This window comes from Dasypus novemcinctus, chromosome 13 (genome assembly GCF_030445035.2).
Source record: "Dasypus novemcinctus isolate mDasNov1 chromosome 13, mDasNov1.1.hap2, whole genome shotgun sequence".
Lineage (NCBI taxonomy): Eukaryota > Metazoa > Chordata > Mammalia > Cingulata > Dasypodidae > Dasypus > Dasypus novemcinctus.
Genome location: NC_080685.1, coordinates 91,383,390 through 91,454,501, shown reverse-complemented (window position 1 = coordinate 91,454,501; position 71,112 = coordinate 91,383,390). Strand labels below are relative to the sequence as shown.

The window sequence follows — 71,112 nt, the reverse complement described above, 5'->3', positions numbered from 1 at the left end:
CTGGCACATGGGCAGTCCAGAGATTCAAGTCTCCTGAGTGTACACCATCCCTAGCACCAACCACAGATACAGTAAAAGTGACAAAAGAGGCATGTGTAGAAATGACTTGCCCTTTTGAGGCTAAGAGAAGTCCAAAATCAAATCATCAGCAAGGTGATGCTTTCTGCCTGAAGAATGTGGCTTTGGCTGGCTACCAAAGATCCATGGGTCCTCGGCTTTTCTGTCACGGGGCAATGTGCATGGCAATGTCTTCTTTCTCCTCCAGGTGATTTCTGGATTCTTCTTCTGGCTTTCTCTATGTCTGAATTTCATTCTGCTTCAGAAGGACTCAAGAAATCTAGATTAAAGCCCAACCTGATTCACCTTAACTAAAAATAAAGTCTTTAAAATGTCCTATTTACAATGGGTTCGTACCCACAGGAAGGGGATTAAGATTAAGAATATGTTTTTCTGGAGTACACAATTCTATCTACCACAACCCCATTTTACAGATAAGGAAACTAAGGGTGAGGGAGTTGTTTGTTTTTCTCTAGCCTTTAAATGGCTGAGTCCTTGATCACAAATAAGAGGTGAGAACAGATGGAAGCCTTAGCAACTTTCCTGAACAATAAAAATACATGTCTGGGTAAAATACATGACTGTCACAAAATACTTTAGCTAGTTAATGTATATAAAATAAGGCATACAAAACTGTAGATGGCAGCATCGAGTTGTGCTCAAGATCAGACTCTAGAGCAGGGGTTCTTAACCCCAAGGGGTCCATGGAAAGATTTCAGGGGACCCATAAACTTGAATTGAAAAATATCTACTTATCTTTATTTTCTCTGACCTCTAACTGAAATCTAGCATTTTATTCACTTATGAATGTATGAATGTATGCAATAAATAAATTCATTTCACCTGACTTGCAAAGGGGTCCATGGAAAAGAAAGGTTAAGAGCCCCTGTTCTATAGACACTTCCTGGGCTCCAGCTTGTTCCATCATTACCAGTTGTGTGGCCTTGGGCAAATTCCTTTACCCATCTGGGCCCATTTATTTCATAGGGTTGTTGAGAGAATTGCATGGGTGCATTCATTTAAAGGACTTAGAACAGTGCCTGGAATACAGTAGGTATTCACTAACTATTTTTTAGGCACCTGCCCTGGTACATATGGTTTAATTAGAGCACCAGTATGGAGTGCCTCCTCAGTGCCAAGCAGTGTGCTAGGTTACACATAGAAGCACTCACCCTGAGGATGGCCTCATGGAATCCACATTGCCCTGCAAAGGAGACCATTCTTCCTTTCCCACATTTAAGGAATCTGAGGCTTCAAAACATTCCTGAGTCACACAACCATGTGTTAAGTGGCAGAGTTGGATTTCAAACCCTGCTGTGCCTGCGTTTAAAGCCTGGCCTCAGTAAAGAGCACATAAGTTTGTGGTGTAAACGTGCACTGTTCTTCCGGCTTACCTATACAGGGACACACGCAAATGTGCCCAGAATTCAAGCGAGAAACTTCCTCAACGCCTGCGCCCTCTGCTGACTGTTCTGCAGCAATTTCTGGTCTAAAAGGCACTTTCTCATAATATAAATTGACAGTGGTTTGGGAAATGATTCAAACAAACTGAATTTTTGACATAGTGAGATGCTGAAGACATTAGATCCTTTGTATTTCCAGTTGCCTGAAATGAAAATGAAAGACTTTTCCAAACCAAAGCTGACCAAATAGTGTGGAAAAATAAATGTTCAATGTCAGGGTTTTGTTGTTGTTTGTTTGCTTTTTCCAATAAACAAATGGTTCTATCCCCTCAAACTTTTATTATTCTTAACTCAGTATCTGAGAGTGGGGAGCTAGCATTGAGATGCACAGGGGGACTTTTCAGTTTGTCACAATTAAATTAATGGGGCTGGCTGAGAGGATCCTTGAAGGAAGAAAGATAAACCTTGACAAAATTTCTCATCACACAGCTCTTCACCCACCACCCTCCACCCTCACATGCATTTCTTTCTTCTTACATAAAAAGTCCTCAAATTTACAACCATTCTCAAATGTTGGACTCAAGAGATTATCTACAGTGTTGATTAAGAACAGCAACTTTAAAATCAACCTGATTATAGTTATGACACATTGTGCAGGTTACATAAGCCCTCTATGCCTCAGTTATGTCATCTGTAAAATGGGCTTAAAATTAACACCTACCTGATAGGGTTGGTGTGAGAATTAAATGAGCTAATGTTTGTAAAACCCTTAGCCCAGAGCCTGGCACATAATCTATGCCTCCCCAAATGTACCTTGTTGTCATCATCCAATCCAACTTCTTCATTTGACAGGCAAGGAAACTAGTATCAGATGGAAGGGAATTATCTAAGGTCATATGGACTGTTAGTGGCAAAGTCACTGACATAAAGTGTATTTCATAGGGAATGAAAGGAGCATTTGAATTACAGTGAGTGGGGGAATTCCTGTGGCCATGAATAAGCATGAGGCCAGTAAAAATTAAGACCCTGAAAGGAGGAAGAGGACCCTGCACTTCACTTTTGCTTCAGGTTGATTTTCTTGGGTGGAGGGCTAAACTCTGAAAGAGCACCAGCCAATACAGAGCCAATTTGCAAAGATTGTGAGAGATGTTTTTATGCATTTGGTTTGTTTGTTTTTGTTAGCTCCTGGCACTCAAGGAAATTTCTGTCATATCACTAACTAGAGACAAGCTTAATGAACAGAATGCTCAGTGACTAAATCACAGAGTTAATATTTTAAAATACTAAAATGTGCAGCATGCAACAAAAAATTACAAGACAAATGAAGAAATAGGAAATAATGGCCAATTGAAAGGAGCAAGATAAAAATCCAGAAATCATTTGGACCTACTGGACAAAGACTTTTAATAAAATGATCCTCAGTATACTCAAGGAGATAAAAGAAAACCCAGAGAAAGAACTAAAGGATATAAGGAAAACAAAGAATGAACAATATGAGAATCTCAATAAAGAGATAGAAGTTTTTACAGAAATATAGAGTAGAAGACTACAGTAACTGAAGTGAAAAATTCCCTGAGGGTTTCTTCAAATGATTGGCGCTGGCAGAAGAAAGAATTGGTGAACTCAAAGACAAGACAATTGAAATGATTTGGACTGAGAAGTAGAAAGAAAAAAGAGTGGGAAAATAAAGGAACAGAGACCAAAAGACCTGTGAAACACCATCAAGCATACCAATATATTCATGCAAGTTCCAGAAGGAGAAGAGTTAGAGAAAAAGGGACAGAAGAAGTACTCAAAGAAATAATGTCAGAAAACTTACCAAACTTAACAAAAGTTACAAATAGGCACATTCAAGAAGCCCAACATGCTCCAAACAGGATAAACTTGAGGACATATAGCTGCCAAATTCTCAATTGCCAAGGACACGGAGAGAATTCCAAAAGCTGCAAGAGAAAAGCAACAAGGAGTATAAGGGATCCCTAATGAGATTAAGTGCTGATTTCTCATCAAATAACCATGGAAACAAAAAGGCAGCAGGATAAAATATTTAAAGTTCTGAAAGAGGGAGCATATGTAGCACAAGTGGTTGAGTGCCTGCTTTCCATGTATGAGGTCCTGAGTTCAATCTCCAGTACTTCCTAAAAAAAAAAGTGCTGAAAGAAAATGATTACCAAAAAAGAATTTCCTGTCTGTTGAGACTACCTTCCAAAAAGGAGGAAAGATTAAAATATTCCCAGATAAACAAAAGCTGAGGGAATTTGTCACCTCTACATTGGCCCTACAAGAAATGCTAAAGGGAACTCTTCAGACGGAAAAGAAAGGACACTTCTCAGTGGATCAAAGTGGCATAAAGAAATAAAGACTTCCAGTAAAGGTAACCATATAGGTAAATATAAATGCCTGTACTACTGTATTGTATTTTTTGGTAAATCCACTTTTACTTCTTGCTGGTTCTAAAATACATAAAATTTAATGATAAATCCATGTATATGTCCATTGTATTTGGACATACAATGTAAAAATATATAATTTGTAACAAGTACAACAAAAAGGTAAGGAGCTAAAAGGATCTAGGAACAGTGCACATGTATGCTATTGTAGGTTACGTTGATATCATATCAATTGTGATTATTTTAAGTTCCATGGTAACCACAAAGAAAATATATAAATATATATACAAAAACAAATGATAAGGGACTCAGAGTGTTATGCTACAAAAAAATCAAATAAATATGACAGTAGGCCTTAATGGAAGAACTGAGAGTCAAGAAAGGTAAAAGACTTATCAAGATCAAATAGCAGGGAAGCAGATTTGGCTCAACGGATAAGAGCATCTGCCTACCACATGGGAGGACAAGGGTTCAAACACAGGGCCTCCTGACCCATGTGGCAAGCTAGCCCACGTGCAGTGCTGATATGTGCAAGGAGTGCCGTGCCACACAGGAGTGTCCCCTGCATAGGGGAGCCCCATGTGCAAGGAGTGTGCCCTGTAAGGAGAGCCACCCTGTGCGAAAAAAGTGCAGCCTGCCCAGGAGTGGCACCATACCCACGGAGAGCTATGCAGCAAGATGATGCAACAAAAAGAGACACAGATTCCCAGTGCCGCTGACAAGAATACAAGTGGACACAGAAGAGCACACAGCAAATGGACACAGAGAGCAGACAACTCGGGGGTGGGGGGCAGAGAAAGAAAGAAAAAAATTTTTTTTAATTTTATAAAAAGAGATCAAATAGCAAAAGAGCAGAAGAAAGTCATGCATTTCAGTAGTAACTTTAAATGTAAAAGAATTAAAATCTCCAGTCAAAAGCAGAGGTTGGGAAGTGGATGTGGCTCAAGTGATAAGGCCTCCATCTACCATATGGGAGGACCCAGGTTCGATCCCTGGGGCCTCCTGGTGAAAAAGAAGAAGAGAAAGTGTGCCCACATGGTGAGCCAAGTGCCCACACGGTGAGCCAAGTGCCCATGTGGGTGCCTGTATGGCGAGCCAAGTGCCCGCATGAGTGCCCACTTGGTAAGCCAGTGCCCATGGGGCAAGCCAGTGCCCATGCAGTGAGCTGAGTGCCTATGTAAGTGTCCACATGGTGAGCTGAGTGCCCACATGAGTGCCCATGGGGTAAGCCAGCACCCATGTGGTGAGCTAAATGCCTGTGCAAGTGTCCACATGGTGAGCTGAGTGCCCACATGGTGAGCTGAGTGCCTGCATGAGTGCCCATGTGGTAAGCCAGTGCCCACGCAGTGGACTGAGTGCCTGTGCAAGTGTCCACATGGCAAGCTCAGTGCCTGCATGGTGAGCTGAGTGCCTGCATGAGTGCCCATGTGGTAAGCCAGTGCCCATACAGTGAGCCAGTGCCCATGTGGCAAGCTCAGTGCCGTGCACCAAGCCAAGTGCCCATATGGTGAGCCAGTGCCCATGCAAGTGAGTCACACAGCAAGGTGATGATGCAACAAAAGAGAGACAGAGGAGGGAGTCAAGGCAAATACCAGGAACTGAAGTGGCACAATTGACAGGGAGCCTCTTTCCACATCAGAGGTCCCCAGGATTGAATCCCAGTGATTCCTAGAGGAGAAACAAGAAGAGAGGATTAAAAGAGAGAGAGAGAGAAATAGATATAGAAGATCACACAGTGGATGGACACAAACAGCAAAAACAGAAGGGTGGGGAGAGGGAATGGAAGGAAAAATATATTTAAAAAAAAAACAGAGATGGGCAGAATAGATAAAAAAGCACAACTGAACCAAGTGCTGTTTACAAAAGACCTTAATTTCAAAGAAAAATGTAGGTTGAAAGTGAAAGGATGGAAAAAACATATAGCACACAAATAGTAACCAAGATAGAGTTGGGGTAGCCATACTAATATCAAATAAAATAGCCTTCATGTCAAAAACTTGGGGAACGAATGTGGCTCAGGCAGTTGAGTGTCTGCCTCCCACATGGGAGGTCCTGAGTTCAGTTCCCAGTGCCTCCTAAAGAAGACAAATAACAAGCAGACATTGAGGGGGAAAAAAGCAACAACTTCACACCATTTATAAAAATTAACTCAAAATGGATCAAAGATCTAAATATAAGAACCTAAATTATAAAACTCTTAGAAGAAAATGTAAAGAAGCATCTTTAGGACCTTGTGTTAGGCAATGGTTTCTTAGACTTTACTCCCAAATACCAAGCAACAAAAGAAAAAAATAGATAAATGGGACCTCATCAAAATAAAAACATGTATGCATCAAAGGACTCTATCATGAAAGTAAAAAGACATCCTACAGAATAGGAGAAAATATTAGGAAAGCACATGTTTTAGTTTCTGTAGGCTGCTAATGCAATTTACCAGGATTGGGTTGGCTTTTATAATGGGAATTTACTAGGTTAAGGGCTTACAGTTCTGAGGCTGTGAAAATGTCCAAATCAAGGCATCAACAGAGATATTGTCTCACCAATACTTGGTGCTGGCGAGCCTTGATTCTTGCCATGTGGCAAGACACAATGGCAGTTCTCCAGGTCTGGGGTTCTGCCTCCTCTTCCAGGCTTACTTACTCCCCAAGCTCAGCTGCAGTTGATCAGGCATATGGCTCGTCTCTCCCCTCTCCTCTGGTTCTCATCTCTTCCAGCCTCTCAGCATTTCTGTCTGCCAATTTTTCTCTGTATGTCTCTGCTTCCAGACCTCTGTTTATAAAGGACTCCAGCAAGAGGACAAAGATCACCCCTGGGTCATGCCTCAATGAAGCACTCCAATCAAAGTTCCCCCAACTGAATCCAATCCAAAGGGTCCCACACCCACAGGAATGGATTAGCTTCAAGAACATGATCTTTTCTGGGATTCACAAAAATCATCAAACTGTTGCACCACATATTGGATAAGGGTTTAGTATCCAAAATATTTAAAGAAATCCTATAACTCAACAACAAAAAGTTAAACAACCCAATTAAAAGATAGGCAAAAGACTTGAATAGGTATTTCTCCAAAGAAGATATACAAATGGCCTATAAGTGCATGAAAAGATGCTCAACAGTGTTAGCCATTAGGGAAATGCAATCAAAACCATAATGAGATACCATTTCACAACCACTAGAATGGCTACTATTTTTTTTTAAATGAAGAGTTTTCTCTTGCACAGCCAGCAACATGTCTACTGTTCTCTTTCTGTGTAAATGGAAGTTTCCTTGAACTTGGAGCACATGGAGGATTCTAACTCATTTTAAAACTGTGTTTTCAGGCAACTTCCCTGAGAACCATGCATCTCCAGAGGATAGTGGAACTTGATCAGAAGACTGGTCATGATATCTCAGGGTCAAGTTCTGGGTGCTGATTGGAAGGGAAACTGTAGCATGAAGTTTTGCCAGATACTTCTGACTATTGATGAAAACCTAGGGGTTCAAGATGCGGAGGTCCTCAAGTTTCTCTGCCAAGACTCTCTCTCCCATAAGAAACCAGGGGAGTGCCACTCAGCCTGGGAGATTTTTGATCAGCTCATGACAGAGCAGCAGCTGAGTACGGAAGATCTTTCTTTCTGGCTGAGCTCTTCTGTACCAGTAGGCAGAAATTACTGCTGAAGCCCTCAGATACATCAAAGAGCAAATGCAGTGTTTGCTACCCATTTGAAGGAGGATCTCTCTGGTCAGAAATTTGCTCTACAAACTGTCAGAAGGCATCAACTCAGAATACTTAAAGTGCATGATTTTTCTTGAGCAGGAATGAGGTTTCAAAAACTGAGATGACCTCTCTAAGTTTCCTGGCACAACTAGAGAAACAAGATCTAATAGGCAAGGAAAATCTGACTGTGCTGGAGGATCTTTGCCAAACTGTCGGACCTAGCCTAATGAAAAAAGAAATATATATATATATAAAAGGGGCAATACCTCTCAGACTGTGAAACCTCCTATAGATGAAACAACCGGGTCATTACATCAAGAGGAAGAATTGGTTTCCCGGTTCAATGGTATGCTGGTAAGTGTTAACAACTGGCTCTACCACGTTCCTCACCCACCTCCCCACTGAAAGAGAGAGGGAGAGAGATGGGGGGCGGGGAGGGAGGGGAAGGGAGGTAAGGCCTGATTTCAAGCCATGGCCTATTTTAAGTCACTAACACAGCATCTAGATTGCAAAATTCCTGAAAAGTTAGCAATTGGCTCTCATTATCCAGTTTTAGCTGACCCTGCTACATCACTAGTTTGTTTTGAAATGGTTCTTCTGTTCTCTTCTGTGGGATATGATTAGGACCAACTTCATAGGCACGCAACCTGGCTAGTCACACAGGACCCCATGCTTTGTTCTGCCATCACTGTTTTGAAATTCTTAATAATGTATTAACAAGGGACCCCACATTTCCATTTTTCACTGTCATGCAGATAACCCAGCTGTCTGCTCCAGCGGGCAGGGGTCTGGTTCCCCATAGTGCCCAGCCATGGAAGGGTGGGTATGGGGGGGACACTGGGAGAATTTGCAGCCAGTTCTTCACGATGTGACCATGGTCTTTGGGAGACATATGCCTTTGTCTCCTGGGATTTTATGTTTCTTTCCAGCAGATTTGGGCAATTCTCCTTGATCAACATCTGTCAGCATCAATGAGATCAATTTGGCCTTGCCAGTTTTATATTTTATTCTTTAAAAAATTCTTTCATGATTTCTTTACTATTGTGGTTTCATATTTTTATGTGAAATTTTTTTAATAAGAGGACTTGTAAGTTTCCAGGAAAAGCATGCAGATAGTGCAGTTCTCATATCACCACCCCCAATTTTTCCCTATTATTAACCCTTGGCATTAGTGTGATATCTTTGTTACAAATGATGAAATAACATAATTATAATTATAGTATTAACTAAAGTCCATAGTTTACATTAGGATCCACTCTTGGGAAGCAGACTTGGCCCAGTGGATGGGGCTTCAGCCTACCACATGGGAGATCTGCGATTCAAACCCCAGGCCTCCTTGACCCGTGTGGAGCTGGCCATGTGCAGTGCTGATGCGCGCAAGGAGTGCCCTGCCACGCAGGGGTGTCCCTCGCATAGGGGAGCCCCACGCGCAAGGAGTGCACCCAATAAGGAGAGCTGCCCAGTGCGAAAGAAATTGCAGCCTGCCCAGGAATGGCGCCGCACACACGGAGAGCTGACACAAGATGATGCAACAAAAAGAAACACAGATTCCCGTGCTGCTGATAAGGATAGAAGCAGTCACAGAAGAACACACAATGAATGGACACAGAGAGCAGACAACTGGGCAGGGGAGGAGGGGAGAGAAAATTAAAAAAAAAAAAAAAGGATCCACCCTTTGTGTTGTAAAGTTTTATAGTTTTATTTTAGAAATTTTTATTCTGTAACATGTATACAACCTAAAATTTCCCATTTTATCCCCTTTCAATCATACAATTCATTGGTGTTAATTATATTCACAATGTTATGCCACCACCATCACCACCGTCCATTACCAAAACTTTTCCATCACTCCAAACTGAAACCCCATACCAATTATACATCTAAATTTTAAAAGGTTTTTATTTGGAAACAATTTCAATCTTACAGTAAATTTTCAAGGATAAGAATAATACAAATAACAGCTGTATACTCTTTACTCAGATTCACCTGTTGTTGACATTTCACGCCATTTGCTCTGTTGTTTAAGTGCCCCCCCTCCATACACACACACATTTTTTTTCTGAACTATTTGAAAATAAGTTGTAAACATTATGGCCCTTTACCCCTAACCGCTGTAGTGTGTATTTCATAAGAATAAGGATATTCATTTCAGAATTATAGTACAGTTGTCAGCACCAGTGGAATTAAGAGTAATATAATACTTTTCTCTAACTGATGGTCTATATTCCCATTAAGTCTATTGACCCAATAATCACCTTTATAATTTTCCTCCAGTTCAATTCTCAATCTAGGAGCATGCATTCAGTTGCCATGTCTCATTAGTCTCCTTTAACCTTGAACATTTCCACAACTTTTCTTCATCTTTTAAGACATTGATACTTTAGAAGAATACAGTCACCTGTCCCTTTTTATTAAAAAAATAGAATTTTCCTAAAAAATGGAAAATATTAAGTGTAGAGGAGGATGTGTCCATATGAGAACATTTGTTCATAGTTGGTAGGAATGTAGAATGGAAAACAGTTTAGTGGTTCCTCAGAAACTTAAGTAAAGATTTGCCATTATGACCCAGCAATCCCACTTCTATGTACATACTCCAAAAAACTGAAAGCTCGGCCACAGATATTTGTGTGTTGATGTTCATAGCAGCATTATTCACAACAGCCAAAAGATGGAAGCAACCCAAGTATCCATCAACAGAAAAACAGATAAATAAAACATGCTGAATACATAGAAGGTAATATTATTCAGCCATAAAAAGGAATGAAGTTCTGATACACTCAACAACATGGATGAAGCTTTGAAACATCATTGTTGAGTGAAATAAGCCAGACACACACACACAAAACAACTATTGTATGATCTCCCTGATAGGAATAACTAGAATAGCAAACTCATAGAGTCAGAAACTAGAAGATAGGTTACCAGGGGCTGAGGTGGGAGTAGGAAATGGAAAGTTAATGCTAAAAGCATACAGAGTTTCTATGTGGGTTGATGGGAAAGTTTTGGTAATGGGTGGTGGTGATGCAGCTCGACATATTGTAAACACAGTTAACAGCATTAAATTGTATATTTAAATAAGGTCAAAAGGGAAATTTTTAGAATAAAAAATTTAAAAATAACAACAACATAGGACTGTTCAATAAACAGGGAACCCTATTGTAAATGAAGAACTATAGCTAATAGTACAATTATAAAAAATGTTCTTTCATGAATTGTAGCAAATGTACCATACTAATGCAAGGTATTAATAATAGAGTGGTATATAGGAACTCTGTCTTTTCTGCATGACTTTTCTGTAAACCTACAACTTCTCTAATAAAATTTTTAAAAAATAAAATAAACAAAGAAACTAAAATATAGATTACCAAGGGCCAGGGAGGGGGTAAGAAAAGGGAAGTTAATGCTCAGTTGGTATAGAGTTTCTGTTTAGGGTTATGGGAAAGTTTTGTAATGGCTGATGTGATGGCAGCACAACCTCATGAATGGAATTTACACCTCTGAATTATATATTTGAATGTAGTTAAATGAGTAAATTTTAGGTTGTATATATGTTATCAGAATAAAAATTTAAATAATAAGACTGTATAACACAATGAACCCTAATGTAAACTACCTACTACAGTTAATAGTATAATTATAATGATATTGTTTCATAAATTATAATAAAGTTACCATACTAGTGTAAAATGTTAATAATATAGAAAACTGTGTGTTCGATAGGGGTATATGGGAAGTCTGTAAATTCTGTATGATTTTTCTGAAAACTTTATAGACATTAAACATTTTCTTTCTTTCATGATTTTCTAAAAACATAAAAGAAAAAGAATTGTTAAAAATTTAAATACTGACTGAGAACATGAAAAAAAATCCAGTGATGCATTTTAGAGCATTTGAAAGATGGCAGAACCAGAGTGCCTAGTGGTTAGTCAATTATGGTCAAACAATGGCAAGGCTTAGGGCCAAAACAAATTATCTGGACGTCCGACCACTTCTGGCCCATGCTGCCCTTCTAGAGGAGACCTCTCTCCACAATGACAGGTCAAAGGGAGGAGTCTTAGGAAGTGGGTGAATGCTAAAGGGGCCTTGTCGCCCTGGGGTCAGGGTTCAAGGGTCTGGCATGTTCCCCGGGTCCTTTTGTATCCTTTTTAATAGTTGGGGCCCCGTGGCAGGCCTTGGCTGGCTCCACACTCCCAAGTTCGCTGCTTCTTGGGTTTCAGAGATGCAAGGCAGAGCCCTTAGCCGTGAAGAGATTTGCCAGGTGACTGGTTGGTTAGGGCAGAACTGAACTTAAGCCAGATCCCTAACACCTGCTTCGAAGCCTGTGCCCCTGGAAGCAGAGCCTTCAAGGGCATTCAGACCTGTGACAGGGCTGTGGCCTCTGCTGGCCTGGTTCAGAGGGAGGATCAGCCTGCGGCATTGGGCAGTGGCACCTCTTCCTCCCTGCTCCAGGACCTCAAGCCCCACCCTCTATGTGGTCAGGGAGATTGACAGGGATGGGGGTTTACACTCTGGGATAACTAAGAGCTGAGTCCTGCTCCCTCTCCATCCTGTCCTGCCCTACTAGACAGAAAGGAACCGCTGTCCTTAGGCAGGTGCTTCAGATCACTCACCTCCCTCCCGCCCCATCTGCAGGGATGACTCTGTATTCTCCTCTCTTCCCCAGTCGTAGATTCATTAAAGCCTTGGGATCACAAAAAATGGGTCCCATAAATCCACTGCCAAATCTTTTATTTCAGGGGTTTTGTGGACTGCTGGTTTCTGCTTCAAAATGTACTGGGGGAAAGAAAAACTGCCCTTGAGCTATCAGAGGGAATGAGGAGTGTTTTAGTTTGCTAACAGCTGTTGAAAGCAATATACCAGAGATTGGTTGGCTTTTACCTTGGGAATTCATTAGGTTGCAAGCTTACAGTTCTGAGGCTACGAGAAGTGCCCAAATCAAGGCATCATCAGGTGACGCTTCCTCCCCAATGATGGCACATGGAGTCATCTGCTGGGCTCTCCCCTCTTTTCTAGGTTCAATTGCTTCAGCGTCCTAGCTTCCTCTCTCTGAGGTTCCATGAATTTCAGCTTCTTGCTCTAGTGGCTTTCTCCCTCAGTTTCTGTGGGTTCCTCTCTGAGCTCCTGTGTCTCTCTCTACATTAATTCCATGATAACGGACTCCAGTCAGGGGATTAAGATCCACCCTGGGTCACACCGTACTGAAATCATCTAATCAAAGGCCCTTAAGTGAAACAATCAAATCAAAAGTTCCCACCTACAGTAGGTTCACAACCATAGGAATGGACTAGCTCTAAGGATATGATATTTTCTGGGGTTCATGAAAGCCTCAAACTACCACAAGGGAAGAACAGGAAATACAAAGAAAACAAACTAGTATTTTGAGTTGGACTCCTATCACATATCAGCTTGCACCTCTCCTGAGCCTTCAGTGAGCTTCTCATGGTAACAAGTCTGTAGAGCAGTTCCGCAGAGTCCAGGGACATCATACTTCCTCAACTAAGTAAAAATACATAGTTCCTCGGGGTCAGGGTCAGGGACCAAAGACTCTGGGGGAAGCTGAGCCTTGGACATCTCTCTCACCCTCAGAAGGTGCACAGATCCCTGACTTTTCACCTCAGCTCCTCACTCCCCTTGCAGGAGGGAAAGAAACCAAGCAGTGGAGGGGGAACGCCCTGGTACACACGCTGTGTTTACTCTGGGCAAGCTATTGACTCCAGGGGCCTTATCTCAGTGGGTTCTCAGACTGGGCTGGGCAGGGCAGGTCTGAAATAAGGGAGATTCAGCCCCACAGCTCTGTGGAGAGAAGAGAGGGGTGAGTAGGCAAGTCTGCCGCAGAGGGAGGAAGCCGCTGCCGGTTGGGCCCACCATGAAAACACACTTTCTTCTGCTACTGATGCTGCTGGACCTGGCACAGGCCCAAGGGCCACTTCACAGGTGAGACCACTGCCCCAGCACTGAGTTCAGCTGGCGCAGGCCCCTGTCCCCAAGTTCAGGGCTGCTCTGGGAGAGGAAAGGTGGTGCAAAAAAGAGAAGAAATCAAGGGGTTGCTTGACTCGTGGAAGGGGTTGAGCAGCGGGCTACCTTGTGGGTACCCTTAACCGCCAGTCACCTCCCCCCATCCCAGGAGATTTCCTATCCTTCGAAACCAGAGATAGTTGGCAGCCTTTCATGTGGGTTCGTGTACCACTGAAGACCGTCCCAATCCTCTATTTTCCTCTGAAGATCTGAAAGAGCCTGTGTGCAGGAGGGTAGGGCACTGCAGCTCTAAAAATTCTCAGGACTACAGGGCCGGAGATGGGCCTGGGGCAGGCTGAGTGGCAGAGAGGGAGCTGATTCCAGCCAAACCCTAGCGTGCTGCCTTCCAGAGCCCCTCCTGTGTAACTCTCCAGTTAACCGATGGAAAAAATGGACAGGAAGAGGGGCAGGGAAGAGAAGGAGGAAGAAATGCTTCTCCTTCCTCACATGGGACTTTGTCCCCAGGGTGCCCCTCAGGAGGCATCAGTCTCTCCGGAAGAAGCTACGGGCGCAAGGCCAGCTCTCTAAATTCTGGAAATCCCAGCATTTGGACATGATCCAGTTCACTGAGTCCTGCACGACAGACCAGAGTGCCAATGAGCCCCTCATCAACTACCTGGACGTGAGGAGCTCTGGGGCAGGGGCTGGGAGGGGTGGGGAGCGGGTAGGAAGGCTCGGTCTCAGCGCATGGCCAAGGTCAGATCAGCAGCAGTAAAGGCTATTCTGGATTTCGTTGCTTGGATGGTCCATATGAACTGATCCCTGGGACCCTGTGGACTCTGCTGAGACTAGGCTGAGTGGACGTTGCCCCAGATACGTTCAGGGATGAGAAGGACAAACATCCCAAACTGTAGGACACTGCTTCTGCTTTCAACTGGCCTCCTAGCTGCATGTATTAGGCAAATTACTTAACCCCTACTGGCCCCAGTTCCCTGTAAAAGGAGGTGTTACTGCCTCCTCCACTCACAACGTTAGAATAAGAATCAGGATAATGTAAGCAAAAGCACAAGTAGCCAAGGGCATGATTTGGTCTTCTCCCAAGTGGCCCTTCTCTGCTCCTTTTACCTTTAATTTCCCACCCTCCCCAATTCCCAGGCTCTGTAAGCTCTGGCCTGTGACACCCCAGGATCTGGCCCCGGGTGGCTCTCCATGACCCTTGGGGAGTACTCTAGGCCTTCCCCACCACCCAACTACCCTACTCCCTTCTCTCCCACTCCGTAGATGGAATACTTTGGCACTATCTCCATCGGCTCCCCACCACAGAACTTCACTGTCATCTTCGACACTGGCTCCTCCAATCTCTGGGTCCCCTCCGTGTACTGCACCAGTCCAGCCTGCCGTAAGTGGGGCCACGAGCCCCACTGGGGAATGGCGGGGGTGGGACCTGGGAGGGCAGGACCTGGCCACAGCAGCTTCCCGGCTCCATCTTTGTGTCTGCCCTGGAGCTGCCTACAAAGAAAACAAGATTGGGCCAATACCTAAAATTTGGGTGCTATCCAAGTCAGCAATTTACATACTTATCAGAAATAATAGGGGAAACTCAGCACTGAAAAAAAAAATCTTGGAATATATGATGACTCACTCTCCTTAGAACACCTGAGAGAATATGTAGGGGCAAGTTCCATTCAAATGGCTCTTTCTGGCCAGTCCACTCACCTGCTTTTATGAGGTTTGGTGGCCAGAGGTGAGGCCACCTCGGAACACACAACCCTTCAATGTAATGGGTGGGCCCATTTGGCCAGAGGAAACTCAGGGGTCTTGGTGAAGATTGGGAAGGGAAGAGCTGAGGAAAGATATCTTGGTCTATGCAGGACAAGTTCCAGAGACAGAATGTGTGGGGAAAACCCAAAGCTATGAGTACACAGGGCAAAGAGTTGGAAGTAATTTCCTGCAATGGCGGTTTATCACTGAGTTTCTTTGGAAGGCCAGGTTCTAACCCATACCTGGCTGGCACCTGGTAAATGCCACTTATCTTGGTGTGCCTGATGAGGTCACTGTGGGCAAGCATGTTTGCCTGTGGTCAGTTATTTGGTCTCCACCTGTGGCTCGAGGAGACAGTAGGAGCCCTCTAGGGAGGGCCATGGCAAGCCTTGCTAGAGGCGCACTCAGTGGTGGGAGTGGAAGGAAGAGACCTTGCATTTCAGTGAGTGAAAGGCTGGGCAAGAGCAGTACCTTTGCTTTCCAGAGACGCATCCCACGTTCCACCCTTCACAATCCAGCACATACAGCGAGGTGGGAAGTTCTTTCTCCATTCAATATGGGACCGGGAGTTTGTCTGGAATCATCGGAACTGACCAAGTCTCTGTGAGTACATGTCATTCATCTTTTCTCTCTTGGCCGGAAAACTGGTAGACAGGCCATAATTCAGAGGTCTTAGCGGAGCAGGATCTGGAGCCCTAAAAAGACAACTTAGAGGGATCCCTACAGGAAATTGGTGCACAATACAGAAATCCTAGTGGCAGGGGTCACAGCTGGATCTCCACGACCCAGGAGCACTGAGGAGACAAGGCAAGGCTTCCATCTTGAAGGATAAGAAAGTCCAAGCCAGAGGACCAGGTGGGAGTTCAGTTACTGAAATAAGGGACAAGGCATAAAGTACCGACCCAAGACAGAATCACAGTTGCCACAACAAAGGCCCAAGGTCAACATTGAACTTAGTGCTGAGCTTATGGGCAGGCTCATTAAACTCCTGCTCACCAAAGGGCCATGGGTCCTGGAACTGCAGGAATCAGATAAATGTGGGGTTAGAGAACCAGGAAGGTCCTGCCCCTGCCTGGGGTACTTAACCAGGTTTATGGTCAGTGGCATATACCTAGGCCTTTGGGGAAATAGATGTTGGCTCCCTCCTGATGGGCATTGTTCCAGTTCTGGGGTGCTCCAGAGGCCAGCAGGGCCCAGAATTCATCAACATCCCTTCAAAATGGATGGGGCTGGGACATATTATTGAGTGACAAAAAAAAAAAAAAAAATTCCAGGAGCAGATATCTATGTAAAAATATCTCAAACAGATTAAAAAAAAAAAAAAAAACCAGTGTCTTTTTTATTAGAACATATGTATACATATAAAAGTACAAATAACTATTTAGAAGGCTACATCACAAACTGACAATTGAAATTAACTCTGGTAATCCAGAAAGGAACTGAAATTGGCATGGAAAGGACAATTTGAGCCTGTAGCCTGTCACTCATCTGCTGGCTCATCTAGTTGGTGCGGGGCAGCAGCCAAGCCCACAGCTCCTCTAGCTTCAGCTGGTTCTCACTTCAGTTTTTATGACTCCTGAGCCAGGTGCATGTTTAGCTCTGTGACAAACAGTGTCAGCCTCTGCTTCAGCACATCCCTCTCACTGAGGTCAGAGGCTTGGAAACAGAGAGAGAATAATGTGAATTCTGGTGCACCCCCAACCTCACAGGTTCCAATTTGCCCTTCCTTCTCCTACTTGAGATCTATCTTCCCTTTATGACTGCTGAAACTGTAGACTTTAGCCTGCAATACCAAACAGAAACAATATCCTCACATACTCCCTTTACCTGGCATCCACAATTGCATATAGTCAAATACCTGACATACATTCCTTTTATATATAGCTCCTAATGGTTCAGTTCTCTTATCGAACCTTGACAGATATTAATAACCAAGATTTGGCATACTAAAAATTTGTAAGATAAACTAATGCAGTCTTTAAAGGGACAATCATAGCCTGAAATACATATATTTGAAACCTTGAAAATCAGTGATATAAGCTTCTATTCCAAGCAACAAAGGAACAAAAAGGAAGTAGGCAAACCATAAACAAACAGCAAACCAAACTCAAAGAAAGTGGAGGGAAAAATAAAAAAAGAATGGAAATTAATAAGACAGAAAAGTCACACAACAAAGAAAATCAACAAAGTCAAGAGTTAACTCTTTGCAAAGATTAATAAAATTGGTAAACTGCTAACAAGACTGATAAAGAAAAAAGGGAAAATACAACTTAATCTCAGAAATATAAAAAAGAACATTACTAGAGACCCTGAGACATTAAAATAATAAGATATCAAGAATATGTTTATGTTGATAAATTCAACAATTTAAAAGAAACTGACAAATGCATTAGGAAATACAGCATACCAAGCATGACATGGAAAAAAATAGAAAATACAGATACTCTAATATTCACTTTAAATATTGACTCTATTATTAAAAACCTTTCCACAAAGAAAACTCCAGGCCCAAATGACTTCACTGATGAATTCTTCTAGACATTTAAAAGAAGCAATAATACCAATTTTATACAGGTCCTTCAGATAATTGATAAAGAAGGTACACTTCACAATTCATTTTATTAGGCCAACATAACTTTAATAACAAAACTAGACAAGGACATTATAAGAAAGGAAAATTGCAGACCATTCTCTCTTGTGTGAATGTAGACAAAACTCCAAAAATCCTAAAGAAAATATTAGCAAATCAAATCATGTGATATAGTAAAGGATAATACATCCCAACCAGAGCCATTTGTTTTCCAGGAATTCATCACCTAAGATAATAAAACGAGAAAATGTTATGGTTATCTCTAATGATAATCAAATTCAACATCTATTTATGGCTTAAAAGAAAGTTCTTAGCAAATTAGGAATAGAAAGTAATTTTCTTAATCTTGTAAAGAGTATCTACAAAGAAGCCCACAGCAAACCTTATACTTCATGGTGAATTATTGAGAGATTTTTCTCATGAGATCAAGATCGAGAAAAAGAAAGCCCATTCTTACCACTTCTATTCAACATTACAATGAATAGCAAGAAATTTTGCTAAATTCACTTAATCCCAGTAGTCCGCAGGTAGTTTTGCATTTTCGACACATAGTATTAGATGTGAGTAATGACAATGTTGTTTCTTCCTTTTCAAAATTAACATCCTAATTTCTTTTTTTATGCCTTATTGTGTTGGCCAGGCTACTATGTCAAAGAACAAAAATAATTTGAACTTCTATATAGCAGGAAAAATAAGTGGGAAAAAACTGTTAATGACACTATTGTGATAGTGGCAAAACATCAAATACCTAGAAGTAAATTTAACAACAACAAAAAATGTATAAGACCTCTACTTTAAAAAGTGCAGAGCATTACTCAGTGAAATTAAAGAAGACCTACATAAATTGAAAGATAACACCTATTCGTGGATTGTAAGACTAGATATTACAAAAAGTCAAATTTTCCCAAATTGATCTATAGAGAAAATGTTACCCCAATCAAAACAAGGGCAATTTTTTAGAAATTGACAAGCTGATTTTAAAATTTATATGAATATATAATGGACCAAGAATAACGAAGGCAATCTGATGGCAAAGAACACGGCCAAATATCCAGATGTATTATAAAGTTATAGTACTTTTTAAAGCATGGTATTAGCAAAAGGATAAACAGAAAAATGGAACAGAATAGAAAATTCAGAAACTGCCCTCACAGTCGCCTGATTTCTCTTGAATGTGAGATGGCAGTGTGGTGGAGAAAGCGATGGTATACTTATTAAATGGTGCTAGGTTAATTGAAGATGCATACAGGAAAAAATAAAACTCGACCTCTGCATCACACATTATCAAACTTCAGATAGATTATAGATCTAAATATGAAAGGTAACAATGTAGCTTTTAGAACATTGGAAAGTGTCATCATGACTTTAAAGTAGGCAAAAGTTTCTCAAACAGTTCACCAACTATTCATCATAGTAGAGCAGGTGTAGCTCAGTGGTTGAGAGTCTGCTTCACATGTACAAGATCCTGGGTTTAATCCCCAGTACCTCCTTTTAAAAAAAAATTCATCGTAAAGAAAAAAAATTGTTAAGTTTAACTACATTAAAATTCAGATCTTCTATTCATCAAAAAATACTTGTAGGAGAGTAAAAACACCAGCCGGAGTCTGGGAAAAGATATCTGTAATACAGATATCTAACAAAAGACTTGATTCCAGAATATATAAAGAATGCCTAAAAATAGAAAAGGAAATTCAGACAACCCACTTTACAAAAAAAAGAATATTCAAATGTCCAATTTCATTCGTTTTAAGGAAATAAAAATTAAAACCACAATATACTGCATATCCACTGGAATGACTAAAATAGAAAAATAGGAAATACCAAGTTTTGATGAGGCTATGGAACTAGTAGAACTCTCAAAATATTGATATGAGAGTGTCATTTTCAAAAACTGTTTGGCAGTATCTACTCAGGCTAAACATTTTCACTCCTAGTATATATCCAACAAAAATGTGTACATCTCCTCACCAAAAGACATGGACAAGCAGCTCTCTTAGTGAGTTAAATGCAGGCAACAACCTAAATATCCATCAATACTAGAAGGGGTCAATTAATGGTGATAGTCATAGAGTACTAATGAGAATGAGCAAATTACAACAGCATACAGTAAGCATAATGTTGCTTGAAAAAAGCTAGATACAAAGTTCATTCTGTACGATTTCATCTAAAATAAAATTCAAGAATAGACAAAACTAATATATGCTTTAGATGTCAGGAGACTGTTTTTTTTTTAAAGAGGAGTGCAATGATGGCAAGGGTGCAGGGTGGGGCTTTTGGATGCTGCTAATGTCCTGTTTCTTGATTTGGGAGCTGGTTGCATGAGTGTGAAGAGTTGGTGAAAATTCAGTGAACTGTACACCGATAGTTTCTGTATGTATGTTATACACCAGTTTAAAAAAGTTTACATTTATGAAAAAAGGCTGGGAATATGGCAAAAAATCTTTGTGCTCATTTAATAAAGGGAAATTGAGAATGGGGCAAACTAACTTCAGGCAAGAGGAACAATCCAGGATTCTAAGCCCTTTTCCAGCCATCTCCCCACGCAATTCTCCAGTGTATTTTCTCCCATCAGGTGGAAGGATTGACTGTGGTTGGCCAGCAATTCGGAGAGAGTGTCAAGGAGCCAGGCCAGACCTTTGTGAATGCAGAGTTTGATGGAATTCTGGGCCTGGGGTACCCCTCTTTGGCTGCTGGAGGCGTGACCCCAGTGTTCGACAACATGATGGCCCAGAACCTGGTGGCTGTCCCCATGTTTTCTGTCTACATGAGCAGGTGAGGCCCATCAAGCCTGCCGGGTTCAGGGCAGTTGTCACTGCAGGGAGACAGCAGGGTGCACTGGCAGATGGCTGGGCTTAGCTCTCCCAAAGGCCTAGGTTGGATCTCTTGCTTGACTTGTATTTGCTGTGTGATCTTGGACAAAAATCACAATCTCTCCGAATAGTCAAGAAATAGGGTTGCCACATGGAGTTGTGAAAAACCCTTTGCAAACTGTAAAGCACTGGGTTACTATAACGAATTTCAGGGACTGGATATTCATTAATTCAGTCAATAAATATTTAGGCTAGGCAATGGGGACACGATGAGACAAGAAAGAGACAGTCCTTGCTTTCAAGAAGCTTAATTCCTATGGGTGGAGGTAGGAAAAAAAAGTAAGCTAACAAAATAATTGCATGGTGTAGTTGGATCCTGAGGCTCAGCTACCTCTAGACACTCTTGCCTGGATCCCCAGGGGTGCCATCCCATCCACCTGGCCCTTATCTTTTCCAGGAACTTCGTCCCAGTCTGATCTGGCCTGAACTTACCCTCTTTCAGCTTGTTCCCTTCTCCCACGTGGAGAGTCTTGAATTTCCTATAGCAAACAATGCTTCCTCCCAGGTTGACTGTAAAAGGACAAGTCCTGGGAAGAGCTGAAGAGGGGGCAGGTTGTCTGGACACTTCTAGTTCCCCCTTTCAGAGCTTCCTCCTCCCCTCCTGATGGGGAAGAGGTGAGCTGTGATGGAAAATTGCTTCATCAACCTGAGCCTCAGTTTTCCTTAAATGGATAACACGTTAATGTAAGCTTTAGGTAAGATTAAGTAGGTAAAATTCCTAGCATAGCGTCTTGCACAAAGGCCATTAACAAATGTTAGTTCCTTTCCAAAACTGTTTTCTGAAAATTCTGAGAGATATCCAATTCCCTTCCTTTTTTTTTTTTTTTTTTTTTAAGATTTATTTATTTCTCTCCCCTTCCACCTCTCCTCCCCACCCCGGTTGTCTGTTCTCTATGTCTATTTGCTGCGTCTTCTTTGTCCACTTCTGTTGTCAGCGACATGGGAATCTGTGTTTCTTTTTGCTACTTCGTCTTGCTGTGTCAGCTCTCCGTGTGTGCGGCACCATTCCTGGGCAGGCTGCACTGTCTTTTGCGCTGGGCAGCTCTCCTTATGGGGCACACTCTTTGTGCGTGGGGCTCCCCTACACGGGGAACACCGCTGCATGGCACGGCACTCCTCGCGCGCATCAGCACTGCGCATGGGCCAGCTCCACACAGGTCAAGGAGGCCCGGGGTCTGAACCGCGGACCTCCCATGTGGTAGACAGACGCCCTAACCACTGGGCCAAAGTCCGTTTCCCAATTCCCTTCCTTTTATTACTCTACCTTGTAGTGCCCCAAGTTCTGTATTTTTCTGATCCCTTTCCTCTTGAAAATGAATCAGTTTTATGCCCTATTTCCCCAGGATCCTGGACATAATCTGAGAAATCAATACTAGCAAAAATTAATATTTATTAATTTTTAGTAAGTTATGTAGGTAAAGTTAACTTCTATACCTTAACACAGGGAATGACTAACATGGAAACTCCAGGCATCAGCACAGCCAGAATGGGGAAGCTACTTTGGAATAAGGTGTCTTTGGGGTGCCTCACTGTGTGTCCACATACCTCAGACAGTCCTGGTCTTGGCTTTGCACGAATTCTGCCCTGTTGTCCCCATTTCCCAGCTCACTAGCCCTGTTATCCAAGAAGCTGGAAGACAGTCACAAATCAGTGAGCAGAGCCCTGTCTACCCTTATGCCCCACAGGACCAGGCTCGTCACCTTGCTGTGGGTGGAAGCCTGGTCTGAAAGGCCAGGCTGCTGTCCCTGCCTCCCTAGGGACTTGGCATGAGGGAAGAGACCCAGGAGCAAAGAGTCCCAGCTGCAGCTCTCCCCTGGGCATTTCCAATGGCCCCCCCTTGACGACCTGTCCTTCTTTCCACATAGTAACCCAGAAGGTGGCTCGGGGAGTGAGCTGATTTTCGGAGGCTATGACCATTCCCACTTCTCTGGGAGCCTGAATTGGGTCCCAGTTACCAAACAAGGCTACTGGCAGATTTCTCTAGACGAGTGAGTACCCTCTACAAGGTGGTAATGGTATGGAGAAATAACCCCAAATGGGCACAACGCACACTGGGTTAACTCAATTGGCCTGACTGAGACTGCTGGTCACTGGGAGAGCATTGGGGAGGGAGCTCTCTGTGGGAGGTACAAGAATGGCGTACTGAGCAAAGGCACAGGAAGACGCGTCAGTAAGCAGGGTGGCAGGCGTACGGTACCAGCTCTGAGCTTCCTTCCTTGCACAAGTGGTGTGCCTTCAATTCCACAGACAGTGCATACCAAGTGGCTTGTTATACTCTTTAGTTATTCATTCATTCAGCATTAATTAAGCACTCAGACAAGAGCTGAGTAACGTGTGGACTGCAAAGGTGAATTGGCCACAGGCTTTGCCCTCACAAAGCTAGTCCAGATGAAGGAGCCAAGCATAAAACTCACTCCCAGGTAAGGTGGAAGGTGCTTAGTGCTCCAAGAGAGGTGCCACCAAAGTGCCCAGCAGGACCGAAGCTTCGTAGAATGGGCGGCATAGAAACTGGACTTTGACACATAGAGAAAGCCTGGACCTGGAGCAATTGGGGAAGTGGAACTAGCTGTCTGCTGCATACCTCGCACTGTCCTAGACAATGCAGGAATTCAAAGATGTGTGAGTCAAGCTTTAATACAGCAAGAATAAGACCCTACCAAAGCCAAGCATGTGTCAGGCACTAGGGATACAAATTTAAAAAGAATTTTTAAAGCCTCCATGCTCACTCTCTCCTGAGGGCTTTGCAAACTGTAGGCATTTCCCAGTTATGGATCATGGCATCATTTCAGAGGATCGTGACCTGCCTTTTTAAAATGAAATGGAATAAAATAGAAAATATCAGAGTTGACTTCGCATATTAAGGTTAAGCACTGGTTCATGAAATCTTTGTTTCCTGTATGTGTGTACTAGGTCAAGAAGTAAATGTATTTCTTACTATGAGTGTTTTTAAAAAAACGCTTCTGGTGGGAGAGACCAAATGGAAACCACTAACGTGCTTCAGGAGCCTAGCAGAGAGCGAAGGCCTCCTGGGGAGCCAGGGGAGGCTTCTGGGTGGGCTGACAATGCCTCTTTGCTCCCAGAATCCAGGTGGGAGGTGCCACGATGTTCTGCCCCGAGGGCTGCCAAGCTATTGTGGACACGGGGACCTCCCTCATCACTGGACCTTCTGACAAGATCAAGCAGCTGCAGAAGGCCATTGGGGCACAGCCCATGGATGGAGAAGTGAGTGCCTGGGGTGGGCACACAGTGGGTGCAGGAGAGGCAGGCCCTCCCATGGGAGATGGGAAGTTTCTAAACACATCCTCTGTGTGGTGTTTTAGTATGCTATGGAATGTGCCAACCTCAATGTCATGCCAGATGTCACCTTCATCATCAATGGAGTCCCCTACGCCCTCCAACCGCCTGCCTATATCGTGCCGGTAGGAACCGTTTCCTTATTCTGCAAATCACTGGGCCTTCCCAAGATGCCTGCCACTTCCCCTTTGCAAACAGTCACCTGGACTCATGCTGCGCTTACCCCAAGTCCCCTCCCACCTGGGCCTGCTCTGACGTGGTGTTCCCTCTGGGAGGGATGCAACTGCTTGGTTCTTAGACCACTGGGCTGGTTCTCTCTAATTTCCATGTGTCATGAAGCAGTAGTGAACCTCAACCTCGGGCAAGCCATTTAATAAGGTTTTCTGACATTGCCATGTATGACTTTTCAACTGACAAAATTTAATCCCTGTGATGTTACTATACCATTTTATCAATTAGGGTGTTGAAACTCAGAGATAAGTAAGTGGCTCAAGATATGAGCTGCTTGGAGGTATAGAATAAGGTTATATCTCTTCTACACTCAAATTCGCATTCCTCTCCAAACAAGAAAATGTCTTTTGTAGCAGTCAAGTCACCAGTTGGGAGGGTGAGGTGGAAAGGGAGTTCCTGGTGTTTTGGAAACTTATGGTCACTTCATACCACAGTTGGCCCAGGTTTTCAATATTGTAGTTCTTTGGCAACACACTTTAACACCCTTATCCAAAGGGTCACTCACAGTATCAGAGTGACTGCACCAGAATAGAGATGCAAAGGTGTAAGGTGAACTGAGGCCTTTAGCCCAACCCGCCACACCTTGATCTCCATTAACCCCTTCCCAAAGCCATCCCAAATATAAACAGATAATCCAAGTAAAAACAACGGTTACTTTAAAACACAGCTTCATGGTAAATCCCTTAAGAGCCTCCAACATAGGCATTCTGGAGCTGCCACTGCAAACACCACCCCCAGAAATAGGGAGACATTTAGGTAGAGCCAGGTTCATCAGTCCACACCCCAGCCCCACCTTCACGCTAGGTGAGGCTAGGCTCAGGCCCAAGCCCCTTCCCACCCCCAGTCTGGTGCTGCTGTCCTTTCCTGCCAGCAGACCTCAATCAGAGCCACCCAAACCACCAAAGATGCTTTTGAACTTTTATCCCCTTCCTTATCCAAGAAGGCTCCTCAAGCCCTCTACTTCCCACCCCCTCATCAGCAACATCAAATTTCAAATGGATGTTGGAATGACCACGTCTACCTAGTAGATCCCAAGTCTTTGCCGGGCCAAAAAGAAGGAAGGCGGGATTACAGTTTTCTCACAGAACAGCCACTGCCTATTGACCTTTTATCTAAAAGGAGTCACTCAAATGGTTATTTCCAGAACATCAACAGGAAAACAGCAGTGGCTAGCTGTTTTTAGACCAGCTTCTCTCCCATAAAAAAATTAACTTGAGCTGCACTAGAAACTGATGAAGCCAGAATTTAAACTAAGGCCTTTGCTTCTAGCACCACATCCTTCGCACTTTCACTCATGCAACAAGGCTTTGGCTTTCCCAATTGTAAAATGGGGGAGGAGGGTGTATAACACATGAATAGTTGTAAAAAATTGTAGAACTGAGAAGCCCAGGCCCACAGGTATAAATGGGTGCAAATAAATGCTTTATTGAGTAAACTAGGGTAAGGATGTATGAAGCAGGGGGAAGAACTAATCAGCCACAATTATCAAACAGCTGTCCTGGGTCATTCAGTGCCACCACTCACGACTACAAAGGACTGCCTCTAGGCAGCGCTACTTCCTTCTTCCTGTGCAAGTCACTTACATCATTCTTTCCGTCCCCAGGATGTCGTGGATGGAATGCAGTTCTGCAGCAGTGGCTTTCAAGGGCTTGACATACAGCCTCCAGACGGGCCCCTCTGGATCCTGGGCGATGTCTTCATTAGACAGTTTTACTCAGTCTTTGACCGTGGCAATAACCGTGTGGGACTGGCCCCAGCAGTCCCCTAAGAAGGGCCCTTGTTCCTGCTTGCCTGACGGACACCCACCTGGGCCTGCTGGGTGCAGGGCATTCTTCACTTCTTTCAGAGTTGCAACTTGCATGAGGCCCAAGCAGAGCACGAGAACACACGTACACACTCACCACACACACACTCACACGTACACACCTCCTCCACCATCGTCATGACAGAAGAATTAAGTCGGGTGCCTGTATTGTCTATCAATTTTTGTTTACTTATATCACAGAAATCGCCCAACACATACACAAGCAGAGATTAGAGTACAAGTCCCTGCGCACCCACTCAGCGTTAACAACCTACCCGTTCCTCTGCCCACGCCACATCCACTTGATGATTTTGAAGCAAATTCCAAACATCGCATCATTTCATCCATAAATATGTCAATACCTTTAAATATGAAGTCAATATTCAAATGTTTCCTGATGTCTCATAAAAGTTTGGTTGTTTTCTCAGTTGGCTTGTTCAAATGAGGATTCAAATAAGGTCCACAAACTCCTTTATTTGAAATGTCTCTTAAGTCTCTGTTTTTTTTTTCTTTTTTTCTTTTTTCTTTTTTTTTCTTTTTTTAAAAATATTACATTCAAAAAATTTGAGGTCCCATTCAACCCCACCGCCCCCACCCCTCACTCCCCCCACAGCAACACTCCCATCATCACGACACATCCATTGCACCTGGTAAGTACATCTCTGAGCATCACTGCACCCCATAGTCAATGGTCCACATCATAGCCCACACTCTCCCACATTCCATCCTGTGGGCCCTGGGGGGATCTACAATGTCCCCTAATTGACCGTGAAGCACCACCCAGGACAACTCCATGTCCCGAAAACGCCTCCCCATCTCATCTCTTCCTCCCATTCCCCGCACCCAGCAGCCACCATGGCCACCCTTCCCACACCAATGCCACATTTTCTCTGTGGACATTGGATTGGTTGTGTCCATTGTACAGCTATGTCAAGTGGGGGCTTGGATTCCACATGGATACTGGATGCAATCCTCCTGCGTTCAGTTGTAGACACTCTAGGCTCCATGGTGTGGTGGTTGACCTTCTTCAACTCCATATTAGCTGAGTGGGGTAAGTCCAATAAATCAGAGTGTAGGAGCTGAAGTCTGTTGAGGCTCAGGGCCTGGCTATCATATTGTCAGTCCAGAGATTCAAATCCCCCAAATATATCTCAAACCCCAGCACCAACTACAATTCCAGTAAAGTAGCATGCGAGTCTTGTGAAAAGAGATCCCCTCTGAGTCCAGTTCCATCACACAGAAACACCAACTCCAGAGAAGGGCCATCTGACATGGCAGTGAGCCCCATCTGCCATGACCATAGAACTCGTGGGTCTCTTTATCATAAGAACCAATACCTGGGGTTGTGTCTACTTTATCTGTCTCTTAGGCTCTGCTCAGTTGTGCATAAGGGCATTCCTTCTGACAACCTCCAGACTCTTTTTTAGAGACTCGTAGCCTTATAAACTCTTTTCTCCTTTCCATTTTCCCCTTACATTAGGTCAAACAGCATTTTGAAGTCATGTTATTATATATAGACAGGGAAATTCTGCTGATTTAAGTCTCTGTTAATCTCTTGAGTTTACCACATCATTACTTTTGCTAGATGAAATCTAGACATGTCATTTGGCGTGGTTCCCTGAGCCCCATGTTTCCTACAAAGTGGTGGTTCGGTCTAGAGGCCTGACTTTGTGGCAAGAGTACTTCCCAGGTGGCGCCGGGTATCCTGTCAGGAGGCGGACACCAGGGGTGCCTCCCTATGTGAAGGTGAAGGTTGGTGAGTCCGTGCCCTTAGCCATCATCACCAAGCTCCCTTTCGCATTTGACCTGGTGGTTTTAGTGGCCATTGAAGACCACTGCTTGGATCCCTGTTATCATTAGGGGTTGCAAAACAGTGATTCCTCCAAATCTAGCATCCCTCTACAAGGACTGGCGGAAATCCTTCTCTAAAGAAAACCCTTCCCTCACCAACTACGTGCTCACCATGAACTACAGCTCATACGGGAAAGGCAAGATAAATTACTTGGATTTTCTCCCCTTTATTTTACCAGTTTTCAGAAAAATGAGTTAGTGCTATAGCAAACTGCAGTGCATTTTAAACACATTTGATGTGTTTGAATCTACTGCAGTCTTTCAGTGCTTGAATCATTCCGTCCTTAGTCAGTGAAAGCCCCTTCAAGTTAGCGCCCGTGCACTTCTGACTTAACTCCAGTACAAGATGCTCCGCCCCATCTTGTATATTTCATCAGCCATTTTCCCAAGGAGACTTGTGTCCTTTCATTGTGCTTATGTTTGCTGTAAATGAAAATACTTCATGAGAGAGTCTCTGAACCCTCTGTGGACTCAGGGCCCATCGTGAGGAGCTGACTTGGAGAGTCCAGGCCTGAGGCACATCCTCATTTTGGTGCCCACTCTTGTGACCAGAAATCTTATTTTTCTCTTTGTTCCTTCTTTTCTCTTTTGATTTTTTCCAAAATGGAAATTTGCTTATTTTTTTTTCTTATGTTAAGATATATGACAGTCCAAATTGAAGTCATTTTATACAGACTTTTTTTGTAAATATAAATAGACCAAGGTGGCTGAAACTTTTTCTTTCTACAAAAAAAAAGGAATCATGCTACACATAATATACTCTTCTCTGAACTGCTTTTTTTATTTCACAATAGATTCCACATAAGAAAAACAGCTCATTCCTTACATCATCTGATCGAGTCCATTTATTTCATTTATTCTGTCTTAATGAACATTAGATTCATTTGGGGTTTAATTCAACTCAACACAATACGAATCTATTTTGAGCCAAGTGCTAAGCCAAGGCACTCTGAGAGCTATAAGGCCCTTGAGCAGCAGGCGTAGTGAGAATGCATGGGGCTGGAAGTCAGACAACCTGGATTAAAGTCCGCGCTCTGTCACTCTTCAGTTTGGTGACTTTGGGTCTTCCTGTCTCTAAGTTGTCCACCTCACAGAGCTGTTGGGAAGAGTCAATGAGTTTCCCTGGTGGAAGCACTTGCCTCATAATGTTAGCTTCCCTTCGCCTTTGAGGATCAGGGTCAAGTCGATAATGGTTACACACATACACACACACCTTTTTTTTTTTTTCGCCTTTATTATTATTTATTAGTCTTCTCTCAGAGTTAGTTCAGAACGGACTGGTCAATATAAGCCATCAAAGCATATAGTAGACCAGTTAGGAGCACAGACACTTGGAGTCAGACCTGGGCTTGACTCCTGGCACCACCTCTCCCTCATTGTGGGCCCCCTGTGCCTCAGTTTCCTCATCTGTAAATGGAGATGATAGCAGTAATTACCGCATAGGATTATGGTGAGGGCTCAAGGTAATAAGGCATGTGTGTAAACCCTTCACCAGTTTACATGCCTGGGTTCTCCGAGGACCAGACCTTCCCTCAGCAGAGGCAAACCTCATAAAAGGCAGAAGTGTTAATAGTCAACAGGCATGTATGACTTTTCCTCTTACAGAAGGCACCCCAGCAGCCACTGGGCGGGAAGTGAAAGCACTCTCCATCTGTGCTCGCCCTAGCCGGGGTTCTGCTCTGAGTGCTCTTGGTCCCTCAAGGCAGAAGTGATGCTTTCGGTCAGTGTGGGCTAAGCTCCTGCTCAGGGCGAAAATCCCACATCACTCCTACTAGTTGCTTTGGGTTTTCCAAGACTGACCTTGGCTTTATGTAACCTTCACATCAGTGGTATCACCCCTAAAGCCCACGTCCTCGTGCCTTGTCTGAGACCGGTTCTCAAAACTCCAAAGGATTTGGCCAAGAGCTGTGACCAAGATTTGCAGGGCCTGGGAATTGTAGTTAAATGATGCTTTGCTGACAAATTGCTCCTCCATTTGATTTTTGGCTTCTTAAAGTACTTTCATGTGCCCTCAGTTTTTTGTCTTTATTTTTCTCCCCCCCCCACAACAGATCTGTGAATTAGGCAGAGCAAGTTTTACTACCCTGTTTTACAGATAGGGACATGGAAGTATCTCAGAATGAACCAAATTGTCAAAGATAGAGGAGGATGTAGCATCCATGTCTCCTGGCTCTAAATCTACTGCCTCTAATTAACCCCTCAGCACAGTTACTTTCACAGTGTCTCAGGTGCAAGGAACACAGGTAGATTCTAGTCAACCCCCCTCTCCAGTAATGTTTAGAGAAAAATGTCTTTGGCCACTGAAGGGTTAATGGTTCCTGATCCCCAGGAGGGTCCAAAGAAATTCCTCTTATCTGGTCCTCTATGGAATAAGTCCCTGCTAAAAGCTATTTTTGTCTGTTTGGTCTCACTTCCTTTGAGGAAGTGTCCCTCTCCTCTTCTGCATGATCCTGGTGGGCGGACCGTCACAGGGTCCTGTCATCACCACCAGCATTGCAGGGGAGGACACGGGCTTTGAGTCACACCCATCAGACTCTCTCTTTTGGGAATATGAATGTTGAGGGAGTTTCCGAGGGAAAGGTGGTTTTCCGGCCCCCTCTACTGAGATCACCTGGCTTCCATTCTTCCTAAAACCTCACTGTTCATCCCTGCCTCCTGTTCCTATTGTTCCCAACCAGAAATGCAAAGAACTCAACTGGTGAGCATCTTCCCTTGGGACGGAGACTGAGAGGACAAGGCTGCCACGTAGGGATGCAGCCTCAGGACGTGAGGCCAATCCCTCCTCTACGGAGAGATTGAGAGTGTGGTTCAGTGACTTTGACTGGGGGAGCTCATCAGAGAAAGGTGTGTGTTCACAAGGTCAGTAAGTGTAGAGGAAGCCTAGCTGAACTCACTCAGCATCCAAAACTTCTCACAAATCTAGGATGTGCACAAGACACCAGAGTTTAGAACTACAAATCCCGGCCTCAGGACCATAATATGCCCCTACCTCTCCTCTTCGACATCTGCCTCTTATCCTCTCAACACACACCAGGCTGTTATGTAAGGTGACACGGACTTCGACAACAGATAAGCTCCCAAATCATGGTGGCTACTAAAATAAAAGTTGATTCCTCATTCAAGAAGAGCCCAATTGGAGAATCTCATGACTCAGAGACCTGGACTCTTCTGTCCTGTAGTTCCAAACATCCCCTTGGACCTCACAGCCCTTCCTTCTATCTTGCAAACAGGGAAAGAAAGAGTGCAGCATGTTCTGCAACAGGTTTTCATGGGCCAGGCCTGAAGGAGGGTCTCAGCAGGGCACTTCCATATATCTATTCAACTTCAGTTCCCTGAGGACAGGAACTCTGTCTTGTCCCCCACTTTAACCATTGGCTGAAACATAGTCCCATAGCCACACTTACAGACAAGGGGCTGGGAAATGAGGTCTAATTGTGCTAGAGGTTTTAGGAGGCTTAATGAACACTAGTAATGTCTGCTATACCAGGCCTCCAGTTTGGGTTTTTTCCTTTTGCCTGCTTCTTAAATGTGAACGCTCCTCAAGTTCAACCTTAGCCCTCTCCCTTCTTTCTCTTCTCCCTCTACACCCTTCCCCTCTCACACCTGTGGAGATGAGGCCTGTCTACCTGGGTGTAAGCTATGGAGACAACCCCCATGATGTCATTTCTAAGGAGACAATTTGCAAATCTATGATTTTTTTTTAACTTCAAATTCTTTGTTTCTAGCGCTGCACTATCTTACCTGAGCACTGATCCTACGAGTCATTCATTTGTCCACCAAATATTTATGGAATCCTCTCTTGGTCCAGCTTCCCCAAGGGGAAAATTTTTAAATGCCTGAGTCAAATGCTGATATTAAACATTTTATTGGGAAGCTCAATTCAAAGGAAGCAAGGAGAGGGGGAAAGGAAGTGAGGAAGAGAAAGAAGGTGTATTTCCAAGCCAGTCATAGGTTTGCAACTAACATAGGTGGTTGCCCAGGACCTCTCTAGCAAGGCCTAATGGATTGACTGCACCTCAGAATGGTCCAGGCCAGGGCAAGAGGTGGGGGGCAGAGTAACCTCCACCTGCTGGCACCTTCTGGTCCCCTGTCTCCGTCAGTCAGTGTCTCCCCCAGCATGGCTGAGCTGCGTTGCTGGACGGCCTCTCCAGGAAGCTGCTGGGGAAGCCGGGGCCCTTGTGGATGCCACCAGTCAAGAGGCAGGCATCATACTCATCTTTTCAGCAAGCACCCTGCTTGCAGACTCCCATGATGATGCAGCTTATACATTTGAGACCAGAAAAGCACAAGCCATCAACAGAATTGCCGGGAATAAGACAAGGGACTGGGGCTCCAAACCTGCACCAACCCTGAGCTGGGCCATGTGACTGTGGTCTGGGGATAGAATTGTGAACAAGCCAGGCTGAGTTCCACCCTTGTGGAGCTTAATGGATGTCTTGGATATGTCCTGCTGGTACCTCCGCCTCCATACAGACAAAACCGAAGCCCCCAGGTCCCCTTTCCCACCTCATGCTGTTCAGGGCTTCGCCCCCCTCTCCATCACCCAGGCGCAGCCTGCAGAGCTGAGGTTCTTTGCTGCGTCTGCCTCACGTTCCTTCCCACTCTGCCCCCTCCCCATCTTCAGGCTTGATTCATGTTTATTAGGAGTCCACGAGCGCCAGGGGTGCGAGCGAGGACGGCGTCTTGCTCTCTGCTGAATACACAGCACCCAGCTCAGTGCCCAGCGCACGGTCAGTCCTTCCAACATCTGCTGAATGCTTGAACAAGGCAGCGAGATCATCTTCACAAGAGCCCTGTCAGTTCTGTCACTGAATGCTTCTCCGACCTGTCCCCTCACCCCCGACCCTAGGTCAGTTCATCGTTCCCCTTCCCCAGGAGTATTCAAGAACATCCTACCTGACACTCCTCCTTCCCAGCCCACCCAGGCCTGGCTCAGTATTCGGCAACTCAGCTCTAAATGTGTCGTTCCCTCGTCCAAGCTTCCCCGAGCTCCTCACAGTATGCAAAAGGAATCCAGGCTCCCCCGACTGTCAGTGCTCTCCAGGACTTGCCTTGGTTTGACCGCTCGTTCTCTGCTCATGTCTATTCCACCCCAGGCCAAACGTGGCCACTCACCATCCCTATTTTCTCACTCACACACGTTTGTTCCCAGGATTCCTCCTACCCTGTTTGTCAGAGTATGTGTTTCCCAAAAGGGCCGCTTTTCCATGACTGTTAAGATTATACTAAAGAGATGTTAGATGGAGGTTCAGCATCTCATGGCCCCACCACCTAGCCCATCTTTCCATTGAACCTGACCCTCTCCTCCACTGGCCACACATCTGCACTTGTGCAGATCCTGTGCATGCTCAAAGTGCCAATTCCCGCCCCTCCTTTCCATAAAGCCCTCTTTGATGCCCTCTAACTAGAATTAATCTCGTCCTCCTCTACATCCCCTCAATCCTCTAGCTGTTGTTTCTTATATCATTATTTGTGCCATATCCTACTTCTAATTATAAACTGCAAATATCCATTTGTGAGTCTCCCAAAGGGTCTGACCTAATCAGAATTACTGAAAGAATGGATGTGGGAGGGAAGGAAGGAGACACAATGAATGTAGAGTCAGGGCCTCCTTGCATGGTAGAGGCCGGCTGTCATTCTCCTCTGGATCATGTGTCAGAGGGTAAGAAGGGAAGTTGCTGACTCTTGAGCCACGTGGATGGAGGAAGTGGGACTAGAGCCTAAGGATGGTTGGTGACTGGGCTCCCAAAGGTGCTAGGAATAGTTCTGCAAACATCCCCCAAAGTAGGAGTTTCAGTCCCATGTTCAGAGGCTCAAGGACTTGCCAAAGACAGTTCACTTCCCCCACCCAAAAGCACCCTCGGCAGCAGCAGGCCCCTGTTCTCAAGGGATTTTAACATGCCTCTGCACCTTTGCAGGCAGTCTGTCCGTCCCTCTTTCTCTCTGTCTCTCTCTCTCTCTATCACATATACTGACACAGACATACACACAATTTTCCTTTAAAACCTAGTCCCAGAAAAGGTGAAGGATAAAGGGAAAAAATTCTAAAGGACAACAGTTTCAGGACAAATCAACCGTAATAAATCAGTGGTTGCCCTGAGAGTGGACTTGATATATCCTTGCCCAAGTAACCAAAATAGAGCATATTGGCTCTGGAATGTTTCCAGCTTCAGTGTATTCTGTCCAATCTTACACCTCATGAGGATCATTGCACCCTCCCTCCAGGCATTTTTCCTGATTGAAACAAGGAAATGAGCTTCAACTGGAGCTTTTTTTTTTTTTCCACCCAAAACCTCCTTCCCAAAGACCTGTCCTTGGCAGTGCATGGGGATGAGTGTGGGGTTGGAGCCCCCCAACTCTGCCCTGAGGAGTGTCCGGTCTGGTTGGCCACATTCGATGTGGTCATAGCAGTGAAGCAGCATGGAAGACTCATACGGGACACGAGGAAGAACTTGACAACCGTGAGGATTATTGAACAAAGGATGGGACGCCAAGGAGGCAGAATCCCCTTTCTGAAGCAACGGTGCTTCAGAGGGGTGCACCAAATGGATTACAAGCTTCAAGGGGATCCTCTGGGTTCCAGAGACCCAGTTAGCCTGGGCATGTCTAAACTCACTTTATTTCCCTTCTGCCATCCAACCATAATTACCCAAGGCACGGTTCCAGGCAACTCAAAGAGATACCAAACTCAGCCTCACGGTAACCGCATTTTAAATAGCTGGAGCGTAAGCAGTTCAGGCTGGGTCCCACATTCTCATCTGAGAGGGTTAGGGAGATGTCAGAACTTGCCTCCCATCTCATACGTCAGGTGTGTGTGTGTATGTGTTAGTAAGAGAGAGAAAGAGAGAAAGAGAGAGAGAGAATGCGCACTGTGTACAGTATAGGGGAGAGGGCAAAGCGTGAGGACCAGAACTGTCCCTACAGGCTGGGACGGGGGACCCGAATCTCTTACATGTGCCCACTGTTTCATCAGACAAAAGGGCCCCTTTACCGGTTGGCTTCCAGCAGCAGAGGCAGAAGTTCCTAAAACCAGCCGAGGCTCTCTAGGGTGCCCACAAACCCTGCCTGTTACTTGCACGCCGTGCTCCCCACCTCCCGCGGAGGTGTCGTGAGGTCCCCTGCCCCCACTCTCAAGCCTCCCTCCCTGTGTCCCCTCAGGACAGGGTCTCTGGCAAACTAAATTCGCACGGGCCCCAGATCCAGTGAGCTGTGAAGCCCGGCTTTCCCAGTCCACCCCACCCCCTCCACCCACGCGCTGAGGTCACCCCAGCCCGGCCTCTTTTGCAACTTTCCCGAGTACCGCGCACCAGAGGGAAAGGAGGAAAACTCAGAGGGAAGTGGCCTAGCCACACGCACAAACAGTTTTTCGCTCCCAAAGCCTCTTTCCCCTGGCCGGGCTGAGACTTTGACTCCACAAAGGGACTCCGGCGTCAGAAAGAGCCCCCACCTGCCCTGGGAGCAGCGCCCCGCAGCCGCAGCTGTAAGTTCCCTGGCGGGGTTTCCGCTCTTCCGCGGGCCCCAGCTGTCCTCGGGGCCTTCGCTTTCCCTTTGGGAGGGCCGGGGGTGCAGGGAGAGCTTAGCATCTGGCAGCTGCAGGGTTTAGATCTAGCCCAAAGACCCCCACCCCGGGGAAAGGCGGCCGCACCCTCCAGGGGCGTGGCAGGGAGCCTCGCAGAAACGGCTTCCCGGAGCAGCTGGGGCGCGGCTCGGGGCCCCGCCGGCCTTCGGTAAGGGGCGCGCGGGCAGCGCTGCTCCAAGCCAGCTGCGGGGCCAGCCGAAAACCGCGCGTGCTTCGGGCGCGCCGAGTACTGCTGGCACCCGCGGCCCCCTTGCCACATCGACAGGGCACCTTCTGGGATGCAAGCGTGTTGGCCAGAGGCTTTCGTGGCGAAGGAGTAGGAAAGAGTCCCTCCTCTTCCACACCGTCGATCCCTCCTGCTGTGGCCCTGCGGTGGAGGGAGAGGCAATAAAACGAGCCCGACAGACCTGGGTTCTGGTCTCATTGCCTCTACTAACCAGCTGTTCTTGGCTCAAGAATCCGGTGGGCTATGATGCCATTTTATAAACTGCAGAGTGCTCTATAACTGGTAGACTTTGTGTGTTAATAAAATTAATTTTATTTGGCTTACCAACAATCCCCCACCCTATCGAGTCTCATGGAGACAGTAACTTGTCTGTATCCTCCGACTACTCCGTGCTGGTGCATTAGAGGCACACAGTGGGTGGATGGGTGGGTATTTATTTACTGAAGCCTCTATGTTCCCAGTGTGGGGTCAGGTCATTTGGAGGTGTAGAGAGGTGTAAGGCATTGCCTTGCCCCCTGACACTTGGGGACAAAGCACATAAAGAGCACTGAGGCCCCTGGAAACCAAGGGCTGGGTGTGCTTCCTGGAGCAAGTACGACTAGACCTGCTCAGGGTTCGAAGGGTAAGGCAGAGACTAAGCGCCCCTGAGCACAACTAAGTCTTGTGCTCCCCAGGTAGCGCTTATTCTCAAGACCATAAATCCCATTATTTTTTAGGGTGGATACATTTGTCATTTTCCCAGATCTGGGAGGAGGAGGGAAAGGGAGGTGCTGAAAAATGGAGAAAGAAGTGGGATAAGATAGTATAATGCGGATGAGGAGGATCTGCCTGCTTCAGAATTCCCATCTGTCCCAGAGCACTTGTCTCCCTGTCCTTCCTGTCAGTAGAAATGATACCTCACACAACACAAGCGAGGCACACGATTATGCCTGGGTCCTGGATAGGACAAGTGGGGTAGGGAGAGAAAGGAAGAGGGAGGGAGAGAGCTGGCTCAAGGGTTCTTGCAGGGCTGGTCCCAGGCCCTAAGCCTTTTTTCTTCAAGGAGGGGGGCCATCAACTCAGTTATTCTTACTCCTATAGCTTTGGGAAATGGGCAGGTCCAGGGCTCCAGGCTTAGAAGCGCTGCCAGGCAAGAGCGGAGAAGAGTGAGTGGCATTCAGTGGGGAGCGAGTCACGTGCAGTTCTGCTCTGTGGGCAGCTGGCTGAAGGGAGGGCCCCACATTCCATGCCTGCTTTTCACTGTTACTTAATGCTCCCTCCTCTGGAGGATGACTCAGCCTGGCCTCTAGGAGGATGCCCTGGTTTGAGGCTCTGAGTCAGCTGAGTGGGTGGAAGGAGGCTTAAAAGAAGGACAGTCATTGCCAAAGCCCAGCCAGTGATAGAGCCGAGAGGGCATGGGAAGGGACTTCAGCCACCATCTGAAGTCTGCCTGTGTTTTCTGGGTGAGCTCAGCCAGTGTCCACCCCCAGGCCACCCTCCTTGCCAGTGAGTACAGTCCTTCACCCTCCTGTTGCCAGCAGTTACCCTGGACCCAAAGACCAGGCCCTTTTTATTATTTTTTTATTATGTTTATTTTTTAAGATTTATTTTTTATTTATTTCTCTCCCCCCCAACCCCCTGTTGTCTGCTCTCTGTGTCCATTTGCTGTGTACATTTGTTCTTCTGTGACTGCTTCTATCCTTATCAGCGGCACCAGGAATCTGTTTCTTTTTGTTGTATCACTTGCTGTGTTAGCTCTCTGTGTGTGTGGCGCCATTCTTGGGCAGGCTGCACTTTCTTTCGCGCTGAGCGCCTCTCCTTATAGGGTGCACTCCTTGGCATGGGGCTCCCCTATACGGGGAAACCTCTGTGTGGCAGGGCACTCCTTGCACGCATCAGCACTGTGCATGGGCCATCTCCACACGGGTCAAGGAGGCCCGGGGTTTGAACCTTGGACCTCCCATGTGGTAGGCAGATACCCTATCCATTGGGCCAAGTCCGCTTCCCTAGGCTATTTTTAAATAGCAGTCTCGGTGAATTCCTACACTTGTGGGAGTGGGGTTGGGGAATCTGCAGTGGGCAGCAGATTTTGAGAATGAATCCAGGGGAGGGGGACCAGGATGGGGGAAGGCTCAAAGTCAAGGCTGAGGGAGGTTTCAAGGATGTGGAAAATAAAAAACTCAGGTAGAACCCAAAAAGCTTTCAGACGTGAAGAGCTGGCATGCAGTGAAGGAATCGGGCCCTTTTGTATGGCCCCCAAGAGAACTCAACCCCCAGTAGCTAGCGGGGAGAGGCTGGATGGTGACAGGTTCTGTCTCCATCTTCCTGTGAATGTATTGAAATGGCTCAAGGACCCGTGAAGGTTGTACTTGATGACTTTTGAGGTACTTCTAGTAGGGTGCTGAAGCAGGCTCCACCCTGGCAAGTAGAAATCATCCCTGGTGTGAGTATTTACATCATAGAAAGCAGCCAACACTATTCACCAGTGCTGCACCCACTCCCAATACCCACAGTTGTTCAACATTTATTGTCTTAGCACTGGGTCTTTCCCCACTCAGGGATCCTGGTGTCCTATGAGGACATAGCACGTCACCCCACAGAGAAATCCATGGCCAGAGAGAACAGAGACTCACCAAGGTTATGTAACTCGCCCAAGGTCACACATGTACAGAGCTGGGATGAGAACCCTAAGTCCAAAACTCATGATTACTCCATGGTACCAGCTGGCTTCCCTCTCCTATCCCAGACACAAAATTGATTTGACCTGCCAGGAGGTCACAATCAGAAGACTCTGGGCTGCCAACCACCCACATACTCTTTTTAAAGAAATGTTAAATCTTTGTTTGAGGTATTTAATTATAGATATAAAAAAACTTGGGCTTGTGTAACAAATTTTATCACACAACATATTTGTAGCTCCTGGCTTCCAATATACCTCTTCTAATCTCATCTAATAAATTAGCATGTATCTGTCCATGATTTTCCTGTGTATTTATAGAAAAAGCATATGTACTTTATGTTTGTAATTGGGATCATACTATACAAAATTTAATTTTTACTCTAATTATCATACACATCTTTCCACTTCAATACTTCATTCTTTTTCAAACTGCCTAGTATTCCAGAGTATGAATGGATCATAATTTACGCAGAAAGCCTCTTATTAATGGACATTTAGATTACAGCAATACTTCAACAATCATCTTTGTCTTTGAGCATCTATGTGAGTATTTCTGTAGGATTCCTAGAATTAGAATCTAGGTGTGTGCATATTAAGTTTTAAGATCATGCCAATTCATAATCTATCAACAATATGCAAGAGTCTTTGTTCCCCTACACATTTGGCAACACTAAATATCATCATCGGTCTTTTTAACTATTTCCATGCTGATGGATAGGAAAAAAGATATTTTAAAAGTTTGCATTTCCTTGATAATTAGTAAGGTTGAGCATCTTTTCAAAGCTTGCATATGATTTACAAGACTTCTGTCAGTTACTTATTCATATTCTTTGCCCATTTTTATATTAGGATGTTGTCTTTTATTAACTATAGGGGTGCTTTACATATTGTGGATAGTGATCCTATATTTTATCAATCACATCCACTTTCTGCTCTTCCCACCCCCTGCCCATCTATCTCTTCATAAACACACCATCTTTGCTGCACTGTGTCAAACCCACACCCATTCAGTCTCTGAGCCTCTGGCAGGGGCACAAAGTGGCAGGCTGAGTCTCCCTCATTTTAGATTTCCAGCCAGGTGGTAGAACCTAGATTCAAATTCCAGCTCCTAATCTGGCAATTCTTTAGGAATGAACTGCTTAACTTCTCTAAACTTCTGTTTCTTCAGTGGGAACGTAGAGATAATAAGAGTGGCAATCCCATAGGCTGTTGTTTTGGGCAAATAATAGTAAAAATAGCAAACATTTCATGAACTCTAACTTTGTGCCAGTAAATATATTGTAATAATGTGTTAGCTCATTTAAAGCTCACAGCAATCTGTATATTATTTGCATATTCGCAAAGCCCTCGGCTCAGTACCAGGCAAATAAATGTCAACTATTATCGCGAAAGTGACTTTGGCATCACTGCACGATTATTTCAGGGCAGAACAACCTTCCTCTCTGCTCAGATCCCCATAGTCAGCCCTGATCCGACAGCTCCTTTTCGCCTACCCCAGATGCCTCTGCTCCCCTTGCACCCCTCTGCCACTTGGGCTGTTTTTCTTTCTGTCTCCTCCAACGCTGCTAGGATTTTGTTGAGGCTGAATCTAGCATCTTAGATTCCTATGCACAAAGATTCTGTAGGTTCATATGCAAGAGAAGAAGAGGCAAGGTGCCCTAGAAGAACAACCTCTGCGCTTTGATTCAAACCCAAGCTCATCCATTTACTAACTGTGTTGCTTGGATGAGGTCCAAGTCACTTAGCTTCTCAGAGCCTCTGCTGTACGCATCTCCTAGCTGAGTACCTAAGCTCTTTTGAGTACTTTGCAGGATGCACAGCTCATTGCAAGTGCTCAACCAGTTCTAGTTCCTTTCCCTCCTCTCCCTGCCTTCCCCCTTTTCCTTGACACCCTTTCTAATGCATTGGATTGGCTTTTTAAGTGAAGTGAGCATGGAAAAATCAAAGCTTTTAGAAAGGAGTTCACCATTACTCCCAATTCCCTTCCTAAGCGGGAACTGATGCTTAGAGAGCAGCAGCTTTCAGGAGCTTCTCAGCCACTTCTGCCTCAGCTGGTTTCCCTGTGGGCATTGACACAATTGCAACATGCCCATCCAGATTTATACCTTTTTTTAAAACAACTTTATTTCAAATTCACAAAAGTAAAAGAACAGAAAAAAGGCAGCTCAACAAGTTATGGAAGCATTACTTCTAAAAAATTATTTTTCAGGCACTTTTATCTCATGTAATTCTAACTGCTAACTCAGTTGTTTCTCTAGTGTTCAGAAAGATACACTGATGAACACAGATTAGTTAAATAACATGGTCATTATTTCCTCATTAATGAGAAAAAACGTTTAATTGTATTCATATCTCACAAAACCAAACCCCATACTCTTTATCTTTAGAATAATATAGTACCAACTTTGCTTTTGCTACAAAATTTTACAATGTTGTTGTTAACTATAGTCCATAAATTACATTAGTTATATTTTTCACATATATCACCATGTAACACCCCATAGTAGAACATTCTGTATCTATATTATTAACCAGTCCTCATCTACTTCCAAAATCATTGTTACACGTTCCCAGTATTATCCTCCAGCTGACTTCCAACTAATGTTAATCTCCCTAGACTACTCGTTTCAGCCACATAGCCACATTCATATCCATAAATCAAGTGTTTGTTTAATTCATTATGATGTATTACCATCAATCCAACCATTACCACATATTTACACTTACAATTTCTGGGTTTTTTTAAAAGATTTATTTTTTTATTTCTCTCCCCTCCCCGCCCCCTCCCCACCCCCTCCCCGCCCCAGTTGTCTGTTCTCTGTGTCTATCTGCTGCGTGTTCTTCTTTGTCTGCTTCTGTTGTTATCAGCAGGGCACTCCTTGCGTGCATCAGCACTGTGCATGGGCCAGCTGCACACAGGTCAGGGGGGCCTGGGATTTGAACTGTGGACCTCCCATGTGGTAGGCAGATGCCCTAACCACTAGGCCAAGTCCACTTCCCATGTTTTTTTTTTTTTTTTTTTTTAGATATTCAAAATAAAGAAATCCTTTATTCTTATCATTAACATTATATATATATAATTTTTTTAAAGATTTATTTATTTATCTCCCTTCCCCTCACCCCCACCCCGGTTGTCTGTTCTCTGTGTCTATTTGCTGCGTATTTTTCTTTGTCCGCTTCTGTAGTCATCAGCCGCATGGGAATCTGTGTTTTTTTTGTTGCGTCATCTTGCTGCATCAGCTCTCCGTGTGTGCAGCGCCATTCCTGGGCAGGCTGCACTTTCCTTCGCACTGGGTGACTCTCCTTATGGGGCGCACTCCTTGCGCGTGGGGCTCCCCTATGTGGGGACACCCTTGCGTGGCACGGCACTCCTTGCGCGCATCAACACTGCACATGGGCCAGCTCCACACGGGTCAAGGAGGCCCGGGGTTTGAACCACGGACCTCCCATGTGGTAGGCAGATGCCCTATCCATTGGGCCAAGTCTGCTTCCCATTTTGCCCATTTTTTGATGGAGTTACTTGTCATTTTGTTGTTGTGTGATCTCTTTATGTAACATGGAGATTAATCCCTTATCAGATATATGGTTTCCAAAGATTTTTTCCCATTGAGTAGGCTGCCTTTTTTCTTTCTTGACAAATTCTCTTGAAGAACAAAAGTATTTAATTTTGAGGCAGACCCATTTATCTATTTTTTTTTTCTTTTGTTGCTCATGCTTTGGGTGGAAGGTCCAAGAAACCGTCACCAAGCCCAAGATCTTGAGGATGTTTCCCTACATTTTCTTCTAAGAGTTTTATGGTCCTAGTCTTTTAAAATTTAGATCCTTGATCCATTTTGAATTAATTTTTGTATGAGGTGTGAGATAAGGGTCCTCTTTCTTTCTTTTAGATATGGATATCCAGTTTTCCCAGCATCATTTGTTGAATAGGTTATTCTGACCTAGCTGAGTGGGTTTGGCAGACTTGTCAAAAATCACTTGGCTGTAGATGTGAGGATCTTTTTCCAAACTCTCATTTCCATTCCATCGGTCAATCTGCCTATCGTTATGCCAGTAACTTGCCGTTTTTACCACTGAGCTAGATAGTATACTTTAAAGTCTGGAAGTGAAAGTTCTCCAACTTGGTTCTTCTTTTTACAGATATTCTTAGTTATTTGGGGGCCCTTACTCTTCCAGATAAATTTTATAATTGGCTTATCCAATTCTGTGAAGAAGGATACTGGAACTTTTATTGGGCTGTGTTAAATCTGTAGCTCAGTGTGGGTAGAACTGACATCTTAATGATTGTATTAGTCAGTCAAAGGGGTGCTGATGCAAAGTACCAAAAATCTGTTGAATTTTATATTTATTTGGGGTGGCAGCTTACAGCTTCTGAGAAAGTTTGTGAGGCTTAGCCAGCCCTGAGGACATTGCTTCTGTACCACTCACTGTGGAGTTACACTGAATGCATTCTCCCCAGCATCTGGGGTCTGAACTGAGATGTCTGCCAAAGAGCACCATCTGCTGGCATGTTTGGTTACTATTAGAAAGGGCAACCAAAAGGGTAAGCTGGCTCTTTTCTTGTCTGCTGGCAGACAATAAAAATGGACAAAAAGGGAAAAATAATAATAAATAAAAGAGGCAATGAGGTGCCTTTACTAACTCCCTCTCCAAGGCCCTTGGAAACTGGCCTGCACCCCATTATTGGGTCCTTAGCCTTGGTTTGATCAGTTAAACAAGGGCAATCCTAAATATCTAGAACATGTTGAACCATGAATCAAAGAACAGTGGTAGCACACAGCTACTTAACAGTAAATCCCTAGGCAAGAGAGTGAAACCAAACATCAGAGTAAACTCATCATCAGAATCAAATACCTGGACATCAGCCAAAAAATTATAAGCCACACAAAGAAAAAGGAAGATATGACTCAGGCAAAGGAACAAATCAAAGCTCTACATGAGATACAGAAATTAAAACAACTCATCAATGAGGTTCATACAAATCTCCTAAATCAAATCATGGAGGTGAAGGACAACATGGTTAAAGAAATAAGACCTTAAGAAGACACTGGATGAGCACAAAGAAAAAATTGAAATCTTGGATAGAAAAATAGCAGAGCGTATGGGAATGAAAGACACAACAAGTGAGATTCAAGATATCACAGAGGCACACAGCTACAGATTTGAATCATGGAAGAAAGAATTAGTGATGTAGAGGATAGAACAGTTGAAACTCGAAAGAGAGAAGATCAGTGAAAGAAAGAAATGGAAAGAAATGATTAGGGGCTCAAGGAGTTGAATAATAGCACAGAGTGCACCAACATGCATGTTATGGAATTCTAGAAGGACAAGAGAAGGGAGAGGGAGCAGAAGGAGTATTTAAGGAAATAGCTGAATAGTTTCCAACTCTCAGAAAAGACATGAATATATGTGTCCAGGAAGTACAGCATACTCCACTTAGAATAAATCTAAATAGACCTACCCCAAGAATGCCATATTGTAATATTCAGAATGCCAAATATAGAACACAAAGAGAAAATTCTGAAAGCAGCAAGGCAGAAGTGAAACATCATGTAGAAGAGATATCCAGTAAGACTTAGTGTGAATTTCTCTTCAGAAACCATGGAAGTAAGAAGGCAGTGGTATGATATAATTAAGGTACTGAGAGAGAAAACTGCCAGCCAATAATTCTTTATCCAGCAAAACTCTCCATCGGGGGAGCACATATAGCTTAAGTGGTTAATTGCCTGCTTCCCATGTACGCGGTCCTGGGTTTGATCCCTGGTACATCCTGAAAACAAACAAATGAAAAAACTATCTTTCATTGGGGAGTAGATGTAGTTCAGTGGTTAAGCACTTGTTTCCCATATATGAGGTCCTGGCTTCAATCTCCAGTACCTCCTAAAAAAAATTGTCATTCAAATATGACAGTGAGTTTAAAATACTCACAGATAAACAGAAATTAAGAGAGTTCATAAACAAGAATCTCTGCAGGAACACTAAAGGGAGTTCTCAGCCAGAAAAGAAAAGAGAAGAGAGAGAGGCTTGGAGGAGAATATAGAAGTGAAGACTATTAGAAAGGGTAAGCAAAAGAGTAAAAAGATGGACAAAAATAAGATATGACATCTGAAAGCCAAAGGATAAAATGGATGAAGTAAGTAATGCCTTTATAGTAAAAGCATTGGATACCAATGAATTAAATTCCCCAACCAAAAGACATAGGCTGACAGAATAGATAAGAAAACATGAGCCATTCATATCTGTCTGCAGGAGACTCATCTTAGACCCAAGGATGCAGACAGACTGAAAGTGAAAGGGTGGAAAAAGATATGCCATGCAAATAGTAACCAAAAGAAAGTAGGGGTAGCTGTAATGGTGTCAGACAAAACAGACTTTAAATGCAAAAAAGTGATAAGAGATGCAGAAGGCCATTATATATTAATAAAAAGGACAATCCACCAGGAAGGAGTAACAGTCATAAATATCTATGCATCTAACCAGGGTGCCCCAAAATACATGAGGAAAAATCTGGCAAAATTGAAAGGAGAAATAAACACCTCTACAATAATAGAGGCTTCAACATGCCTCTCACTTCAATAGATATAACAACTAAAGAGAAGATCAACAAGGAAACAGAGAACCTGAACAATATGATAAACAAGCTGGACCTGAAAGATATATACAGAACATTGCACTCCACATCAACAGGTTATACATTCTTCTCAGGTGCTCATGTATCTTTCTCCAGGATAGACCATGTGTTAGGCCACAATACAGTTCTCAATAAATTTAAGAAGGGAGGTGGGTTTGGCCCAACGGATAGGGTGTCCGCCTACCACGTGGGAGATCCAAGGTTCACACCCAGGGCTTCCTGACCTGTGTGATGAGCTGGCCCACACACAGTGCTGATGTGCACAAGGAGTGCCGTGCCACACAGGGGTTTCCCCGCATAGGAGAGCCCCACGCACAAGGAGTGTGCCCCATAAGGAGAGCTGCTCAGTGCGAATAAAGTGCAGCCTACCCAGGAATGACGCTGCACACACACAGAGCTGACGCAGCAAGATGACTCAACAAAAAGGGACACAGATTCCGTGTGCCGCTGACAAGAATACAAGCATACCCAGAAGAACACACAGCGAATGGACACAGAGAGCAGACAACTTGAGGGGGGGGGGGGGGCGGTAGAGTGCAGGGAAGGGGAGAGAAATAAATAAATAAATAAACCTTAAAAAAAAGATTGAAATTATACAAAGTACCTTCTCTGATCATAATGGAATGAAACTGAAATCAATAATAGGTGGGAAAGGGGAAATTTTGCAAACAATCAGTGAGTCAAAGATAAAAAATTGCAAGAGAAATAAGTAGATATCTTTAGTTGAATACAAATAAGAACACAACGTGTCAAAAGTATGGGTCACAGCAAAGGCAGTGCTGAGAGAGAAATTCATAGCCCTAAAAGTCTATATTTAAGAAGAAAGAGCTAAGATCAAAGACCCAACTGAACAACTGGAGAAGATAGAAAAAGTACAGCAAACCAATCCCAAAGTAAGCAGAAAGAAAGAGAGTAGAGCAGAAATAAATGAAATTGAAAACAACAACGACAAAAAAATAGAGAAAACCAATAAAACCAAAAGCTGGTTCTTTGAGAAGATCAATAATATTGACAAACCCTTAGGAAGACTAACAAAGAAAAAAGAGAGAAGATGCAAATAAATAAAAATCAGGATTGAAAGGCAGGATATTACAACAGATTGCACAGAAATAAAAATAATCATAAGAGGATATTATGAGAAACTGATGCCAACAAATTAGACAACCTAGATGAAATGGACAATTTCCTAGAAATGCACAACCTGCATTGACTCTACAAGAAATGCAGGAACTCAACAAACAATCATAAGTAAAGAGATTGAATCAGTCATCAAAATCTTCCAACAAAGATAAGTCCAGGACCAGATGACTTCACAGGTGAATTCTACCAACATTTTGAAAAGAATTAATACCAGTCTTGTTCAAACTCTTCCAAAAAATTAAAAAGGATGGAAAATTACCAAAAACATTATATGAAGTCAACATCACCCTAATACCAAAGCCAGATAAAGATAATAGAAGAAAAGAAAATTACAGACCATTCTCTTTAATGAACATAGATGCAAAAATTCTCAACAAAAATACATATGAATAAAATCCAACAGCATCTTAAAAGAATTATACACCATGATCAAGTGGGTTTTATTCCTAGTATGCAGGGTGGTTCAACTTAAGAAAATCAACTAACATAGTTCACCACATTAACAAATTGAAGGAAAAGAACCACATCTCATTTGATGCAGAAAAGGCATTTGACAAAATCCAGCATCCTTTCTTCATAAACACACTTCAAAGGATAGGTATAGAAGGAAAGTTCCTTAACATAACAAAGGGCATATATGAAAACCCCACAGCCAACGTCACACTCACTAGGGAGAGGTTGCAAGCTATCCCTCTAAGATCAGGAGAAAGATGAGATGCCCACTGTCACTGCAGCTATTCAACACAGGGCCAGAAGTCCTAGCTAGAGCAATTAGACAATCAAAAGAAAAACAAAGGCTTTCAAATCGGAAAAGAGGGAGTAAAACTCTCACTATTCACAGATGACATGATCCTATATTTAGAAAATTCTGAAATATCTACAACAAAGCTATTAGAGCTAATATATGAGTTCAGCAAAGTGACAGGATAGAAGATCAACATGCAAAAATCAGTAGCATTTCTGTACACTAGTAATGAGCAAGCTGAGGAGGAAATAAAGAAAAAAATTCCATTTACAATAGAAACAAAATGGCTCAAATATCTAGAATTAATTTAAACAGATATGTAAAAGATCTATATTCAGAAAACTACAAAACACTGCTAAAAGAAATCAAGTAGACCTAAACAAATGGAAGGACATTCCATGTTCATGGATTAGAAGACTAAACATTATGAAATGTCAATTCTACCCAAATTGATTTATAAATTCAATGCAATACCAATCAAAATTCTAACAGTCTAATTTACAGAAATATAAAAGTCAATCACCAGGAAGCAGATGTGGCTCAAGTGACTGGGCTTCCATCTACCATATGGGAGGACCCAGGTTCGATCCCTGGGGCCCCCTGGTAAAGGCATGTCTGCATGGCAAGCCAGGCCCACATGGCAAGCGATGCAGAAAGATGATGACAGAACAAAAGAGAGATGCAGGGGAGAGTCAAGTCAAGATGCAACAGAGGGAAGCAGACTCGGCCCAGTGGTTAGGGCGTCCGTCTACTACATGGGAGGTCCGTGGTTCAAACCCCAGGCCTCCTTGACCCATGTGGAGCCGGCCCATGTGCAGTGCTGATGTGCTCGAGGAGTGCCCTGCCACGCAGGGGTGTCCTCACACATAGGGAAGCCCCACACGCAAGGAGTGTGCCCCGTAAGGAGAGTCACCCAGCATGAAAGAAAGTGCAGCCTGCCCAGGAATGGCACTGAACACATGGAGAACTGACACAGCAAGATGACGCAACAAAAAGAGACACAGATTCTCATGCTGCTGACAACAGAAGTGGACAAAGAAGAACACACAGCAAATGGACACAGAGAACAGACAACTGGGGGCGGGGGAGGGGAGAGAAATAAATCTTAAAAAAAAAAAAAAAGATGCAACAGAAACTAGGAACTGTGGTAGCGCAAGTGACAGGGAATCTCTCTCCCACATCAGAAGTCCCTGGGATTGAATCCCATTGAAGCCTAGAGGAGAAATGAGATGAGAAGACAAAAAAAAACAGACACAGAAGATCACATGGCGAATGGACACAGACAGCAAAAAAACAGCAGAGTGGGGGAAGGGGAAAAATGAGTCAATTGCCAATTTTATTTGGAAGGGTAAGGGGCCCTGCACAGCCAAAAACCTCCTTAAAAAGAAAAGCAGTCAGAGGATTCATGCTTCCTACCCTTGAAGTGTATTATAAAGCTACAGTGGTCAAAACAGCATGGTATTGGCGTAAAGATAGACACATTGATCAATGGAATCAGATTGAGAGTTTAGAAAAGACCCTCACCTCTATGGTCAACTTATTTTCGATAAGCCTGCCAAGTCCTTTTCTGGGACAGAACAGTCTCTTCAACAAATGGTGCTGGGAAAACTGGGTATTCATAATGAAAAGAATGAGAAAGGACCTCTATCTCACTCCCTATATACAAGAATCAACTCAAAATATATCAAAGACCTATACATAAAAGCCAGGACCATAAATCTCCTAGAACGTAATGTAGGGAAACATCTACAAGGTCTTATAGTAGGTGGGTGGGAGTCCCTTAAGCCTTATACCCAAAGCACAAGCAACAAAAGAAAAATAGATACATGGGACCTCCTCAAAATGAAACACTTCTGCACCTCAAAGGACTTTGTGAAGAGAGTAAAAAGGCAGCCTACTCAATGGGAGAAAATATTTGGAAATCACACATCCAACAAGGGTCTAAAACCCTTAATATATATAAAGAGATCCTACAACTCAATAATAAAAAGACAACCCAATTTTAACAATGGGCAAAAGACCTGAATAGACATTTTTCTAAAGAAGAAATACAAATGGCAATAAAACATATGAAAAATGTTCAACATCCCTGGCTATTATAGAAATGCAAATCAAAACTACAATGAGATATCATTTCACACCTACTAGAATGGCCACTATTAATAAAACAGAAAACTTCAAGAGTTGGAGAGGATGTGGAGAGATAGAACACTTATTCACTGTTGGTGGGAATGAGAATGGTACAGCCACATGGAAGTCTGTTGGTGGTTCCTAAGGAAGTTAGATATAGATCTACCATAATCCAGCAATACCACTACTAGGTATATACCCAGAAGAACTGAGAGCAGTGACACAAACAGACATCTGCACACTGATGTCCAAAGCAACGTTATTCACAGTTGCCAAAAGATGAAAACAACCCAGGTGTCCATCAACTGACAAATGGATAAACAAACTGTGTTATATAACACCAAGGAACATACAGCTGTAAGAGGAAATGAAGTCATGAAGCATATGGATGAATCTGGAGGACATTATGTTGAGTGAAGCAAGCCAGGCCCCAAAGGGCAAATATTACATGATTTTGTTATTATGAACTAACTATAATTAACAAACTCATGGAGTTAATAGCTAGAATATAAGTCAGCCTAGAATGTGTTTAGAGAATGGAAAGCTGAGGTTTAATCTGTGCAGAATTGGTAAAAGTTATTCCTAAATGTTTGGAATTAAATAGAAATTAAATAGAATTGTGAAAGCACATCATAGGATTTGTAATTAGTAGTGCTAACATATGGGTACAATAGTGGTTTGGTTTTTTGCTGTTGGAGTAATTACTCTAATATTGTTTGAAGTCATGGATGTACAACTCTGGTTATGCCAAATATCATTGATTGTACATTTAGATAAATTATATTGTTTGTCAACAAAAATAAAATAAAATAATAGGGGGTTGGGGAAAATACACAAATGTAAAATATGGACTATAGTAAGTAATAATACTTTGACAATTCTTTTTCATAATTGTAAATGTTTCACAGTGCAAGGTATTTGTGTGGGGTGATGTATGGGAGCCCTGTGTGATGTTATGAATGTTTGTTTTGTGTGTTCACAACTTTTACTATACACTTGTTTTTTCATGTATTTTTTATTTTTTTAATACTTAGATTACACAAATATTACCCACAAAAATATAAGGGATTCCCATATGCCCCACTCCCCACACCTCCTACCCTTCCCCACATTAACAACTTCTTTCATTAGTGTAGAACATTCATTGCAATTGATGAACACATTTGGAGCATTGCCACTAAGCATGGTTTATAGTTTACATTGTAGTTTATACTTTCTCCCACTCAACTCTGTAGGTTATGGCAGGAGATATAATGGCCCGTATCTGTCATTGCAATGTCATTCAGGACAATTCCAAGTCCTGAAAATGCCCCCATATTGCACCTCTTTTTCCCTCTTCTGCCATCAGCACCTCCAGCTGTCTCCACATCAAGGATATAAATTTCTTCCATTGCTAGAATCACAATAAGTCTACAGTAGAATACCAGTAAGTCCACTCTAGCCCATATTTTATTCCCCAATTCTGGGGATTCTGGGATGGTGAAGCCCACCCCACCTCTAATTGAGAGAGGGCCTTGATCCCATATAACTCATGGATGGGAATCTCTTGCTTGCAGTTGTAGACTCTCGGTTCCTTGATATGGTGGTTGTCCATCCTTTCATCCTTGTTAGTTGTCCTGGTTGAGTCCAATAAACTGGAGAGTAGATGTTGCAACTCCGCTGAGACTCAGGGTCCAGCTGGCACATAGACAGTCCGAAGATTCAAGCCTCTTAGACATACACCTACCAACCCCAGCACCAACTATAGGTTCAAATAGAAGGGACAGAAGAGGCACGTGTAGAGAAGTCACAACTGAGTCCAACCGTGTCACATTCAGGAGCACAAACACCAGACTTATCTGCCATGACCATAGGACCTGGGTGTCTCCAGAGCCCTCAGGAGCCCCACTATTTAGAGTAGTATCTACTTTGGCAGTCTCTGAGATCCTGCCGAGACATGCATAAACGTTACTTCTGGGATGACATCCCAACTCACCCAGTACCAGGGTAAGCACAAGCTGGCCAATCTTGGAGACCTCAGCCAGAATCAGATCAAGGTTTACTCAGCATGCTGAGGGCATCCAAGGACAAAAGACTCAGGGGTCAGAAAAGTGTTTATGTATGTGTGCACATAAAAGCCAGTTAAGCACAGTCCACTGTGGCAGTTTTGCTTTACCTTGTTGTATTAGTCAGCCAATGGGGTGCCAATGCAAAGTACCATAAATCTGTTGGCTTTTATAAAGGGTATTTATTTGGGGTAAAAACTTACAGTTACAAGGTCCTAAAGAGTCCATTTCAAGGTTGATTTATCACCAAAGTCAGTTGCCACTTGTTGAAGAAAGACAGTCACTGATCTCTGCCTGGTCTCTCCTTCCTGGGCTTCCTCTTCCTCTTAAGGCTCTGTGGGCTCAGCTTCTTGCTGCTCTCAGCTGCAGGCTGTCATAGGGCTTGTCTCTCAGGGCTTCCTTTTTCTCAGTTGCAGACTATCAGGCAAATGGCTCTCCCTGGGGCCCCAGGATCAAAAATGATGGAGCTCTCTCTCTTCCTGTGTGTCCTCTTGAGTGACTGTCTGTTTATAGAGCTCACCAAGTGGAAGGGACTCAACCTGAGTCAAGCCCTACTGATATGTTGGAATCAAAGCCCTAATCTTAACATGTAATGTAATCAAGACATCTCAGTCAAATCTAACACGATCAAAGGGTACCACACCCAGAGAAATAGATTAGTTTACAAACATAATCTTTCTCTTTTGGGGATTCACAAACATAATCTCAAGCTGTCACACTTGTTAAAAAAATACAAACACACCTATGTATGTATCTATATATATCTGTGTATGTGTACATTGTTTTCCTTTTGTAGGAATGAAGCATATTATTTTAAAATGGAATATACTAAAAGACATAGAGAAGAAAAGAAAATTCATGTAATTTCCAACACTCAGCGTTAACATCTTTAAAGTTTGATATATTTCTCTGCAGATTCTTTTCTATGCAAACAGAAATCCACTTCAATATTTGGGGCTTTGTTGTATATACAGTTTCTCATTTTCTGTTTTTTATTTAGATCCTATGGCATGACCATTTTTCCATATTATTACAATATTCTCAAAAACTTCATTTTAATGATTACTTAATAGTTCATTTTATGTCATGATTTGTTTAATCACTTCTTTATTATTGGATGTTCATAAACAATACCATGAAGAACTTTCTTGCCCACAAATCTTTTCAGATTGTTTCCTTAGGGCAAATTCCTAGAAGTGGAGGGCAGGAACAGTTTTAAGGCTCCAACACTTGCTGCCAAGTAGCTTTCCAGAAACCATGTACAAATTCACTCCCACCAGCTGCATTAGAGAAGAGCCCTTTGATTCTGCGATTGCAACAACACCTCAGCTGGGGGCGGGGCTCTCTTCCATCCAAAGCCTCTCAGCAGTCCTGACAACGAATCCCTTGTCCTGCCCTCCCTCACCCCACCTCCCCCACCGCCCTCCATCTCTGGCTCCAGGCTGAACTGTCTGCGAGGCCTCTGTTCAATCCCAGCCCAGCCTTCTTGGCGTTCCAGGCTGCCTCAGAGAGCAGAGTTGGTAGAGTGGAAGGGTGAGAGGGACTCCTGTCCTTTGGGGTGGCCACCCTTCCAGCCTCGGGGAGGTCACTAGGGGAAATGGAGGGAAGGGTGTGAGGGCTGCTGAGTCATTTGCCTCTTTCAGAGAATTACCCCACAGCACTGATCTGCAAATCCGAGAAGGGGAAAGCAGGGTCCAGCCTCGGTGACAATGGCCACAGGGCACTCTAGCCATCATGTGATGACTTTGTTTCCCTGCAGGCTCTGAAATCCCTCCATGAATCCCCGGAAGAAGGTGGACCTGAAGCTCATCATCATCGGAGCCCTGGGGTAAGCCAAGCTCAGCTCTGGGTTTGCGGGGTGGGAACCAGCTTCCTATCCAGGGATAGTGAGACCATTTGAATGTGTTCCCACTTCCCATGGGTCTCTTCTTGATTTAGGGTGGCACCAGGTGGGGCATCCTCCCCAAGGAAGGGAGTGTAGTTGGGAGAAAGAAACTGGGAAACAGAAGGCATGGTTTCTGGTCTCAGCTGGTCTGTAAAGGGCTGTGTGAATTAGGAAGTCGCTTAGCATCTATCTGCCCTCCCACCTCCTGCCTGACACATCCTCAGGAAAGAACTTACCACGGCTGTGGGGTTCTCTGCTCTCACCCACCCTCCCTGCTCACTTTGACTCATCCCTACTTCTAGAAACCATTGCCTAGTTCCCTACTACTCAGAGTGTGATCCATGGACTACAAGATGTTAGAAATGCACATCTCAGGGAGAGACAGTGGCAAGAGGGGCGTGGAAATGTAAATATTTTGAGAATGGTGTGGATGTGTGTGTGGGCTCATGTGTGTCTAATTTGTCTTTCCTCAGTGTGGGAAAGACCTCCCTTCTTCACCAGTATGTGCACAAGACATTCTATGAGGACTACCAGACCACGCTGGGGGCCAGCATCCTCTCCAAGGTTATCATACTGGATGACACAACTGTGAAGCTGCAGGTGAGCAACCTCCTTCCCCTCTCCAACATACGTAAACCTCACCCCACACTCCCTGGATAGCCACTCGCACAGCAATGTGCACCAGGAGCTACAGTGTTCTAGAGCAGTGATGGGCAAGACGTGACTCATGGGCCAAATCTGACCCACCTCCTGTTTTTGTAAATAAAGGTTTATTGGAACCACACCCATTTGTAGCGATTCAAAAATTAAAAAGTAATGGCCATGATACTTTCACACTACAGCAGCTCAGCTGAATAGCTGCAGCAGAGATTTCATAACCTGTGGAGCCTAAAATATTTACTATCTGGCACTTAACAGAAAAAAAAAATTTTTTTTTGCTGATCTCTGGTCTAGGCAAAGAATACTAAAATCCAGTCGTTGAGAGACCCCCACCTCCTTTTCTTGGGTTTCCTTACAATTTTGGTAGGTTGTCTTGTCATGCTCAAGATCCAAATTTCTAAGTCTTTCATATGAAAATAAAATCTCTGTTCTGATGACCCAGGAGAAAAGTGAGAGCTCAGATGCAACAGTGTTCCCAGGAGGTTGTCATGTACATGCATGGCAGGGTCGGGACACCCCTGTGTGCAGAGGATCATGTGAATCATGTCAGGGCTCTCTGCTTCCCTACCAAGAAAAAGAAGCTATGATAAGAGGCGATCACTTGGACCCCCTCCATCATTCATCATGTCCCCATCTGGCAACTGCTCTTGTCCTCTAGATCTGGGACACGGGTGGTCAGGAGCGGTTCCGCTCCATGGTGTCCACATTCTACAAAGGCTCTGATGGCTGCATCCTGGCTTTTGACGTCACCGACCTGGAGTCCTTTGAAGCCCTGGATGTCTGGCGGGGTGACATTCTGGCCAAGACTGTCCCCATGGAGCAGACCTACCCGATGGTGGTGCTGGGGAACAAGATTGATCTGGAAGAACGGCAGGTACCTCTCATTCATTCATTCATTCACTCAACACACTTTATGTGAGCACCTCCTGCGTGTCAAGCACAGTGTTAGGTCCTACACATACAGAGGTGAATCAGACAGAGTTCCGCCTCAAGAACCTCACAGTCCAGTGATAAAGACACTAAAAGACAATTATAGTACAATAGTTTTAAATGCAATAATAGAGATTTACTTTGTTGTTTTGTGGGGTTTTAAAAACATTTATTTTGTTTTATTTATTTCTCTCCCCTTCGCCTGCCTTGTTGTCTGCTCTGTGTCCCTTCAGTGTGTGTTCTTCTGCGTCCGCTTGCATTATCAGGCACTGGGAAACTGCATCTCTTTTTCATTGCGTCATCTTGCTGCATCAGCTCTCCGTGTGTGCAGCGCCACTCCTGGGCGGGCTGCACTTTTTTCATGTGGGGCAGCGCTCCTTGAGGGCCACAAACCTTGTGTGGGGGGTACCCCTATGCGGGGGCGCCCCTGCATGGCATGGCACTCCTTGCCCGCGGGAGCACTGCGCATGGGCGCAGCTTACCACATGGGTCAGGAGGTCCTGGGTTTGAACCCTGGACCCTCCATGTGGTAGATGGATGCTCTATCAGCTGAGCCACATCTGCTTCCCATAGATAGAGATCTACTTTGGATATTTGGGAACCATGATGAAGAAAGGATTTCCTAAGGGAAATCCACCCCAGAATATAGAAAGCATTTCCTGGAGGAAGTGGGTTCCAGGCTGAATAAACAGCATGAGAAAGGGTATTACAACAGCATGTTATAAGTTGAGAACCAAAGGCAATTTTGTGTGGAGGCAGGGATGGAGGAGTTAAGGCATCAAAGGTAGAAAAGGGTAGGATGCAGTGGAGTTTGAATTAACCTGTAGAGCAGCACTTCTACCTAAGAGTCAGGTAGAGTGTCTGCAGTTATAAATTGTAGAATCCATGTGTTTTATGAGGAAGTAATCCTCTTTTTGTAATTAGCTTAAGTACACTCTGGATCATCTGGCTAACCACTTTATAGCTGGTCTGCTCCATGGTTACAGTGACCCCTCTTGGGTAGGTGTTTACCATGACAGTGGCATTAAGTAGAGCTATTTTAATCATTGTTTGCTAATGAAAAAAAAGAGGGGTAGACTTACTTTGTAAAAGATGTTCTTATGCCAAATGAAGCCTACATGACACCAAAAAGGGCTGGTTGAGCATATAGTTTTCGTAGTGATTCAAAAGTAATAAAGTAATGGGGAACTGAGTCATCATGTGTGAACAAGGTTTTTACAATGGCTCAAATAGAGAAATGTGATAGGAAAACTGAGGCATCACGTGGCACGATGAAGTATGTTGGATGGATGGATGGATGGATGTGTGGATGGATGGATGATGGATGGATGGATGGATGGATGGATGGATGGATGAGGGAATGGTTGGAGAGTGGAAATGGTACATCCAAATGAGCTAAAACCTAAAGAAAAGAGAGTCTGCTGTTTGGAGAGAAAGAGATGAGTTTGGTTCTGGATATAATGAATTTGAGGAGATGTAGAGCAACTGGCTAGAGATATCTAGAAGAATTTAGAACACATGAGAATGAAACTTCAAAGGAATTGTCTATGCAGAAATAGATATCTAGGAGTTATCAATCCTACAGTCACTTCAGTTGTAAACTCAGTCTCAATTCTATAATTACAAAGAGCCAATCTCATATAATAATCAAAATCCCATGTTCACTCAGAGCTAAGGTATTTCCCTTTCTCCCACTGGGGCTTGCTGCAGGTAAAAATCCTATGGTCTAGGAAGAGGGGTATGATCCTTTGAACCTCATTACCAATCTTATGTGTCCACACCTCCTCCCCTTATCTGGGTAACTCCAGTTTCTTACCCTGTCAAGATGAAGCAAAAAGAGAAGAAGTCAGGAGAGCGGGAAAATTCTTTTTTACCTGGTACTGTCATAAGGTAGTTTCATGCCCTCTGGGTTAGCAGGTATTTTAAGCTGTTTTTCCCATGGCCCCCCTGTGTCCTTAAGAAACCTCCACTGGGAACATTGACTGTACCTCCCATGACAAGGGTCTTGCTTTTCCTCTAGTTGTGCTCACCTTCCTCAGCCCCTAATGTTTCCTCTGTCTCCTACCCCACTGGGGTCACCTTGTCCCTCCAGGTAGTGCTCTTGATGGGATTTACCACAGATTGCCTCTTTTTGTTGAATCCTCATGCATTTTGCCTTCACTGTCAAGAGCAAGGGTGTATTAATCAGCCAAAGGGGTGCTGATGGAAAATACCAGAAATTGGTTGGTTTTTATAAAGGGTATTTATTTGGGGTAGGAGCTTACAGATACCAGGCCATAAAGTATAAGTTACTTCCCTCACCAAAGTCTGTTTTCACATGTTGGAGCAAGATGGCTGCAAACATCTGCAACGGTTCAGGCTTCCTGGGTTCCTCTGGGCTCAGCACCTCTGTTTTCTCCACAAGGTCAGCTATAGACTATCAGGCAAACAGCTCTGTCTCTCTGCCCAGGGCTCCAACTTCAGCATCAAACTCTAACATTAAAAGCCCCAACTCTGTCCCTTGCCATGCCTTTTATCTGTGAGTCCTCACCCACCAAGGGGCAGGGGACTCAACGCCCTAATGGTGTGGTCCCATCAAGGTCCTCACTCCCAGGTACAGACCAGATTACAAACATACTCCAATATCTATTTTTGGAATTCATAACCATATGAAACTGCTACAAAGGGTAACTAGTTCCCAGTGCAGTCTGTCCTCTCTCTGCCCCTCTGCCCTGTTGCTTTTCACCTTAAATTCCTCAGTTATATGTCAGACAGCAGTCCAATGTGTCCACCAAACTCCAGGTAACAGATGGTAAACTTTCCAAGTCAACTTCTTGAAGCCCCTCTCTGTTAGAGATGAAGCCTCACCTCCTCCCCCTTTATGGGTGGTGGTGGGCCCACAGCACAGATCTCTCCAAGGAAATCCCCACTCATCCTCCTTTTAAGTCCTTCTATGTCCTTGCTGTGGTTTTGCAGTCATCTAATAGGTTCTTGGTGATGAACCTTTAGAAAGGTACAATACCTAGGGAAGGAATGTTTCCCAATCGACTTTTACATCTATTAAATTGTGGTGCTATTTTAACATCTTGTTTCATATGTTTGTAGGTCATAGGGTAAGAAGTTAAGGGAATTGAAGACTGAGAACCTGGGTTTTTCTCAATGCAATAAGAGGAACCGTCTTCTTTTGAGAGGGAGGAGAGAGGGAACCAAGTAGGAGATTTAAGAACCATTTAAAGCTTTACCAGTTACTCTTGAGAGAAATGGGTATTGGAGCTAATCTAGGACAAGGTCAAGAACTGATGAGTGACACAAATAACTCGGCTGATGGAGGAGACTTGAGGTGGACCCTGTGGGATATTTTCCTTCAGCAGTCCTCAGCTGGATCAAAGCCTGGAGCAAGGCATCTGGGACTAAGGTTTTTCCAGACAAGAGCAGCAGCAGGATAGAGGTGTGAGGGCAACTGAGAAACAATGAAAGAAAGAAGGGCCACAAGGGGAGGGTTGGGGTGGGCAGTCAGGAGCTGGGATATCAAAGGTCGAAAGGCAGGGAAGAGGGAGTGAGGGCATGAAGGAGTAGATGGGAGAGGAGGTGTGGTCAGAGATTAGGAAACTGCTTTTACAGAGCACAGGTCAGTGATGACGAGCTCCTGGCCTGGCCCTGGGAGGAGGCGGCCAGTTGTGTGGAGAAAGGGGATTTGAGGCCACCGTGAGAGGAAGAGGCCCATGTGAGGCGGGTCACCAGATGCCAGGTTTCAATGAACAAGGACCTGGTGATGACTCAAAGGGTGAAGAGGTACAACCCAAGCCCCAGAGAGGATGAGCTTGAAATTGCAGAGAAAAAAAGAAGAAAGATTTGAAAGCAACAGTGAAGTGCCAGGCAAGTCCCAGCCCCGTTGCTAGCTGTGTGTCCTTGGACCAGTTCCAGTTCTTACTTCTGTGAAATGGAGACCAGAAGACCGACTTCATGAGGTTGTTTGAGGATTAGAGATGAAGCACAGGGCAAACAACAAATGAAAGTAGTTGGTAGCCTTCTTCTTGTTCTCCCTAAGGAGTGGGCTAGGAAAATACAGGAGTTTTTACTACTAAATAAAAAGAAAATGAATACTTAAAAATAGATAGAATGATTTTAAGGAAATAACTGGCTTAGCTTTGAAAAAAATCATACTGCTTCTACAGAAGGTGATAGTGAAAAAAGTGTTCATTTATTAGAAATAGCAGTCTTGCCAGCATCTATGCTACAAAGGTTTTATTCAGTAGGATGAATTCTTTGCTTTATGCTCTGTTAAGTAATTTCTGGCTTACCAGTGATTCCTAACTTTGGGAATCATGTTTTCTGAAGATATTCTTTATTATTTTTGGTAACAGCCTAACAGACATTTGCCATATTAATTTTAGCACTCACATAATCGACTGTTTTAAATGCATATAAGATGAAAAATCATCATAAATAAAATTTTGCAAACTGGCCTAATTTTGTCAAATGTTTGGCCTCTGATGAATGAGGGAAATTGTAGAAGGAAAAGCAAAATGCTAACAGTATATAGTCAGCCAAAAGCAAAATTAGTAGAAAATTACTTCCACAATTTTCATACTTCCCTTATCCCCAAGTACCACATCCTTCCGAGCTATAAAGAAACACCAGCAGCAAGGATCTGGAACTAAGGTTTTTCCAGACAAGAGCAGCAGCAGGATAGAGGTGTGAGGGTACCAAGAAATCATGAAGGCAAGAAGGGGGAGAAGGAGAGAGTTAGAGGGGAGAGGAGCTGGGATGTCAGAGGAGAAAGAGCAGGCAAGAGGTAGTGAGAGCATGAGGAAGGTGGGGGGAGAGGCTTCATGATTCTAAAATCATGAAAATGTAACCAGCATTGAAAGAGAAAAATCAAAAGCACAGACTGGGCCTGTCTGTGCCCAGGCAGCTTTCTGAGGTTGAGAAGGCGAGGTGAAGGAGATCTAAAAAGCATGTTACTTGACAACATAATGTCAACTGATATTTTGCAGTTTGTATCCAACCATTCCATGCTAACTGAACAGAGAAAGAGTGAGGAATATGAGATAAAAAGCTGGCACCAGGACATGCCAGTCACTGGCAGTGGGAGGGAAGGGACGGCCGATATCGGCGGACTCTGGCTGCAGGTGTGTTTTCCTAGCTCGCCACTGCCCAGCTCGGTGACCTTCAGCAAGTCCTGGAACCAGTGTGGGCTTCTGCCTCTCGTGCCGTGAAATTTAAGGGCCTTCTGGAGAAGCAGTCACTTGAGTGCCAACTATGTACCTGTAATATGCTCAGCACCTGGCAGGGGAGCAGGGTATAAAGGAGGAAGGAGCTATGAGAAATGTAAGCCCAGTCCTGACCCTCAAGGACTTATTCAAAGATACGATGCCCTTGGAGTTCCCAAGATGCCATCAAGGGATAGGGTGTTGATTTCTAATGGGTCTTTATCTGTGAGTTTTTAGTAAAGACAATAATAATCGGCAGCCCAATCATCCTTGATTTTTTTCTTGCCAAAGCAGTCAGGATTTTCCCTGAGCTGCGGGGCTTCTTGGTTGCTCACCAAGTCTTGGGCATCTGTGCTCCACAGGAGGGGGCACTCCTGGCCAAATCTGGGGTCGCTCCTCCCAAGAGCATGAGGACCTTAGAAATCAGAGGTCAAGACCAAGGCCTGGAGAATGCTCCCTGCTCTGCTTGAGCCTGGGGATGGGAGGTGGGGGTGTCCTCTGAGCTCCCCAATGGGCAGGCTACTTAGTTGGCCCCAGCCTTCGCCCATCAGTCACAGCCAATGACCTCACTGTGCAGTGTTGGTGGCCACCAGAGACATTGCCAACAAGGGCCGTGAGGCACTGGGCCTGCCACCCCTCCAGGGAAGTGAGGACCAAAGAGATAGGGGAGGGCAGTGCACCTACCGTCTCAGTAAGATAGGTGTCCTCAGACCCTGCACGGGTGAGGGAGATGATTTGATGAGCCTCTGATCCCCCGCTGCCTGAGGCTGCACTGGTTCTGGGCAACGGGGTAGATTAGGCCTTTCTCCATGAAAAAGAACTTGGTTCTCATCAATAAAATGAACTGATGGCTATAAAGTAGCAGATGTAGCAAATGCTGACTATATGGCCATTTCCCCCTCCCCAAAGAATTAATTGCACTTCAGACTCAATGGTACCAGTTGTCTCTTCAAGTCACCCACGGAGTTGCCAAATCATTTTCCAATCACAATGTCCCTGCAATGAGTCTTTTTTATGTCTTCACTCAGCCTGTACTGAACGGCTCCTGTGCACCAGGCCAAGAGTTAAAACGGTCCCCACGGTGAGTTTAAGGAAACAACAGTCTAGTGGGAGAGACGGAAAAGGAGCAGTTCTTATGCAGTGCCCTGCAGAGGACAGCTTAGATGACGTGGAACTGCTGAGCTGAGCTGCATCTAAGCTCTGCTTTTCCCCAGCTGTGTGACCCGAGGCAAGCCACTGGACCTCTCTGAACCTCAGTGTCCTTGTCTATAAAGTGCAGCTCTATAATGACGGTGTTATTGAGAGGATTAAATGAGTTATGACATGATAAAGTATCTATCACAGTATGTTAGACACCCTGACCTGTAGTAAAAGCTTGTTAACTATTCCTGGGACTCTACCCTAGTGACAGGCCTCCTGACATGGGCCTGCTCAGCCACTTTGGAAGAAGGAAGTCCTCCCTCCCTGGCTACTGTCCATTCAAAGGAAGGAGTCTAGGCAGGCAGCAGCTTCTAGTTTTGGCCTTAGGAAGGCAGCATAGCGCAATCAGTTCTAATTCTGCCAGGGCTGTCTGTGTTCACATCCCTGCCTAGACACAGGCCAGATTTCTTAATTCTCCAGGCCTCAGTTTTCTCATCTGTAAAATGGAGCTAACAATACACACTATATAGATTTACGTGGGCAATTTAAGAGATAATGTATGTAAAGCTGTGGACTCATGGAAGGTTCTCAATAAATGGGAAACATGACAGACTTGTGGGGATGGTGGGGGGATGGTGGGGAGTGGTGGCATGACGATGGAGGTGGTATGGGATGATAGTGGTGACGATGCAGGAGGAGTGGTCCTTTCTTTCCTTCATCCAGGTGCCCCAGGAGGTAGCCCAAGGCTGGTGCAAAGAGAAGGATATTCCCTACTTTGAAGTCAGTGCCAAGAACGACATCAACGTGGTGCAGGCCTTCGAGATACTGGCCAGCCGTGCTCTGTCCAGGGTGAGTGGCTGTGGGCGCAGCACCTGCCAGGGCTGCCCCTCAGGACAAGGGAGCTCAGGAGCTTCCAGAGGAACAAACTGGGCACAGGTGGGGATGAGGGTGGGACAGGAGTGCTCATCTCGTTAGTTACTCGGTTGTTGAATGAGCTCAGTGGCACCCCAGGTCTGGAACCACGGAATGCCAGAGCCGAAAGCTTCCTCAGAGTGTGTGGTCAGGGGCCCCTAAACCCGGCTGATTGTTGAAATCATTTGTGACGTTTCTGAAAAATGCAGAGTCCTGGACCTCCCACCACCCCACCCGGAGATTCTAATTCAGTAAGGGTTTGAGAAATGGTGATCTAGTTCAACCTTCTCATTTTAACTGGCCCCATGCTGCCAAGAATTAGCACGAACACAATATTAAACCTGCAGAGTCACTGACACCCTCCCCTCCAAAAGACGAGATGTAGACCCCTTGATGGTCCAACGAGCATGTATTGAGTATGTCATGCCAGGCCCTGCGCAGGGCTACAAAGACAGGTGCACACACATGTACTTACAGTGCAGCGTTGTACGGTGGGGAAGGACGTCCTGCTGGGGCCCCAGGGGAGGGGCACACAGCCCCCACCATGGTGGAGAGGCAGGAGGGGAGAGCTGGGGAACATTCTGGAAGGGTGAGTGGAAGCAGGAGCAGGGTTTTAATGCCATTCTGGTGTGAAGTTTGGAAACTGAAGCAGGTCCGTGAGAGACTTGACAAAGGGAAGGGCTCAGTTTGTTTCAATCTGCCACATTTAATCAAGGTGGGCTCCTCGGAAGGCAGAAGAAGATAATCTTGGCAATGACCTTTGAGTTGGGGAAATGAGGGAATGAAGATGGGGAATAGGAGGGCTCCCCTGCGCAGAAGCGGCCGCCATCATGGTGGATGGCCAGGTCCTGGGCTGCCAGCTGCTCCCGAGAGGAGCCTCCAGGGCCCCGCCTGAGGGTTGTCACGGGGAGACGGGCAGCGGCCAACTCTAGCGGGTGCCCAGGGAGAAGGCACATGCTTGTCACCTTAATTTGTAGAGCCTTAATCTCCAGGTTTGCTCCCGCGTCTTATTCTTCTGCTTTCCCTCACAGCCTCCAGCCTCCACTGCCTCGTGGCTTGGGAAGGCTGCACAACTTGTCCAAGAACACACAGCGTCTGTCTGCAGGGCACAGTCTTAAAAATGAGGCTTTATATCCTTGTCAGTAAAATTACAGATGTGCCTGCTCAGGCTATTCCTCTGGATTTATCCAAGGAATGCTGTTTGACTTTGTATGGCGATATGTGACAACAAACAAAAGCCTCAACAGACACAGTGCCACGGTTCTCTAATGCTTAGCTGCAGGAAGCTTTCACCAGCCACAGCCAAAGTGTCTGCACATGGTTGATATCGGTCCTTCCTGGGAAAGGGGTGGCCTGTGTTCTTGAAATCATACGCTTCCTACCGTGTTGAGGTTAGAGCGCACCTGCTTTTATAGTGTCACACTGTTAGATGGCAGCTTGTCTGCTTTGGTTGTTTTTTTTTTTATGTCCTTACTTGGCAAAATAATAGATTAGCAATGCCATGTCAGTCCCCAACATTCATGGGGAAATTTTGCTAACTGGAAGTCTGGGAGTCACAGGTATGATATCTATACCAGGCTGACCTAGATTCAAATCCTGCCTTGGTGCTTTCATGTGGATCTCTGGAAAAGGCATGGCACTTACCTGAACCTCACTTTCCTCATCTATTAAATGGGACTGATTAAATTCAATGAACATTTCTTGGGTTGTTGGGCTAGGGCTGGAAAGAACAAACCTCAGTGACCTTGGGGTCAAGTAGAGGAGTAAGACATCCACGGGTAGATTGTCATGGAGTGCAGCAATGCCATGGAAGGAGAGTGGTCAAGGTAGCAGTTTGCAGGTGGCCGTGGTAGGTGTGGTGGATTGAATTGTGTCCCCCTAATAGGTATGCTCAAGTCCTAACTCCTGGTGCCTGTGAATGTGACTTTATCTTTAGAGATATAATCAAGCCGAGATGAGGTCATACTGGATCAGGGCAGGCCCTAAATCCAGGGACTGCTGTCCTTATAAGAGAGAGACTTGGAGACACTGAGACACAGAGGAGACACAGGAAGAAGGCTGTGTGGCAACGGAGGTGGAGGATGGAGTGATGCGTCCAGGAGCCGAGACACACCCGGGGTTGCCAGCACCTTCCGAAGCTGGAAGAGGCTGGGGGGTACTCTCCCCTTCAGGCGGCGAAGCAGCACCGCCCTGCCGACAGCTTGATCTCAGGCTTCTAAACTCTGGAACTGTGAGAGAATAAATTCCTATTGCTTTAGGTCACCAGTTGTGGCTGTTTGTCTGGGCAGCCCTAGGAAATAAACACAGTAAGCCCCTGGGGGTTTGAGCAGGAGGGGCAAGAGGGGGTGTGAGCAGGAGGGAGTATGAGCAGAAGGGACAGGAGGGGGTGTGAGCAGGAGAGGTGTGAGCAGGAGGGGGTGTGATCGGGAGGGGTGTGAGCAGGAGAGGTGTGAGCAGGAGGGGGTGTGATCGGGAGGGGTGTGAGCAGGAAGGGTGTGAGCAGGAAGCGGTGTGAGCAGGAGAGGTGTGAGCAGGAGGGGCAGGAGGGGTGTGAGCAGGAAGGGGTGTGAGCAGGAGGGGCAGGAGCAGGAGGGGTAGGAGGGGGCATGAGCAGGAGGGTGTATGAACAGGAGGGGTGTGAGCAGGAGGGGGTGTGAGCAAGAGAGTGTGAGCAGGAGGGGGTGTGAACAGGAAGGTGTGTTAGCAGGAAGGGGTGTGAGCAGGAGGGGCAGGAGGGGGCATGAGCAGGAGGGGGTGTGAGCAGGAGGGGCAGGAGGGGGCATGAGCAGGCAGGGGTGTAAGCAGGAGAGGTGTGAGCAGGAGGGGGTGTGAGCAGGAGGGGTATGAGCAGGAGGGGTGTGAGCAGGAAAGGGTGTGAGCAGGAGGGGCAGGAGGGGGTGTGAGCAGGAGGGGGTGTGAGCAGGAGGAGGTGTGAGCAGGAGGGGGTATGAGCAGGAGGGGTGTGAGCAGGAGGGGGTGTGAGCAGGAGGGGGCAGCAGAGGCGGAGAGAAGGGGAGGGCAGAGGCCCAGGTGTGAATCGCAGGGTTCATGAGGCACCAACCATGAGCTCTGTTGGCAAGAGAAAGAAGCGCAGCATGGAGGAATGTGTGGGTGTGAAGACGTGGCGAGTGGCGACACTGGCGAGGTCAGCAGGAACCAGACCCTGAAGGGCATGGGAGGCTTCACTTGATGCCACAGGCCTGTGCTTTCCAGCTGGGACCGTGGCAGCGTAAGATAAGCAGGGCGCATCTTTCTGCAGTGTCTGGGTTACTGAGAAACTTGGACGAGAAACATTTCCATTTAAAATAATCATACTTACAAGGGCATAGAATGCAAGCTTTCCTTTTTAAGGCAAAACGAGTTTGCAAATGTGTTTTTTAAGGTCAGACAAGAGTTTTCAAAGACACAGCCTCCCAAGGCCTGCCCCAGCTTCCAGGGAAGTTAGGTGCTCAATCCCACCAGTCCTGGGGTATTTTGAAGAGGGAGCTGTAAGAGGTGCTGCTGTAACAAGAATGGTGCAGGCAGAGCTGGGTCTTTGGAATCAGAGAGAACAGGCTTTGAATCCTGGCTCTACCTCTTACTAACTGTGTATCCTTGGGCAAGTCTCCCCAAGCCACCATTCCCCTGACCTTAAAGTGCGGATACTGTCTACCCCCTGGGGTTGATGTGAGAGTTAAATAAAACAATGTTATAGCACAGAGAAGGCATATAAATAAAAGGTAGCTGCTTTAAAATGGGAGCTATGCGCAAGGGGTTTCAGCAGGGGAGCTTCAGGCTGCAGAGCGAAGGGGCTGGGTGGTTAAGAGGGCTCTGCAATGGTCCAGGCGTGAGATGATGGAGATGGCCAGGAGGGGGTGGATTAAAGAGACTTAGGAAGGAGAGCTCGCGGGGGCTGATGATGGTCGAATGTAGGAGAGAGGAGCAGCAGCAGGTTAGGATGACGACCAGGTTTCTGACTTGGCAAACTGAGGGACGATGGATTAACGGCGTTGCCATAGGAACAGTGAGGAAAGCACTGGCTTTGTGGGAGGAAGAGGTAGTAAGGTTCATCCGAGCACATTGTATTCAAGGTCCCTGTGAGATGGCAGGTGGAAACGTCCAGGTGAGGGTGGCCCTTCCTGAAATCTGCAGTGAGCTCTGAAATTGCAATTTATAAGTCCTCCCTATAGGAGCCCAGAGTAGGTGCTCAGTTAACAGCCTGAACAGAAAGAAGATAGGTGGTTGCTTTAGTGGAACAATCCCGTCACATTCTAGGAGTAAGGTATTTCTTAGGACTAAGTTATTCCCACACGTGATTAAGAATACCCTCACAATTAAAGAGGACCTGCCCCTGCTTTGGGGGATCTGGAGGAAGGGATTTTGCTCCTCCCATGTTACCAGCACTGCCCCTCCGGGAGCTGGTCGGACCTGGCTTCAGTGGTGGAAGCTGCCACATGGAGGCCCCATTCCCTCCTGGTTAAATGGAGCAAGATGAGGTGGCCAAATCCAGGGGCACAGGGGCTGGCAAGTGGCTGCTCAGTGACATCGCAGGACACTTGTGTGGTCCGCAGGATCCAGGAGCCAAAGGCTGAGAACTGAGGTGGCCAGGTGGGCCGGGCCAGACCCCCCGAAATGATGCACATGTCAGGGCACCCCATATTACTTCATAGTGAGAAATACGAGTGGCCAAGAGGACCAGGGCCTGGAGAAGATAATTACACAGGAAGGTCAAGTGGGGCCTGCAGGTTACTCAGAATTTTTGCAGAAAATCTGAGGAACCAGATAATGCCATTTTGGAGCAGAGACAATGTCATGAATGGGAAGAGCTCAGGGTTGATTTGGGCCTGGGGAGGTGTAAATGTGATTAGGTAAAGAGAACGGGAGTGAGGACCTAAGGCTTTGCCAGTGCAAGGCGTGAGGACATTTCTCCCACCTGCCCAAGACAGCACTTGGTTTTTCCTATAGTAAAAGTGCATAGGAGCTCAGAAAATCCTTGCAGCCACCCCGGGCTCTCAGAAACTCCTTCCCAAAGGCTGGCCCTGGCCAAGGGATTGGCGTAGCTGGATGAGGGCACAGGGTTCTGCTCGTGAAGGGCTCGGCGGCTCTGTGACCCCAGTCCATGAGGCTGGGGCATGCTCAGGCGCCGTGAACCAGCTCACCAAAAGGCCCAATCAGGAAAGCTCCTGATCCCCATCAAGGCCTGCTTGGCTTTTGTGATGAGAGGGGGACCCAGAAAGTGCCAAATAACAAGAGAATCCTTCCAAAATCCTGTCTCGCTGGGAGACATAGATGAGCTAGTGTCAAAAGGGAGAGCACAGGCTACTCCCACCCCAGCCCTAATCCTTCCGATGGAGAAAAAGATAAAACAAATTCTAGTAACTCAAAAGATGTTGCTGAAGGGACGGTCAAGACCCATCACCAAGAAGGACTAAGGGCTGCTAATGCGCCTCTGTCCCCAAGACCCTCCCAGGAGGGGATGAGAGAGGGGCGCTTCCCAGGGAACAAAGCCATTCCGAGGGCTGAACCCCAGTCCCGCGCCGCAAGCTCTGTGCCAGCAGGGCCGGGTGCCACGTGGTCAGCGGCGGTGGTGAGGGGTGAGCAGCCGGTGGCCTTGCTCCTTTCTCTCGGGCTTGCCGCCATCAGGACGTAGGAGGTGGGCCCCACACCGCCTCCTGAGCTCCGGGGTCGTGGACATGGAGGTTTGGTTGTCGTTCCCCAGCATCCCCGGGTGCCTGGCCTGGAGCTGGGGGAAGAACGCACAGCCCAGCCTCCACGGGCCCTTAGGAGACAGAGGCGGGCTGCACCCCCTGCTTCCCAGGCATGGACCTTGGTTCTCTTTTCCTTCCCCAGTATCGAGGCATCCTAGAGCATTACCTCACAGACTCCATCAAGCTCTCGCCGGAAGGCCAGTCAAGGAGTGGCTGCTGCTGACCACCGGAGGCAAGGCGTGTGCTGGGACGGGTCCTGCCTGTGGAGGGGCCAGAGCATCCCCAGCCAGCCCCCCACTGCCGGCTCCTGTCCCGCCAGGCGGCGTAGGCGCCAGCCTCCTCGCCTCTGCGCGGGGCCCAGAGTGCAGAGGCAGCCGCTGCCTGAGGCTGGGTGCAGCGAGGGCAGGGCTGGGTCAGTCCGGCCGACAGCCAGGTCCTGGCCTGGGGGAGCCTCAGCTCCCTCGCTGGCTGCAGCTTCCCTGCCACTCACCTCCCCAGACATACTCCTGCTGCGGAACGCACGTCGCTGCAGACAGACCACCGTCCCTGGCGTGTTCTCCATGGACTGGCCTCTCACCCCTCTCCTACCACACACCCGCCCCAAAGCCACAAGCTCAGCCTTGGGCTTCAGCTCAGCTTCCCTCAGGGACCCGCCAAGGAGTGAGGGCCTGGACCCCCGGGGCGGGGCCTGGGCGCAAGCCCTGGCAGAAGCTCCTCAGGACTGGGCCAGCCCCTGAGGAAATGGCCTAAGGTCTCTGGTTCATCTGCCCTTACGTGTGCTGGGGCCACGCTCGTAACCCTCTGTGAGCCTCGGTTTGCTCATCTGTACAGTGGGGGCGATATCTGCCCTGACTATGTCAGCGAGAGCTTTTGAGGACCAGAAGCTCCACTTCAATCTCATTGCTCTTGTTGCTAAGCATTTATTTATTCCTTCAACAAGTATGTTTGAATATCTTATGTTCAATGCACTGAAGTTCAGTGACCCAAAAAAAAAAAAAAGACAAGGACCCTTTTCTCCTGGAGTTTGCATTCTGGTGAGGAAAAAAGACAATAAACCAGAATTTAAACAAATATTTTAAAATAGCAGGTGAGTGCCATGAGTAAAGTGAAAGACGTTAAAGGAATAGAGAGGGACACAGGAGTAGTGGGGTGCTATTTTAGACAAAGTGGTCAGGGAGGCTTCCCTGAGGAGTGACATGTAGCCTAAGCACTAGAATATGAGAAGGCAGCTACCAGCTGAGAGAAGAGCATTTAAAGGAGAAGGAGCAGCAAGGGCCAAGGCCCTGAGGCAAGGACAAGTGTGCTTCGTTCTAGAAACGGTAAAGGAACATTCATTCACCTGAAGACTCAAAGTTGCTGTCCCAGAGACAAGGCAAAGGCTTCCGGACTTCTCCTGCCCCTGAACCAGCCCTCACGGTGGCTGAAGACTTACCACAGCACCCACCCCAGCAGGGGCAGGTACAGGCTCCCTGAGGCTGCGCGGACCTTGGCCATCAGAGGGCGGCAGTGCGCCTTCCCTGAGGCTGAGTAGAGCGTGGACACTCCGTGGACACTTGAAGAGCCGGTGTTGGCTCTGTTTGTTCTCAAGCTCTGGGCGTGTTCAGCCCTTGAGGTATGTTGGGCAGGTGAGCCCTAACTTCTTAAGCCTAGCAAGAAATGGGCCGAAACTGCAACCTAAGTATTTCAGGAAAGAAACCTAAGTATTTCAGGAAATGTGGATTTCCTGCTCGGCATTAGTGACAAAGACCAGAATGCAGGGCCCAGAGAGCTCGAGGGTTCTCTGTCCCTGCAGTCTCTCCTTTTCCTTCTGGCTACAGAGAGACAAGTTAGGGCCCAGCCTGCAGCGGGTGCATGGGGCGAGCTCTTCGGGTCTCCCACGGCCAAGTCCATGCTTGTCTCTATAGAAGCGGGGACTGTTAGCCTGTGGCTGCCCAGTGTCAGCTGGCTCTTAAGTGGCGCCTAGATGCTGGGGAGGCAGCGGGGAGTCGTATGTTTTCTTTTGTTTGTTTGTTTGCTTTTAGGCGGTACCGGGGATTGAACCCAGGACCTCATATATGGGCAGCCAGCACTCAAACCCCTGAGCTACACCCACTCCCCTAAGCAGGGAGATCCGGAAGGGCATTTGGGGAGCCCCTTCTTCTCACTCCCAGATCCGGGAATGAGATGTCTCCTCCTGGGCCGTGGCACAGAGCTGGCGGGGGGCGGGCTGGGCCCAAGGCACAATGGTGTGTGGCCTCCAGAGCTCCCAGGGACGAGGGGCTTGCTCCCGTGGGGTGGCATTTTCCATGTCACACAGGCTTCCCAGGAGTCAGACTGTGGTTTGGACGACGTGTCATGTGGGGTGGGGGAGTGTCTGCACCAGAGCGGACAAATGGACCATTTCTGAATGTGCACAACAAATAATAAATGTGTCTTTGTTTTTATTCTTCACGGTATTTCGTTTTTAAGTAAAAAATATGTCTGCATAGTTCAAAATTCACAAGATACTAAAAGACAGACAGCAAAAGGTAAAACGGGACCAGCTACGTAACTGCAGGGCCCAAGGTGAAATGATTATGCTGGGCCCCTTGTCCAGAAGTTGTTAAGAATTTCAAGTGGCAACAGCAGGTTGTCAAACCAAGCACGGGCCCTCCTGGGCACAGGTTGCCCCTGCGTGAATCTGGCCCTGAGTCAACAGTCGCATATCAGGGGCGTCTGGAAGGATCAAGGCGTTGCCAGACCCACCTGGGCCCCAGGCACGCTGCAACCTGAAGGGAGAAGCGGTGGTGTTTGCAGGACACCCGCTGAGCTTTAGCCCTAGGCCCAGCCCATACAGCTGGCTCCTCCAGTGAGGAGCGAGGAGAGAATATTCCCATGGCGGTGGGGGGTGGGGGGCCGAGGGCCGCAGCATCCGTGCTATCTTGGCCAGGGGGCCGCTAACCAATCTGGGGCTCTCCCTATGCAGCACCCCTGCAGTGCACACCCAAAAGGGCCGCGGGCCGGCGGAGGGAGACAGCGGTGCAGTCCTCAGGAGCCTGGCTGGGGCTTTGGGCAAAGCACTTCGGTGCCCCTTAATCGAGGTTCCTTCAGGGGAGAGGGCCCCAGGCAGCAAGAACACACAGGCTCTGGCTGCAAGAGGGGCACCCCCAGTCTCCCACGAATAACAGAGAGAATCTTTTCAAGGGCTCTGGGTGGCACACGCCCTTGGGACTTGAAAGAAAGCAAAATAAAATCTTATCATCAAATAAACCTGGGCTGGGCCCGGCGGGGTGCCAGGCTCCCAAAGGGGCTTTCTGGAAGTGTTGACTGTGTCTGCTGTTTGCTCCCGGGCTCTCACTGCCTCGTCCACCAGCCCCTGCTCGGTGTGCTTTTGCCCTCAGGCCCGTGGCGGACATGCAGTTTGGTTCTGGTTTCCCAGAGAGCACAGTCCCAGGGTGCACAGTGACGCCCAAAGCTAGGACGTGCATCGCGGGCACAGCAGTGAGCTCAAAGGCTGAGCCCGCCCTCTGTGGGCACACGCGGAAGCCCTCTCTCCCGTGGGCGCTGGGGGTGCAGGAGTGAGGAAGGGGCCTGGCTGGACAGGAATTTTATCTCAAGTAGAGGGCAATGCCCTGTACCGGAGCTGTGTGCGTGTGGTGTGGAGTGTGTGGTGCAGTGTCTGGGGAGGAGCAG

At 45.6% G+C, this 71,112-nt stretch overlaps 2 protein-coding genes across 4 annotated transcripts; both read left to right on the top strand.

Moving 5' to 3' along the window:
* The first annotated feature begins 13,373 nt into the window (after positions 1-13,373).
* On the top strand, positions 13,374-26,090 carry CTSE (cathepsin E). The gene is made up of 9 exons (XM_004468775.3): positions 13,374-13,481; positions 14,028-14,184; positions 14,784-14,901; positions 15,748-15,866; positions 20,426-20,625; positions 22,589-22,711; positions 23,804-23,945; positions 24,044-24,142; positions 25,852-26,090. Exons 1-9 carry the CDS (start codon positions 13,414-13,416, stop codon positions 26,014-26,016), a joined length of 1,191 nt encoding a protein of 396 aa, XP_004468832.1. The 5' UTR covers positions 13,374-13,413; the 3' UTR covers positions 26,017-26,090.
* A 9,118-nt stretch (positions 26,091-35,208) lies between these two features.
* RAB7B (RAB7B, member RAS oncogene family) lies at positions 35,209-69,896 on the top strand. Of its 3 annotated transcripts, none has more exons than XM_058275100.2 (6): positions 35,209-35,383; positions 52,815-52,883; positions 53,414-53,540; positions 54,259-54,474; positions 61,586-61,711; positions 67,604-69,896. In XM_058275100.2, exons 2-6 carry the CDS (start codon positions 52,831-52,833, stop codon positions 67,682-67,684), a joined length of 603 nt encoding a protein of 200 aa, XP_058131083.1. In that variant the 5' UTR covers positions 35,209-35,383; positions 52,815-52,830; the 3' UTR covers positions 67,685-69,896. The 3 variants fall into 3 exon arrangements, with proteins under 3 accessions (XP_058131083.1, XP_058131082.1, XP_071063796.1); XM_058275099.2 differs by lacking the exon at positions 67,604-69,896 and adding an exon at positions 63,711-63,938; XM_071207695.1 differs by lacking the exons at positions 35,209-35,383; positions 67,604-69,896 and adding exons at positions 37,079-37,193; positions 63,711-63,938.
* The last annotated feature ends 1,216 nt before the right edge of the window (positions 69,897-71,112 follow it).

What these genes read in the sequence shown, in the direction of transcription:
- RAB7B (XM_058275099.2), top strand. Translation starts at nt 52,831, where the DNA reads ATGAATCCCCGGAAGAAGGTGGACCTGAAGCTCATCATCATCGGAGCC. An exon ending in ATCATCATCGGAGCCCTGGG is followed by an intron (nt 52,884 to 53,413) that starts GTAAGCCAAGCT and finishes GTCTTTCCTCAG; the next exon opens with TGTGGGAAAGACCTCCCTTC. An exon ending in CCAGCCGTGCTCTGTCCAGG is followed by an intron (nt 61,712 to 63,710) that starts GTGAGTGGCTGT and finishes CTTTATCTTTAG; the next exon opens with AGATATAATCAAGCCGAGAT.
- CTSE (XM_004468775.3), top strand. Translation starts at nt 13,414, where the DNA reads ATGAAAACACACTTTCTTCTGCTACTGATGCTGCTGGACCTGGCACAG. An exon ending in TCGGAACTGACCAAGTCTCT is followed by an intron (nt 15,867 to 20,425) that starts GTGAGTACATGT and finishes TTCTCCCATCAG; the next exon opens with GTGGAAGGATTGACTGTGGT. An exon ending in CACAGCCCATGGATGGAGAA is followed by an intron (nt 23,946 to 24,043) that starts GTGAGTGCCTGG and finishes GTGGTGTTTTAG; the next exon opens with TATGCTATGGAATGTGCCAA.